At 34.9% G+C, this 72,089-nt stretch overlaps 1 protein-coding gene across 2 annotated transcripts; it reads left to right on the forward strand.

The window, feature by feature from the left end:
- The first annotated feature begins 18,089 nt into the window (after positions 1–18,089).
- LOC131036543 (alpha-dioxygenase 1-like) lies at positions 18,090–23,352 on the forward strand. Of its 2 annotated transcripts, none has more exons than XM_057968435.2 (10): positions 18,090–18,146; positions 18,259–18,522; positions 19,353–19,502; positions 19,672–19,805; positions 20,029–20,242; positions 20,469–20,614; positions 20,888–21,115; positions 22,462–22,664; positions 22,767–23,010; positions 23,127–23,352. In XM_057968435.2, the coding sequence occupies exons 1-10, from the start codon at positions 18,117–18,119 to the stop codon at positions 23,350–23,352; spliced, it is 1,839 nt and encodes a 612-aa protein (XP_057824418.2). In that variant the 5' UTR covers positions 18,090–18,116. The 2 variants fall into 2 exon arrangements, with proteins under 2 accessions (XP_057824418.2, XP_057824419.2); XM_057968436.2 differs by lacking the exon at positions 18,090–18,146 and having other exon boundaries at positions 18,370–18,405; positions 18,460–18,522.
- The last annotated feature ends 48,737 nt before the right edge of the window (positions 23,353–72,089 follow it).

A 72,089-nucleotide genomic window follows, 5' to 3' on the forward strand; every position in this document is an offset into this window, starting at 1 on the left:
AAGTAGTAAATGCAAGCATGACACATAAAGTACAACCATTTTGCCTAATCTAACAAAAAGTGTATGTTCTCCGAGGATGTGTTCAAATCCCTAATGTTTTAAGAGGTTTGGATACGAATAATACACTTCAGAAAGACTCTTTATTCAAAGGCCATAAATAACATCATAGCCCACTAGTCTCGATACTTTGTCAGCTCAAATAGCCGTGTCACCCCCTAGAGGGCACCCATTTTTTTTTCTTTTGCCAGAAATTAACTTAAAGTGAATTGCTTCACAATTGAGTAGTTATCTTGGGAGATATATGGTGAGTAATCTTGGGGGTGGATTCTTCCCCACCCTTGCACTATGATGTTATAAATGTCTAGTTACTGACTCGGTTCAAAGCTTCTATTTCTATAGTTCGTAATCAAGCTTCCCGTTCGGTCGTCAGTGATAAACTCCTTCAGGAGGCTTCGCAACCTTTAGAATAAAGGCTTTACGTATCTCAAGGATACTGGGGGAAGGCTAATCACTGCACGCAACCGTTGAAAAGGACTTTCATCACTTTTCACTTTTGATTATAGTGGGTTGGAATTCTTGGCATCAAAGTCATTCCCCACTTAGGTCGTTCCCTTCACACCGGCTATAAATGACTTTAAGAGTTGATTCCAATTCCTCAGGAAGGCAGGCCTGCTAAAGGTTTTATGCTTGAAATACAGAAAGCTTAAGAATGCTTTGGCTTTTTGATCACCCAGTTAAGGGGAGAGCATATACCTTCCACTTTCGAGGCAAGGCAATGAAATTTCTTTTTAAGCCTTCAATTCAGTGATTTGCTAATCTCTACTTGGAGATGTTGCTCCAAAAAAAAGCATGGTGTTTGTTTTAATTTCCTCAAAGCAATGATTATTTAATCTAGTGAAGGAATCTTGGTCAACAAAGAAATTTTTTTGATGTGGTCAACAAAAGAAAATTCAAAAAAGGGGAATAACTTCCCTCTTTTGATTGTAACAAAACTTCGTAAGTGAGGGTTTTTCCTTTGCGAACTTTGAAAATGAATCCTTTTATACACCAAAGGATGGTGAGGTTCTTTTTATATCTACTTTTGCAAAAAAGGAAAGTTTGTATTGTTCGTTTTAGAGCCTAAAATAAAGTTTTTCTCCTATAAAAGCAAGAAAATTTTCGATAGTGGTTCTTTTTATAGCCCAAAAGAAATAAGTGAGTTCAATTTTAAGAATAAAAGATGTTTAAAAGTTTAAACTAACTTAACTAAGTTAGTGAAAATCCTAACTATCTAAATATTCTAAGATTTAGCTCCTTTCTGCAACAAATTTGTTAGAATCCTACAAGAAAACTAGAAGAAAAATGTTAGATGATTTAGTGGACTTCCACAAGTCTAATTTTTTAACTTTCGGTTACAATTTTTTTGGTTTTTTTGTTTTATTCTGTGATGCGCTACAGAACAAACTGTACGCGCTACAATATAACCTCAATGCGCTAAAATAAGGTTTCAACGCGCTACCCTGTTTTCGGGATGCGCTACTCTGTGTGCCAAAAGCACTGCTCTGTTTTTCTCCATACTGAAACCTACAAGAAAAATAGTAATCCGATGCGCTAATATATGAACTTCACGCGCTAGATGATGGACTCCACATGCTGAACAGTGAACTGAATGCACTAGGTTGTTAACTGGATGCGCTAAACAGTTAACTTAATGCACTAATTCATTTTTCCCGTGTGCCTACAAAAGTGGTTAAATTCAAAAACCGATTTGATATATGGGGTCTAGCCCCATAGTGGGCACCAGAAATGTATGCAGGAAAAGCGGGTCGATAGAACTCAAAATGTGGAAAATGGAGCTCTAGGGAGCCTTGCTCACACACTCACAGGACTTCTTGGTGCAAGCTATGGAGTAATGAAGTATCACTCAGCTTCCCAAGGTGGGTCCCATGGTTCTCTATCTTACATGGTCCGTCAAACCAATGTTTTTGCTCTCAGATCATTGAGCAAAATGGTTTAGGGATGGCAAATGCAAAAACGAGGGATGCTTTGATAGATTTTAGAATGAAATGCATCCTAAGCTATGCATGATTCTAGAAATGCAATAAACTAACTATAAGATGACAAGGTTAGCATGAATACTATCTTAACATGATATATCAGTCTATGATTGAGCTAAATGATAAAGAAAGTATTCTAAACATGCATATTTAGACTAATTCCTATTTAAAGAGAGGCTAAAATGATGAGCATAAAAAATGATATATTAAAGCTTGAATGTATTTGAGCATAAGTGTGATACTACAAAATTGGATTGATCTCTAAAAATGGAAGAATGAGAGCTCTATTTATAGAAAAAATAGGGCAATGGATGGTCAGGATTGAAAGAGTTGATCAAGGGTTGAATTTGAAAGTTGGGAATCCATGTTTGAAATTGGCACCAATGAAATGGTGACAAGTGTCAACATAGGGTTGGGTTGAGAGAAGGGGTTGGAGGCATTAAATGCCTGAGAAGACCTTATGGTTATCTAGAGGGTAAAGGTTAAGCTTAAGTTAGGCTTACCTATTGGATTAAGAGTTAATCCAAGGATAAACCCTTGTGCAAATGATTAAGAAATAATCATGGTCAAAGCATTAAAGGCTTGATGAGACCCTTGGGTTGGATGAAGGTTAAGTTAGGGAAAAAGTCTCTAACCATATAAGAGGGTTGAATTAACCATTAATGGTTTGAGAGACTTTGGGAAATTAAGTGGTTGAAGACTTGAAGCCTTTAATGGTTATCAAAGACTTTAAGGGTTTCAGAAGTGACTTCCCTTTGTTTAGGGATGTGACAAAGTTTAGAAGATGGGTTAGGCTAATTAGAAGTGATTAGAAGAGTCTAGAAGAAATAAGAAATAGGTTTAGGAAGGCAAGTGGGAGATGTAGGAAAATGCAAGTGGATGGAGGGATAATAGGAATTAATTGAAATAAAGTTAATTTAATTCAATTTGGTTGTAATTTGGGGAAATTAAATAAATTAGATTTATTCAATTTAGGATAAACTATTTAATTAAATTTGAATTTAATTAAAAGTGGATAGAAGGGATTTAATTAAATAAAATGATTTATTTATTAAATGGTATAGTGAATTTAATTTAAATAAATTGAGTAATTTATTTAATTTAAATAGAAGAATGTGGGCAATTTAATTAAATAGATAAATGAACATAAAATATTCATTTAGGAATATGGTCATTTTTATACGTCTACAATTACTTAGTTAATTAATTAATTATGAATAACTAATTAATATTTGTCTCCATGCATAATGCAAGCTAGGAAAAGTAAACTATGTTTAGAATTTCGAGAGTTTCATGCATTAATTAGTCTATTATGATTTTTGTGCATACATGATGAATTCATGCATTCTATTTTAACTCTCAATCTATCTTGTAAACTCCACCATTTAGGGTTTCTATCTTTAGAGTTACATTTCTTTATAAGGATGTCATATCGTTCTTTGTAATTAAGCAATTTCAAAGTAATACATTCAATTATTGTTAATTGTCTTGAATTATTCTTTGATGTTCAATTCACTTTCTATGTGTGATAGGTATTCTTGCAGAAGATAACTAGACTTGTGGGATTCATATTTCACGAATTGTAACATGGTATCAGAGCATAGGATCTGAAGATTCTTGTTCAGTTTTTTGGAGATAATTTGCATTTACAAAGCAAAATTGTTTATCTTAGGTTATTTGGAGCTCACCATCAGTTACGAAAGGCTCGATAAAGTCAGGATCGCCTTTTGTTTCTTTGAAATCGGATACATGACGTCCATTTTACAAGGGTTTTCTTTGTTCCAAAGAATACCTAAAAATTTGAAGCATTTTGGGCTCAAAAGGACCTCACGGTTGGCTTCAGGAAGTCAATTCCAAAAAATTTGATATACAAAATTGACCTATTTTGATGATAGGAGCATCACGTCAAGGGCAAAAAAAAAATGACCTCCAGGTCGTATAGTCGTATAGGTACGGAGAAAATATTTTTTCATCCAAAAAAAAATTAAAATCTTTTTTTTAAATTTTTTTAATATAAAAAAACACACCCATAGTTTGACACTTTGATGGTTTAGAAGCCACTTGCAGCCTACCATAAGCCACCACGGCCCCGCCACCAAGCGGCCCATTACTGCTACTGGCTACAGTATACAACCTGTCACCTGTGGTTAAATCCAACCACTAGCAGAGAATATAACTGCTCCATCATAGACCGCCTGCCTGCTGCCTGCGCTCCACCTCAATCTACCACCTTCATCGGCCACTCCACCAAGGAGCCACCACCCAGCCACTAGAGGGGTGGTATTTTTTTTCTAAGGCCTTATTTGATAGAGGGGGTGGTTTATTCACAATATCTTGAGAAAACAGAGGCATTTTTCAAAAAACTATATATCATCAAAAACCTTTTTTCAGAGATGAATTCATTTCTTAAGGTATTTTTTTTTCTAATTTTTTCATTTAGTAGGCTGTTTTGCAAGTTGAAGTCAAAGGTTGCAGTTTGCAGTCCCGAGAGCATATCTTGTGCATCCAGACTCCATTTTAGGTAAAAGAAATATTGAAAGAAAGCTGATTCAAAGATCTATCCATATATCAAATCTTTATTCACAGGTTTTCTACCAAATTTCTATTTCTTCCTTCCAAAGTCAACAGTGCATTATTTTGGTCCTAGTCCACCATATTGTGATTTGAGCTTCGCAATACTTATTCTCAGAGGTATTAAGTTCTTATTTTTGGGCTCTATTACTGTATATTTTCTTTCCTCATATTTGTACCTTTTCTAGCATCATGAAGATAAGCAATATTCCTCTACTTACCACTTCTAATTTTCTCAAGTGGAAGTCTCACATTGAGATCACTCTTAAGAAGTTGGGGTGATTCAGAGCATCATAGACCCTCCCACAATTACATTTCAACTTATCATTCTTTCTTCTTCAAAAACTCAACTCTTCTTGTTTTACCTTCCTTCACTAGGCTTCACCAAGATGCCCAAATAGAACTCTCAACCTCACCAACTTGTTCCAACACTTCCTAGGGTCTCAACATACCCTATTCTAGTTTACCCAATAGGCTTAACTCACCCTATAAACTTGTTCTCTCTCAAACCCTTACTCGGGTCCCTAAATAGGCCAATTCCCTAGTAGCCCTGTTCAGCGGGTAATATAACCTTTACTCTAAATAATCCTGAAACACTTGGAAAAATAATTATATATATAGATACCCTTTTGGAAGTTACATGACATACATGAAAATAAACTATGGGTCTTTTGGATTAAATACTCAAACCAGCACCCCGCTACACACCAACTAAGCCCAATTAGCCCTCTTTTCCAAAGAAAGTACCAACAAACAGTATGACCACAACACAAAACCAAAAAAATTCTTTAAAAATGTTCTAAAACAATATATTTTCCAGGTTTCAAGTCAATACACAATCATTTGATAGGTTAGATACGAAACCCCCCTTTTTAGGCCTAAAAAATTAGGGCCTCCTTGTTCAAACCCCAAAACTCACTTAGAGATCTTGAAACATGGTATTTAAAATTAATTTACCATCCCCTAAAACTATTTAACATAAAAACACTATCTCCTTAAGGTAGATATTCTTCTGCTATACTCATGCCTCCATTTTCATGCATTTTGTCACTCAATCTCTTACCCTATGGTATCAACACTTCATCTCCATGTTATTCCCTGCACATGTAAGGTTATAGAAACATATAATACAATATTCCTGACCCATTCCACAAGAAACAGCAACCACATAAAGTGGAACGGGTCACATTTGCATTGTGACTCTCGAAACTTCCTAGAAACGATTATCTACAGCAGATTTTAGGACAGCAAATAGAAGTGTATCAGATTTGAATATTAAACCTTCAATAATAGTATCAAATGATATTAAAAACACTCCTCTACATTTCCAAATCCATTTCCAATAAAAAATGAAGCAAAGAAGAAGAGTTTCAGACCAATAAAGTGCAGATTTTAGACCAAAATTGCAAGGAAAACCTTGTATTTTTATTGCCAAAACACAAATTCTTACAATGCCAAGCAAATCCGAACCTCTACCTCTTCATTTTGGATTATAAAAAACATATTTAAACCTTTTCCCTTCATGGAACTGAAAACCAACTCTTAACCACCCATTCAACCACTTTTGGGTGTTTACAACTTTAATTTATTGTCAAATTGACACTTTTAGTTGTCAATTGACAAGTTTTTAATCTTTTTGCATCTTGACACTTTCTAATCAACTTTATTACATTATTATTGTCACACAAGACCTTATGAAACCTAAAATTCTCATTAAAAACATATTCTACCCATTGAACCCCATTACATTACTCCTTTTGACAACTTATTACAAAATGACTCATTACATGAGTTTGATGACTCCAAATGGAATTATTATCCATGTTTAAAATATAAAATGGTCATTTTAACCTTATAGAATTAATATCTCATAAATATCCATTATGGCCTCATGGTGGCCAATCTTGTCTTGGGTGCTCTTGCATCATACTCCCTGCCTCAAAAATTTCCAAGTGTCTTGGAAATGGTGTACCTACAAAAATAAACAAACATAAGATTGGCACCATCTTTCCCTTGTAGTGTTCTCATCTTCACCTTGGGTTTGTATTTGTCATTCTCTTGACTTCCCATCCATGCTTTATCTCTTGTACCCCTCATTGATACTTTTTGCTCTTGAATCTTATCCTCCATGCTCTGATTAGGTTGCTCCCATCTGCTCTCTATTTGACCTGCATCTCCACATATTCCAAAACATCTGATACTCTGACTCTTTCCCTTCATCTTCACTCTTGGTTTCCTATTCATTATCAATATCAACAAAATCAAGAAGCAATAGCATGCCCCTTCCACCATCTGACTTCTACCGACATCCATCATCTTCACTATGTTTGGAATTTTTGTCACAATAGCATACATCTGCAAAACAATCAGACTTACCACCTGTAGCGTCATAAATTGTACGCACTTGCTAGGGTGGTACAATTTCACACCTAGTTTAGCACCCGCCTTAGTGCATTTTACATTCTGCATTGCATTTCTCCTTAAGCACTTAATTAATCAAATTAATTAGGTCTAAGGTCATATTTCATCATCCTCTACATCATAAAGTTGGGCCCTTTCGTCAAAGCGTGCCCTTTTCATTTTATTCCTCCAATACATCATTCAATCAAAAACCCTAATTAAGTCCTATTTTGAACTTGGGGGCTTGGTTTCGGGGCCAAAACATCTTGAAATCACCTGTAACTTTGGGACTCTCTCTAAAATCATCATATCCGACGGCCCTGAAAATTTGGTGAAAAGTTGTTGGGACCATGGCGCCCGAAGTGCACATGGTCCCGGACATTTTTCCCAAAATTTTAGGAGCACGATCCAATCATAAAATAAAGCTTAACCCCAAGAAATTGGTGGGATATTCAATCTCTAGGTCGGCCAAAAGATGAAATTATGACCTAGGGTTTCCTACATAAGAGTTCTCTTTCTTCATTTGAGGGGATCCGGATTTTTGTTTTCAGGAACTTCATATGTAGCGAAAGAGTAGATCTTGGAAGACTTCAACAACATTCAACATCCTTCTATCAAGCACTTATCAATTTCATTCATCCATTTAGGGCTTGGAAGACATTGAAGAACAATAGGAGATTACCGACTGAAGATTGGCTTGTACCCCTCCCTTGAGGGTTGGGTATGATTTCATGTTGTTTTCATGTCTTTGCATAAGCTTCAATATATCCTTTATCCATGCTTTAGATCACTTTGCATCTTGATTTAGAGCATTTACATTATCATTTACAAGCAATTAGGGTTTACTTTCTAGGTTGCTCTAGTTTGCTTTCTTGCATTTTAGGACCTTGCACACACACTAGGTCTGCACACACAATACATTTTACAAAACAACTTGGCTATTCGTGGAGGTAGAAATCAACGAAGCGGGGGTTTGACTAAGGCAAAACCCTATATAGCTGCCCATACACCCCTTTTCAGATAACAGTGCAGGTTTCGGGACTCGGATGATGCCGCAGGATATAGATCCGGAGAGAACAGGTTGAGACAGCACTCTGCATCAAATTGCAAAGCAGAAGACTGGGACAGGGGCACTGGGCACCCTGGTCCTGCCAGGAAAGGGGCGCTAGGCGCCCTGGTCCTTGGGACAGAGGCGCTGGGTGCCCTGGTCCTCCGGACAGACAACATTTCTGACAGTTTCCGACAGTGTTCCAGAGTGCAAAATGACAGTTTTCGGTGCAGTTTTCAGGACAGAATCAGGACAGTTTCCGAAATGTAGATGGGACTGCGCTCATCTCATGAATCCATGGACGTCCTAACAATATGTTGTATGTGAGATCCAAGTCTAGGACTTGACAAACCACATCCTTTGTAACTGGCCCAACCCTGAGGGGTAAGGTGACTGTGCCTTTGGATGAACACTCTTCATCATCATACGCCTTGATGGTGATTGCATGTGTAAAATTTACAACCTTTTCAGAATATCCCAATTGTTTAATAGTGCTCAATGTACAAATGTTTAGACCTGCTCCTCCATCTATCAGGACTCATTTTATTCGATGTTTGTGTATGAAGGCTTCAATGTGTAATGGTGCATTATGTGGCTAACTTATGGAGGCGTCATCGGCTTCTCTAAATGTAAGGGAGTGTGGAATGGAAAGGTATCCCACCATGGCTTGAAACTGGTGCATGTTCAGATCGGTAGGGATAGAAGTGTCTCTCAAGATTTTGTCAAGAATGGCTTTATGTGCGGGGGATATGCGTAAGAGATCAAGGATGGAGATGAGTGTGAGTGTCTTCCCTAATTGTTCTACAAGGTCATACTCAAGCTTGGTTGATGAAGAAGCAGTGTTTTTTAGTGGGAGCACCTTGCAAAGTGAATTTACCTCAACAAGTTGTAACATTACATTCAGAGGTAGGTTTGGAAGAAGATCCAATGCCTTTTAGGACAATCTTGGATCTTTGGGTAGAGTTCTCAGGCGTTTTATCCTTGATGATTATGGTAGAGACATAATTGTCCATCGAGATGTGATTAACTGTTGAATCATAGTTATAGGATGCTTTGGTATAGCTTGTTTGCTCATCTGTGGCTTTAGCTTTTCCGTTGTCATGCTTTGGGAATGGTTCCTTAAACATTTCATGTTCTTGATTGGAGGACTGTCCTTCAATCTCAATGTCACCTCTATCAAGAGATCTTATATGATATTCTTCAGTCGATGACAGTTTCCTGTTTTATGTCCCTTGCTTTTATGAAATTCACAATATTAATCATCATTCCACCAATTTGGTATGACCTTTGGCTCATATGGAGGCAAATCTGGAATTGTTATTATTTTGTTTGCCACTAGTTTTTTGAAAATTGACTCTAGTGGTTCTCCCAATGGGGTGTACTTCCTTCGTGATTTTGAAGTTGTTTGAATATTCACTTGATTATTTGTAGAGCTTGATCCAGAAAAAATGATTTTGGGTCGCATTGTATTGGCATCAACAACACCATCATTGACTGTGTTCTTGTTTTTATTCCAAAATCTTGGCTTATCATTTCCTTTATAGTCCTCTTTCTTTTTTTTGAATATCTTAATGACTTCTTGTTCAATTAGGACCTTTTCTGTTGCTAAGCCTTTTTCAATGATGTCCTTGAAGGTGGACAAACAAGCTTTTCTCAAGTCATAACCAATGTCTTTGTTAACATTCTGAGTGAACATCTCTACCATTTGTTTTTGTTGAATTTCACAAGAGCATATGTTGGCTAGATTCCTCCATCTTTGTAAAAATGATGAAAAAGACTCTCCATCCTTTTGCTTGGTGTTGCACAAAGTAGTGACTGATATATCTGTCTTTATGTTGTATGAGAAATGTTGGATAAATGCCTCTGCTAAGTCACCCCATGACTTAATTCCAGGTGGAAGTTGGGAGAACCATTCCATAGCTTGATCACCTAAGCTCTATGGGAATAATCTCATCAAATATGTCTCTTCTATTGGTACCTCAATGCAAGCTATAAAAAATTGTCTTATATGTGCCTTAGGATCTCCTTTGCCTCTATACTTATTGAACTTAGGCATCACAAAATGTGTAGGAAATGGAGGCATTGGAATGCTTTTGTCAAATGGATAGGGACATATGTCTCTCATTGTGTAAGTTGGCTTCGGTGTATTTATGTCCTCCATTTTCTTCTGTAAGTCCTTAATTTGCTGCTCCAAATTGTTCTTAGGTGGAGACCGACTTCTTGGGCCATACCCCATGCCTAAAGCACCGAGTGGAGGAGCATGTTGCATATATGGATGGTATTGATCATACACATATTCATATGGAGGAGGTCTACAATGATGTTGCATATATGGACCACTCGGTATAGAGTCATGGTGAGGAATGGAATATCTACTTTGTCCATGTATACGATACTCTATAGGCATTTCATGAGGTTTTTCTATTGTGTTGTCCCCAAATTTGACATAGGGTTTCCTTGTGTCCAAATTTTGAGCATGCCTTTGAATATCCAATTGCTTAGGTGGTTCATCCTTAGCATTGGTATGTGATTGAGTATATTTTTCTGCATAAGACTTCCATAATGGTCTACGAAGGTGAGTATCATATGCTTGACTATGTGTGTATGGGACCTCAGGTTTTTGAAACAAAGATGATGGTGATTCAAGCACCATATGTGGTCCTCTATTTCCTCCACTATTAGGCCTCCTTTGATCCATGTTGAGGTGAGGTTGCTGCAAAGGTCGATTTGCCATTATTTGAGACATCAAAATCATGAGGGATCTTGGCTCCAGTTTGTGCCATCACTTGTAAGAAGTATTGTCTATCTCTCCTCATTATTTCCTCAACCAATCAATTGAAATGGGGATCCATAATGGAGTCTTCCACTTATGCTGAATGTATGGAAAAGTTGTCCATATTGTCATTGTGTGTATCATTGCTGTTTGTAGTATCCATGTTCTCAACATTTGGAATGTTTCTATAAGCATTCGTGTTAGGTAATGTAGTATGATCAAAATTGAAAAAGATATCATTTTCATATTCATAGGCACTCATGTTTGTGGACTCTTGAGCCTCTTTAGCTTCTCTCCTAGATTTTTGGCAAATGGTTTCAACCATGAACTAGGTATTGACCAAGATGTGTGAGACTAGATGAATATGGAAAGAGTATGGAAGACCAAGAGTTGGATGGAATGTAAATGAATCTGAAGTGTACTTGCAATGTCCAAAGTGTAAAACTAAGTATGTATGTAGTAGAGTAGGTGTGGCTTCCAAAGAGATGATAGTTTCTCTTGATGAGGTAAGTTGACCTTGACTCTAAGTAAGACCAAATGAGACCCAAAGGTGATAGACCTTGATGAGGGACCACTTAGCAAAATTTTGTATGTAATATGTTGACAAAGTATGATGAGGACAAGCAAGTGACCTTTTGACTCAAGTTTAGACAAATGTGAATGTAATGTAAGGTGTAAAGCAATGATGGACTTTGTGAGACCCAAAGACAGGTTGAATGCTAGATGAAAACCTGAAGAGATAGCCTAGGAAGCTCAAGAATGCTAAAACTGATTACTCTTGTTTGTTGGACAGTAAATTTTTCCAATTTGTGAAGTTGTTTTGTTGTGACTCAATCTGAAATTTTGACTGTATTTCTGTGATAAGAGGACACAGTGATGATGAAGACTCAATGTTTGCAAGTGTTTAGACTCAAAAATGACTCAAAGAAAAGTGTGTTGTTTGATGTAAAATTTGTTTTGCATACACTTGAAGACACAATGTTTTAATGTTTGGTCTTGAATGTTTGATAGTTCAAAATAAGACGAGCACAATTCTTATGGTTGGCCAGGATAATAGTTGTTGATCCCACATGGAGTTTCCCCCGAGGCTACGATATTCAGAGTGGATACTTAGATGCTTGACCCCACTGGCTCCACCCTCAACACTCACTTCTCGGGGCAGCCAAGCATCAGTCCCCATGAAAGCTACCATATGTGTGTGGGCCGCTACTAGAGGTCCGACCTCCTGCCCCAACAACTAGAAGGATTTTGGCTTCTAAAACAAAAAGGTGCTAGTAAGGGTATCCACTTGTGTGGCCATACATGCAGCACTTTTAGCTTTGTAAATATAGAAGGCTCCAAGTAGGTAGGGGTTACACCCTACAAATGATCAAATAAATTTGATCAAACAAGTTTATGGGGAGACATAGTGTCGGTATCAACTAATCAGCACACATTATCCATAGTTTTCACCATGAATACAGTTGTTTATAGTGGTTCAGAAGAGGTGGATTTTCCTCGCTACCACTTGGGTCATTCTCTCCTCACTATTAGTCCTAATGACCACATGGGGAGACAGGCCCTCTAAAGATTAAACAAAAAGAGCCTATTGTCCAAGACACAAAGGACACTGGTTCAATTTTAGTGCACCAATTGAAGTGTTTGATAATCTATGAAAACAAGGCACACAATAAAGATCAAAAGAAAATCCTTTTCAAGGTCTTGCAACAAATATTTGTGAGTAGTTTGGATTGTTTCAAATGATGACCCCTTCTTGCAAGCACACAAGTTAGGTAAATTTTAGATCCAAAAGACTTTGTGAAATAGGGGCCTTCAACAATACATTTTGTTGACCAATTCAAATATTTGATTCATCATAAAAAAAGATCACCTATTAAATTTCAAGAGATTTTCAGAAATGTAAGAAAATCCAAAAACTTTTCTAATTTGCTCCAAAAATTAATTTTTTATGAAAAATCATAAAAAATTCATATAAAATGAAAAATCAATCCAAAAAATCTACAATTTTTACTGGAGGGTCCAAATTCTCTTCCAAACTTGCATAAAAAAAATTCTACAACAAATCCAAGCCGTTTGTGAGATATGAGTAAAATAATGCAAAACCCTAATTTTCAATGATCCAATTTTTGAGGAATGATTTTGCATCAAATTTAAAATCACAAAGAATAGATCCTAGTATAATTCTGAGAGATTTCCAAAAATGTAATAAAATCCGAAAAATTTGCTAATTTGCTCTCAAAATTAATTTTTTATGAAAAATCATAAACAATTCATATAAAATGTAAAATTGATCAAAAAAATTGGAACCTTTTACTGAACACCTCTGATAATGTTCCTAACTTGTGAAAACAATTTTATGCCAAAATTCAAATCCGTTTGTGAGATCTAATCAAAATAATGAAAAATCCTAACTCTTAAAGATCCAATTTTTTAGGAAATATTTTGCATCCAAATTAAAATTACAAACAAAAAATATTGTGTATTATTATGAGAGATTTCCAAAAATGTAAGAAAATCCTAAAAATTCTCTCATTTGCTCTCAAAATTAAGTTTTTATGAAAAATAAAAAAAAATTCATAGAAAATGAAAATATGCTCCAAAAATTCTGAATTTTGCATTGAGAGCTCTTGACACTGTCTTCAACTTGCAAACAAAATTTTGTGCAAAAATTCCAAGTCTTTTGTGAGATCAAATCAAAAATCTCCAAGATCTTGATTTTGTGTCCAAAACCCTAGCTACACAAGGTTATTCTCCAAATTGTTTTACAAAACAACAATATAGGGTTAGAAAAACTTGCAAAAAAATATAGATCTAACAAAAATCCATGTCCCATCAGGTGTGCCAAAATGTATATGGTGAAAGTGGATAACACCAATGTTGAAAGACTAAATGAATTCAACCACAAAACACTAGCCTAACAATAACAAAGATCCACCATAACATATAAAGATTACCAAAGACAATGCAAATCAAATGAAATCATAAATATTATACCATCACATGTCCAATAGGGTTTGGATCTCCATTCTTCCTATCTCCATTGATCTTGCTTGATATATTTGCTCTCAGATTTTGTATGTGCACAAGAGCTCAACAAAGAACGGAAATGTGGTTGCAAGTAGGCTTGATTGCATATGCAAGTTCATAAGCATAGTTGGGGTTGAATGCATAGTGAGGGTTTGATAATGAAGGAAGCATCCCCTTATATAGAAGACAACATAAGAAATGGAGGGATAAGATTGAGAGGTGTAAAAAAGGTCGGCTATGATTAGAGGGCAGGTAGAGAAAATAAGAAAATAATGAGAGGGGTAGGTAGTGTATGAATTAAGAGATGAATGACATGTGTCATGGGTAGAAAAGATTAATGAATTAATTAAATAAATAAATATTTATTTAATTAATAGAAGAAGTGGGATCAATTAAATAAATAAGATATTTATTTAATTTAGGAAAAGGATAATTTAAATAAATAAATGAATTTATTTAAATGAGAAATAAAGCTAGAAGAGGATAAATGAATTAATTAAATAAATAAAGATTTATTTAATTAATAGAAGAATTAGGCTAAAATAATTAGACTGGACAATTTTAGGTGTCTACAATGTGGACTCAGACTAGGTGGGTGATATTGATAGTAGAAGATCCACCAGTGCTTGTGTGTTTAGTTTATTTGGTGGTGCAATTAGCTGGATGAGTAAGCGACAGGTTGTGATTTCTTTGTCCACTATAGAAGCAGAGTATATGGCAAATACTTGTGCTTGTAATGAAGTCATTTGGCTTAAGATACTGTGTTCAGATATTATAATAAGATAAGGTGCAATGATAGTTTATTGCGATAGTCAGAGTATGATCTTCCTAGCTAAGAACCCAACATTTCATGCCCAGACCAAGCATATTGATGTTCAATATCATTTTGTCAAAGATATGCTCAAAGATGGTAGGGTGAAGCTGGTTAAAGTAGAAAATTTGATGAATGTTGTAGGTTCTTGTAGACACCCAAAATTGTCCAGTCTAATTAAATAAATATTTATTTATTTAATTAATTCATTTATCCTCTTCTAGCCTTATTTCTCATTTAAATAAATACATTTATTTATTTAAATTATCCTTTTCCTAAATTAAATAAATATCTTATTTATTTAATTGATTTCACTCCTTCTATTAATTAAATAAATTTTTATTTATTTAATTGATCTCACTCCTTCTATTAATTAAATAAATCTTTATTTATTTAATTAATTCATTAACCTTTTCCACCCATGACACATGTCATTCATCTCTTAATTCATACACTACCTACCCCTTTCATTATTTTATTATTTCTTTTACCTACCCTCTAATCATAGCCAACCTCCTTTTACACCTCTCAATCTTATCCCTCCATTTCATATAGTATCTTCTATATAAGGAGATGCTTCCTTCATTATCAAACCCTAATCAATCTATCCTAACTACTTGATCAATTGACTATTTGACTACAGTACACTTTTGAATATAGGCGATCCTACTTGCAACCACATTCCGTTCTTTGTTGAGCTCTTGTGCACATAAAATCTGAGAGCAAATATATCAAGCAAGATCAATGGAAATAGGAAGAATGGAGATCCAAACCCTATTGGACATGTGATGGTATAATCTTTGTGATTTCATTTGATTTGCATTGTTTTAGGTAATCTTCATATGTTATGGTGGATCTTTGTTGTTGTTAAGCTAGGGTTTTGTGGTTGAATTCATTTAGCCTTTCAATATCATTATTATTGTCATCCATTTTCACCATAAACAATTCTTTAACTAAGGTTGCGAGAACAAATAAGTTTAAATGGTATTCAGATTCTATGGGCCTCATGGCCCCTAGCAATTAATTTGTTGTGTTGATACTCCCATTGCTTTTGCAAGGTATTCAACAAGTGAGAGAATATTCGGAAAATGGTGTCTCAACCTTGCATTTACATGAGGTTATTATTAATATTATATTAATTTATCATTTGAGCATGAAATGGTACGAAATTATATCCAAAGCTTCTAGTTGTCTAGATAAGCATGTTGGTAAATTTTCATCGCAAGATTGTATCTAATTTTGAAGATATTTCATTTAAATAAATAATATTAGGTTCAATGATTATTCATATTAACATGTGGTAAATATGTATCATTTTTTCATTGGTAAAATTTTATATTTGACTATAGAAATAGATTATAGTTTAAAATAACTTAAAAATAAAAATAAAAATAAAGATAAAAAAAGAAATATTCCTTCTATTATATTTGACTATTGAAAAGATAACTACTCTTAAATTTGAAGAATGACAAATATCATATATTTTATAAATAAAAACAACAAATTAATTTTTTAATTAAAATATATTCAAATTGTCATAAAAAATAAACATTATTGAAAAAAGTGATGCACAAATAAAATGCGAACAATGCAAACGGCATTGCTGCCCTGGCTGATTATTAATTTAAATAAAAAAATATTGTAGAAGTAAACGTATGTGTAATATAAATCTTTTCCCCTTATCGACTACATGTTATTTTAAGTTTTATGCATTATTCCATGTTAACAACGACAGTTACCAATCTCTCTGTGAAACAAGGCAACAATTCCTGATCTTCAATTTGAGCATATTCCTTGGGTTGATGTTATATATTAAAATTGAGCAACACTAGTCAAATTCATTGAATTAAATGATTTAACGTTTTTTTTTTTTAAATTAATTAAAAACTATCATTAACAGTTTATTTATATTATATAATATTTATTATAATTATTTATTTATTGAATGTTAATATGGATCATTATAATTCTTGTGTGTGGGCTCTAGAGCAGTAGATTAATTGTGGGCGGCTAAAGTATCACTCTCAAGAACAAAATTGAACAAGAGAAAGTTAAATTCATTGAATTATATAATTTAACATTTTAAAAAATTGATTAAAAGCTATTATTAAGAATATATTTAAACAGAAACATATTTTGTATTGAATTCATATTTAATAATTTCAAATATAAAATATAATATATTATAATAATAAATAAATATATTTCAAACATAATATTTTAATAATAAAAACTTTCAGTTTTATATGAAATATTTTTTTAAACATTCATTTAATGATTTATATTACATAAAATAAAAAATATAATTTGACATTTCTCAAAAACATTTAAATAAAAGTTACCATTACCAATTTATTTTAAATCAAATATATTATGTATTATATATTCATATTTAATCATTTCTAATATCAAATGTATTATAATAATAATAATAATAATAATAATAAATATATTTCAAATATAATATTTTAAAAATAAAAATTTTCAATTTTTTTGAAATATTGTTTTAAAGATATATTAAAGAATTTATATTATATAAAATATAGTAATTAAATAAATTATAGAAATATAATAATGGTTCTTTGTTTTCTATAGTGTTAAAAGTCTTTCTTACTTTGTATTCGTCTTACTCATTAATAATTTTTTATCCTTGTGTGAAAAAAAAAATTATATATTTTTACTATCACAATAACCCTTGAACCTTCTATAAATACAAGTACTGGTATACAATAAAAATCTCAGTATCTATCTAAAGTCAGTTAGAAGCATATCATAATTGGACTGAAAATTGACATGAAAAGGTTTTGGGCAGTAATTTAGAACAATGGCTATTCTCCATACAAAACAGTACAATTGTAAAAACACAAATTGACATAACACAATTATTTTTCAATACTGTAAAACAATATTGAAAAGTCAATTTAAAAAATTAAACCCGTAAAAATGACCTAAAAAGTTGACCTTCCATGTAAATCTACCAACCAAACTGGAATTATTTCACAATTCAGATTTAAGAGGGATTTGCAACTCATTAATTCAATTCCAGCTCTGTTTAATATTCTTAGAGATATGATCAAAGCACGTTTAATACGACAATACCTGTTTTCCATGTCAAAATATGATAAAAAACATGTAAGTTTATTTTACTTTAAAAATAAAATCTCCAACAAACATCACAAATAACGTCTCAGACGACCAAGTCAAAATATATAAAAAGTCGTCTTTCATTTTTATTTGTAAAGCTTTGAATCATATTACCCGTATGTTTCCCTTGCCTATAAATGTCACATCTCTCTTCTTAGTTCTTCATAACGATAATACTTTGGTCTTTTTGAGCTTATAATTGTATTTGCTTTTTATTTCTGATCCATGGCTTTGCTAAGATTGCTCCATGCTATTTTACCCACTTCTAAAGTGCTTGACAAGAATTTATATTCTGTATATTCAAGAATGACTTACATACACAAAATCCTCTTTCTTGTAAGCCCGCATCAAAAAATTTTAGCAGCTTTCAAAGATTTATTGCGTTTTTGGGACTAATTTTTCTGTGTGGGAGGAGTTGTTGAATTGTTTTTGGGTTTTGTGTTTTCAGAATATACACTTTGTAGACAGGGTGTATGCATGGCACAAATTACCAGTATTTCTTGGACTAGCGTATCTGGAGATAAGGAGAACATTGCACCAGCGTTATAATCTGTTAAACGTGGGATCTACACCAATGGGTGTGAGATATAATCCAGTGGATTATCCTTATAGAACAGCCGATGGAAAGTACAACGATCCATTTGATCAGGATGCAGGAAGTGAATACACTTTCTTTGGTCGAAACATGTTACCTTCTCCTCAGAAGGATGAGGTGATTATAAATTATCCTCAATAGTTATTAACATGTTATTCTACTCAATTTTTTATATATACAAAATTGTTTCCAAGGTTTTTATATCAATCTAGATAGACTGAAATCTTTCTAGCTGAGAGTCCAGGATTGAGGGATATCTATTCTACTAAAGTCGTATAAGACATGATTCTGCCCACATTTTATATATTGGGGATTTGCAGTCAGTGAGAGCTGATCTTTAATAGGTTAATTTTGAACTATTCAACTTCACCAGAAGACAGAATGTCCATTGACTTAATTAAATATATTAAAAAAGTATCATGCTACCTAATGGTCCACCTAATATCATGTTTGGTTTTTTGGTCTGATGGTTCTGCCAGCTTGTTTTCTGAATACTGCTGGTTTTTGTCATTTTTTGACTGTAGGCATTCTAGTCTTGGACCCTCACCCCTTGTGAGCCCTTAGTTTTTGTCCCCCTCTTGTTTTACAGTTATGTAAAGATTCAGGCCTCTCCCTGAATATATTCATAACAATCACCCAGTATATCCCTTTTCTCTAAATATAATTCTTCTAACAAAGAGTACTTTCCCAACATTCATTTTCATTCCAAACACTTTCTTGAGTGAATATATTCATAACAATCACCCAGTATATCCCTTTTCTCTAAATATAATTCTTCTAACAAAGAGTACTTTCCCAACATTCATTTTCATCCCAAACACTTTCTTGAGGGGTTGCAATCTCACCCTTGTGAAATCTAGATTAGGTACTAGTGCTTCACTATTAAGAAGCTCGCTACAAATTTCTAGACCCTAAATTTAAATGGTAAGTTCTTGATGTTTAAACAGGTATTGAAGCCAGATCCCATGGTAGTTGCTACTAAGCTTCTTGCAAGGAGGAAGCTGGTTGACACAGATAAACAATTTAACATGCTTGCTGCCTCTTGGATTCAGTTCATGATTCATGACTGGTTCGACCATGTTGAAGACACCAAACAGGTAAGATTTTTCATTTCTTTGGAATTCTTTTGTGATTCTAAACATTGATAGAAAAAAAATACACACAATCTAATCCAAAAAATTTCAAAAGAAAATACTTATAATTTCCCATATTTCTTCTCTTTGCTCTCAGCCAGTGAATATTTCTCTCATAAATAGCTTTTTGCAGGGACAATTAACTGCCCCACAGGCAGTTGCCCAACAATGCCCCCTGAAGACCTTCAAATTTTTTGAATCTAAAGAAGTTCCTACTGGTTTCTGTGATATTAAAGAGGGATACCTTAATAGGAGGACCGCCTGGTGGTAAGATACTGCATTGAATTAGACTGAATATGATTTTTTAACTTAGACATACTCTTTTATCTAATAGGAATCCAAGTAATAAATTAGGCATATTGATTTAGACATACTCTTCTGAATCCAAGTGCTAAATTAGGCATATTCTTTCTTTACTCTGAATCCAAAGATTGATTTAGACATACTTTTTCTTTATGATTTACAATGAGTATATTGACTACATTTGCAGGGATGGGAGTGAAGTTTATGGAAACAATTCTGAGCAATCAAAACAATTGAGAACTTTCAAAGATGGCAAGTTAAAATTGGGAAAAGATGGCCTCCTCCTCCACTCGGATGATGGAATTCCTATCTCTGGAGATGTGCGCAATTCTTGGGCAGGGTTGTCAGTGCTCCAAGCCTTATTCATCAAAGAACACAATGACATCTGCGACATGCTTAAGGCAAGTCACTTTCTCAGCCTAATTTCACAGATCCTTTTTATTTTTAAATATCCCCTTTCTTCTTTTTGGAGACCAATAGTAAATCCACTCTATTGTGAGACAGATGTATTTACTCAGTACGATTCAGCTGTGCATCAATTCATTTTTTACTTTATATTTAGTTATGGAATAAGATAGAATCATTTGCAGGATAAATTTTTCTGATCATTTATAAATAAACTTGCAGAATAATCACAATGATTTCGAAGACGAGGAACTGTATCACCATGCAAGATTAGTAACTTCTGCAATCATTGCCAAGATCCACACAATTGACTGGACCGTTGAGCTACTCAAAACAGACACTCTCCTCGCAGGCATGCGTGCAAATTGGTATGGTATCTTAATTAAAAACCAGCGCTGAAAACAAACTTAGGAAAGATTTTAAATACAAAAATTTCATGAAACCTTCTGATCAATTATAAGCACAAATTTTTTCTTATATATCTTCATCATGATAACACATTATAATCATGTAAAATCTTCGCTCACAATTTTTCCAAAAAGATTTGGTCTGTTTGCTAGAAACCATGAAGGCTAGAGAATTATAGATCTATAGTATTGGAATAATTCATATCATAAGAGAAGCTGTACGGATGTGAGCAGGTATGGATTGCTAGGTAAAAGGTTGAAGGACAGATTTGGTCATACTGGGAGTTCTATACTAAGCGGCTTTGTTGGGATGCCGAAGCCTGAAAACCATGGTGTTCCATACTCTCTTACAGAGGAATTTGTTAGTGTCTACCGAATGCACAGTTTGATGCCAGATATCATCCTTGTTAGAGACATTCATGGAACTTCCGAGAAGAACAAAACCCCTAGGGTTCGTAAAGAGTAAGTCAATACCAGTATTTCAATTTCTCGGTGATTATTATATATTAGAATACATTAAATATTAGTATCAATTTCTTAAATATTTTTATTTAAAAGATGTGAATAAATAATAATTTTGTACTGGTCATCCTAAATTTATTATTTATGATAGATAGACTCAGTCATCAATAATCTTACTCAATTCATTATTTAACATCTATAAAAACAATTTGTTGTTTGAGATATTAGGATTCCAGAAAATTTAGTTTTGAAATGTTTATATTAATCTATTATTATTATTATTTAATCTGCGAGCTCACCAGCCCAGCAGGGATTTGAATCTTGGTGACCGCTTCACCAAAGAAGTGTTCTAACTGCGACACTACATGTTGGATGACATGTTAATCTATTATTTAGGATAGATAGATTCTCAATATTAATATCTATCAGTATATTTATGTAATTTGTTATTTATGATAGGTAAGAAAATTGTAATTTGAGATTTTAGGATCTTAGAAAATTGTCTTTGACTTCTGATTAACCAATCTATATTATATAAAATATTAAAAAAGTAAACTCTAAGACAATATTTATAAGCTCTGAGTTACACAAATATAATATTTTAATTTATTAACAATTACAAATCCATAAACTTAGTATTTATTTATTTTAATGAATAGACAATTTTATTAATATTTAAATAAAAGTACACTATTCACAAAAAAGAAAAATAGAAAGATTCTGGATTACCCTCTAGCTTCATGTTCCCATGCCACTGCTTAACTCCATTTTCTGCCATGTGACTGCTTAACTCCATTTTCTGCTTAATTTTAAGCAGTTGGAGTGTTCCCATGCAAATTTAAAATTGTTGGAAAACTATAATTTAGAATCTTTTGCTATTTTAGTGGAGCTCAACATAATGGCTGAAAACCTACTCAAAATAGGGGGGCTGGAAATAAGCAGCAACTGCATTTTGCTAAAAATATCACGTGGCTCCACAAATTTGTTTTCCTCTTTTTTCTTAACATTTCATTTGTATTTTTTATTATGTACAAATTATTACTAATCTTATTAATACCAATTTTAAGATTTCAGGGACAGCAAGCAACACAAGAATATTCAACATATGACCCATTATAAATAAACATTTCCTCTTTAAAATATATATTTCAGAAAAAAAATCCGCCGACTTTAAAAGAGACTCCCCAAAATTGAACAAAGATCAACATATCAATTAATTCGTGTGAGAAGCCAAATCCACTTCTAATTCTTCTTTTTAATCTATCAAAGACAACTTTCAGACGTCTCTTTACAAAAGAAATAGACTGCATTTTTCTGTGATTAATATGATATTTATTTAATGGCAGGGTGGACTTGAGAAAATTGGTAGGAATCAATGGAGAACGAACATTATCAGAAATTGGAAATGAAGAGATGATTGTATCGATGGGGCATCAAGCTAGTGGAGCCCTAACTCTTTGGAACTACCCCATGTTCATGAGAGACCTTATTGTTCAAGACCCCAATGGCCATGACAGACCTGATCATGTAGATTTGGCTGCTCTTGAGAGTAAGGAATTTCTCTTAATGGCTGAAAAGCTCTACGAATAAATCAATCTGTTTGAAGAGATATACTTATAACTATGCTTATATATTTGATTTTTCTTTACAGTTTATCGTGATCGGGAGAGGAGTGTTTCACGATACAATCAATTCAGAAGAAACATGCTTATGATTCCTATTACAAAGTGGGAAGACCTTACTGATGATAAAGAAGCCATCCAAGTTCTTCGCGAGGTTTATGGTAATGATGTTGAAAATTTAGACTTGCTGGTTGGATTAATGGCAGAGAAAAAGATTAAAGGCTATGCAATCAGTGAAACAGCTTTCTTCATTTTTGTGCTAATGGCATCCAGGTGAACTACTAATCCCTTTTTTTTTGTGTTTTCTCAACAAAGTTATAAATGCCGATGATATTTAATATTTGTTCAATTAGTCTTCTTGTGGAAATAACTATGCAAATTTACTGCAGACGATTGGAAGGAGATCGTTTTTTCACACGTGATTTTAATGAGGAAGTATACACAAAGGAGGGGTTAGCAAGGGTAAACAGTACAGAAAGCTTGAAAGATGTTCTGAATCGTCACTACCCAGAAATGGTGAAGAAATGGGTGAACTCATCCAGTGCATTCTCAGTTTGGAGTGCAAATCCAGAAGCCTTAAACCTTGTACCCCTCTACCTCCGTATTCCTTCATAAGTTCTATTAGGGCATCTGTTGCAGAATGATATAGTAATGAATAAAACATGCCAGCTCCACCTCTGCTGTACAAAACTCTTCCAAATTCTTCATTCTTTTTCTTGCTGCAAACGTTATATCTTATCATTTAATCATTATTTGTTTATTAAAATAAATGGGCTCTCCATTGATTGTTGTTGCCATTTGAGTTGTGTGTTTAAATGAAGAATGCATGGGTTTTATTATGGTATGTTTGAAATTTGGAGAATCTTAAAGGTCGTTTATTTGTATATTTCATAATTTATTAATTATTTCTATATATAATCTCTTTCTACCTTTGGTCATTTGTAAATAGTTTCTAAAGATCTTCTAAAATACATCAGATCATCTAAAATATAAGGGTCGGTCTTAAATCATACACATTAAGCAACCTATTCAGCTTAGAGAATAAGTCAACTCTAAGTGTTTAACACTTTTAAGCTTGGAAATCAAAGCTTAGTGTGCGTAATTCAAACCCTAGAAATAGAAGATGGTCAAGGATGGTTGTTAGGATGTATTAAAATATAACATTGATATTAATAAATTCTTATTACTCTTGACCATCTTATATATATTAATTATGAATAATATATTAATTATGCAATAGTTGTTGATATTGACACAATGACTTATAATAGATAAAGAGTAAATGACTAATTTAATAGTCTACTGTAATTAATTTAGATGTTACTCGTATTATTGATATTGTCAATGATAATAGTATTATTGAACAATTATAATATACTAATACCATCTATATATGATTCTTATCCATTATTACATTATAATGCTATCCTTGATATAATAAATACACCATTCAGTATTATACACAATATTATATTCCTTAGAACAACATATCTTTATTTACTGTGGTCTTACTATTATCCTATTTCTACCATATGAGAGTTATGACCAGTTCAACATATACAAAAGGATGAATACGGTTCTTTTTCAAGCTTGTGTTTGCCTCATGTCACTTAATTATCTCAAGTCTACAATGAAATATTTATAAATCGGTCACGTTAGTTGTTTGATATTACCTACTCGAGAGCAATTTATGATAACACCTAAGCAATGACGGTTTAAGAATATGGGTATATATACTAAAGAAATGAAGATGATCAAAATACTAATATATATTATGGGTATATACATTTGATGTATTAATATGTATAAGATGGTTAAGGGAAGTGGTTAGGATGTATTAATATTAATGAATACATTTTAATCACTATCCTTATCACCTTATAAAATATTAATAAGATGGTCAAGGTAGTGGTTGGGATATTTATACTATATTAATAGTTTAATATATTTAAAATTATATATTATCTATAAATGTGAGTAATATAATATTATACTTTCATATTAATATGATTTTATATTAATAATATTAATGTTTTATTAGTAAGTAGCATATTAATTAGGTAATTAATATTTATAATATAATTAATATTAATTATGATATATTTTGATTATGATATTTAAATTATATATTAATTTACAATTTACAATTTACAATTTGCATCTAAATTATATATAAAATTATACATCGAGTCATAATACTATATATTAATACATTATAACTACTACCCTTGAACTATTATTAATATTTTTTTATCTAGTATATATGGGAGTATATTTTTATATTAGTATTAATATATTTAATAATTAATATTAATATTAATTATTAAAACATATAATTTTAATTTTCTAAATAGTGATGTATCAACATTAAAATATTCATACATATTAAATATTGCTATCACTAAACAAATTTTATATTGATACTTCAATATATATAATATTAATATTAGTTTCTAAATATAAGCATTAAACTATATTAGTTACCATATTAATTATTATATCTTAACTATGTTATTTAAACTATATATTAATTTATAATTTACTCCAAAATTATATATTAAATTATACATCCTATTCATAATGTTGTATATCAATACATCCTAACCACTATCCTTGACCATCTTTCTATATATATATATATATATATAAAGTATCGAGAGACCAAAACAAGGAGAGTTTATACAAAAATGAGCATGGGAGGCAGAGCCTCAGCCATCAACCAGAGAGATTATCCAACTGGACATAGAAATCCTCCTACCAAAAAAGAGTTACAAGAGAGAGTATATACAGTGATCCATAAACATCAACTAAAGAGCTACTAAACACCTATTGTAGAATCTCATCCTGGTTTTCCAACCGTGTTGTCCATCCTTGTGGGCCTTCCATCCACACCACCTTCTTCCACTCCAAGACTTGGGTAAACATCTTGAGCTTATCAAAGTAGGGACCTTTGTTGTCCCTGAGTTCCTTGATCAGATTCTTTAGAGCCTCATTGAATGCAGTCTGGTTCTTCGCAATTCTAGCCCATTCAAAGCCATCCTTCATCTCATATATGAACATGGTTGCCCGCCCATCCCTGATGAAACACAACAAATTCTCCCTCTCAACATTCATCAAAAAGCATACCTGCACAACAATTTTATAACATGTGAGTTTTTAAAAAAACCCAGTAAGAGTCTATCAGTACCTTGGAATTTTTCCTCATTTCTAAGTTTCCAAATAAACCAAAGTATGAAAGAAGAAAAAATTTGCCAAAACATGTTAGCATCCTTCTTGAGGCCATGAATGAATCCAGTAATAATATCAAGAGTACAAGCATGTTAAGTAATGGAGATTACAAACATCAGCCAGACCTCTCTGGCAAAACTGCAATAAAAAAAGATGTGTCGCATAGTCTCAGGCTTCCTACATATAGAGCATAGGTCGAAGGAAGCAAAGTTATTCCTGATAGGCAGTCTATCCAACATTAGTTGCCACCTGAAGCATTTGATTTTATGAGGATGGGGGACTTCCATAGTTTCTCAAACATTTTCTGCTAGGCAAAGGTATTAAGGTCAACATACTAGAGGGAGTTAACATGATCTATCATCATGGTATCATGAGTGAGCAGTTTGTAAATAGACTTGGCTTTGACCTTGGAGAGGAGGGAGCCATCCTTCCATCAAAACAAGAGGTATCTGTGAGCATCTACATCAGTGTTCCTAGGAAGATCTAGACAAGCACATGCGTTTTTAATCATATTGCAAGTTCTCTTATGCGAGGCAGGGAGGCCAAACTTATTGCTAAGATCCTCCCAGCTGATGAGATTATCATGTTCCAAGATGTCCATGAGATATTTAATACCCTTATTATACCAACACCTAGCAGAGCATCCTTGGGTTAAAGTAAGGGGTTTAGAGTTATGGTAGAGATTCCACCATATTGACCTTTTCCCATGCAAAGTGTTATTATAGTCAATATTAGAGTTGGCAATAAGTTTACGCACATGCTCCCAGGCTTTCCAGATGGACTTAAACACCCAAGTGCCCTGAACAAACACAAAGAATCCGCCTGCTACCAGATCACTAAAGGGGAGGGCTTTCCAAGATTTGGCAGACTTGGGGATGCCATTTTGTATGTTATTTCTAACAAGAATCTTCCAGGATTCTTGTCCTTCCAAGGCATGAAATATCCACTTGGCAGCCAGAGAAATTCCTTGCATTCAAATATCCTTAAGTCCCATCCCACCAAGTTTCTTATCTATTTGGCACTGGATCCATTTGATCGCATGGGCCTTTCTTTTATCCTTACCATCAGAACAAAGAAAGCACTTGATAGATTTTTGGATCTCATAAATTTGGTAGTTACTAAACATCCAGACAGAGGAGTAGTATAAACTATAGGAGGAGAGGATTTTTTGGCAAACTTGGATCCTACCAGCCAAGGAAAGAACCCTATTGTCCCATTTGTTAAGTTTTTTGTCAATCTTTTCTTTGACCCAAATCCACATGTCTTTGAGAGAGGGAGAGACAGAAAAAGGGATACCAAGGTATCTGACTATTTTATTGGGTCCTACCCATGAGTATCCAAACTGCTAAAGCCAGTCTCGGGGTTCCTCTTTCCACCCAAGTAGAATAGATTTGGAATTGGAGATACGAGCACGAGAGGCTCTACCAAAGGTTGCAAGTTTTTGATTGAGGGAGTCAATGTTATGCCTAGAGAGCTCCAAGAAGAGCACAGTGTCATCATCAAACTATATGTTGAGCAATTCAGAGTCATCTGGCATCTTAATGTTGTGAACTTTAGAGGATAGGGTATCATCTCTTAGGAGGTAAAAGAGGGTATCTGAGGCAATGACAAATAGAGCAGGGGCAAGGGGGCAGCCCTACCTAATGGATCTAGAAAGATGAATAGGCCGGGAGAGTGACCCATTAACTTGAACTAGGGCAGAGGCATCTTTGAGGAGAATTTAAACATATTTACAGAACTTGCTAGGGAAACCAAAGGCTTTGAGCATCATGAGGATGAAGTCCCATTCCGCCCTGTCATAGGCTTTCTCAAAGTCCACAAGGAACATGGCAGTATCTTGATTTGAGGTCTTGGCCCATTCCATAGATTCCCAGCTAGTGACAAGGTTCTCCAAGATATACCTACCTTTAATGAATCATGTTTGGGTAGAGTAGATGAACTTGGGAAGGATTTTCTCAAGGAAAGAGGCTAGGGCTTTAGCTGGGATTTAATAGGAAACGTTAAGGAGGGTAGTTGGCCTCCAGTTTTTTATGAGGGCTTTGTACCCATCTTTTGGGATAATTTTAACAATGCCCCTATTGATGGACTCCTCAAGGGTGCCATTATCAAATGCTTTGTTGTATATGTCATATAGGTCTTTGGTGTCTATGTCATATGGACTCAATATTGGTTTTGTAAAACTCAACAGGAAGTCTATCAGGGCCTAGGGCCTTATCATCCTTGAGGGCTTTAATGGCATCAACAATTTCTATCATAGAGATTTTGGTCTTGAGAGGGAGAGCTTCATTCTCGGAGATTCTTTTTGAGATAATGTTACGGCACCTATTTCTAGCATCTTTTGAGGCTTCACTTTCCTCTGAGGTAAAGAGGGTCTTATAAAACATTTCAAAAGCATCTTTGATCTCATTGATGTTCAGGAGTTCCTTATCCTCAACTATGATTCTGTCAATTTTTTATCTATTTTGTTTTTGTTTAAGGAGATTGAAGAAGACTTTAGAGCCTTTGTCTCCGAATTTGAGCCAATGATTATGGGCTTTGATGAAGGCACCCCTGATTTTGACCTATTGATGTTTCCTAGGAATGTCTCTAGCCTGAGAGACCCATTCCGCTAGGACAAAGGAGGAAGGATGTAGCCGATTAGTGAGAGTTTTTTCCACAAATGTGAGATCCTTGCCTTTCTTCTGGCCAATAGTTTGGAATATTTTTTGTGAAGAGGAGATGTTTCTATTCCATCTGAGGGTGTGGGATTGGGGATGTTGAAAGTGCATGTTAAAGAGTCTAAACATTTTAATGGTAGTTAGGGCATCCTTGTCGTTTAGTAGGGAGGTATTTAGGATAAACTTATTATTGAAAAGATTGTTGTTAGGGATGGATTTCCTAGTATTGATGACAACAATGATAGGGAAATGGTCGGATAAGGTCATTGGAAAAACAGCCACCGAGTTCCCCAAGTGGTTAGGGGAGAAGGAGAAGAAATATTTATTAACATAGAATCTGTCTAATTTGGAGTAGATTCGACTGGGGCCTTGCTGAAAGTTACACCAAGTGTACCAAAGGGTAGAGGATTCAGATTTGCTACCCTCAAGGGGGTCAAATAACTGCATGTGTTGTTTAAACCTATCCCAGTGAGGTTTCTATTGGCACTTCCATTCGAAAGGGATACCCCTGGCCTTATCATCTTGGTTTTCAATCATGTTAAAGTCTCTAGCCATGACCCAGGGGATACTCAGAAGGGCTGCAAAGCAATTCCAGAGGGACACTCTTTCCCTATGATCATTAGGTGCATATATAGAGCATACCCCAAAATAGGAGCCTCTAATATCCAGGAAGGCCCAGGCCTCTCTATTACATGGGGAGATGCCCCTATACCTAATGTGATTTGCCCACTTAGGGTTAATGAGGAGACCAACTTCACCCTTTCCACATTATTATAAAATATTATAATATATTAATTAATATTAATGTTCTAAATATTGATATACTAAAGAGTAGTAGTTAGAGTTAATGATTTTTTTTGTAATAGAATTAATATTAATTTGTAACAATGTGAGTTTAATGATTTTCTTTATGTGTGTGTCCTAACCTATGAGGTGACCTAACCTTATAAGTATACATATACTAACCTAACCTTATTTCGATATGTACATTATGGATATATAAAAATTTGCTAAACATATTATTAATCTCACCAATGGATTATAGTCCTAGTTATTGGTTAAATCCAATAACTTCTTATAGCAATTTACTTCCTTTCTAAGGAGTCATTATTGAGCAATTAGAATAAACTCACATTTTTACAAATTCAAATACTCATTAATTCATTTTTTTACAAACTAATGGATTATACTAACAATGGGTATATACAAACGCATTAATACATTAGATGATCAACTTTATATAGCATTATCTCTTTTTAAATTCTATATTATTACATCAACCATCTAAAATATAAGATGCTCAAGTGTAGTAGTTCTTATATTAGCAATAATACATTATCTAAATTCACAAGTGATATTAAGAAGTATACAAATATATATTTATGTTTTCCAAGTATAGTTATGTGTGTGTGTGTGTGTGTGTGTGTGTGTGTTAATAATATTCTTAATATATTAATAATCTCATTGTGTGTGTGTATGTATATGTTAATAATATTCTTCATATATTAATTATCTTAATTATCTCATTGTAGACATGAACAAGTGGGAAAAACAATATTAAATAATTGCATTGACAAACCATCTTAACCACTATTAATGAAACCCATATCTGTTTATGAATGTATTACAAATAACAAAGAGAACTAAATATTAAAATTATTTCTCCAATACATCCTAAATGCATTCTAACACTTTTCAATGATGTTTGAATCATTTCATAAGATTTAAAAGGTAGATGACACCTTAATCCTACAAACTTACATATATTTTTTGTTTATCAATTAACACATTATCTATCCTAAAATATGCTACCTCACATGCCTCTTCATCTCTCAAATTCCATAAAATCACAACATAAAATACCTCTTGTCCTATCTAGTCTCTTATAATATCAACTGATCTCTTTTCCAAAGCATAAAAATATTACGAGAAGGTCTCCTCTTTGAATTACATAATTCATTTTATTAAAAAATGAGAACATTATAGTAGGTTTTATTTCTACTCATTTGTAAAACAACTCGTAAATATGCTTCCCACTTACATAGATTTCTCAAGCTCCCATGGATCTTCTTGTGTTGTCAATAGCTCCATACATATGCACCCATTCAATATGTCCAATGTACAAAACATAATAGTGCCACCAAACCCATTCCAATGAGAAAGAAAATAATGGCCATCTTCTATTTAGGAGGTTGGAGAAATATTGCAGCTACAAAAGCCTTGAGAGTTAAGAAAAGAAACATAAAACAATCAGAAATCCACTCACAAGCCTTTAATATGCGGCTTCAGCTGTACCCATGATCTTCACTCTGTAGGTTTGGTTTCTCTTTTCCTCTTCTACTTACAAAATTGAAACTTCAAATTTTCATAACCTATTAATTTCTTTGATAATTAATATGGTGCTCCTCACAAAGGAATTGCCACTTCAACTTTTCATAACCTATTAGTTGATTTGATAATTAATACGGTGTCCCTCACAGAAGAATAATTTACATGGGATGCATAGTACAAACATTTTGCATGATGCATTGCAATTTCACAACTTTGACTTTTGTCTTTTCCATTTACCAACAAAACATTGAAATGATTGCATGTAAACAAGAAAGAAATAATTGCAGTCATGTATTCTCAAGTTAAAGAAAAAAGGAAACTAGGCCTGCATCAGAACCAAGAGGGATTGGAGAAACCAAACTTTGGCTCTTCTCCTCCTAAGATGGGTCACAAATCTCTTATTGAAGCCAGATCTTTCGATGGTGCTGCGGAGAACCAATCAAAACTCCAAGATCTATGGAAAGTAGGGAAGTGGAATCCCCTTCTTGAATAACAATGAAAATCTTATCTTGGAATGTTAGGGGCCTCAATCCCCCTAACAAACAAAGGGTGATCAAAAGGAGGATGATTTTGGTCAGTGCAGACATCATTTTTTTGCAAGAAACTAAATTGGGTAGTAAGCAAGAAGTCACATTTGGAAGTGGAATTAGCTCCCTATTTCATGCATCTTTACAAGTGATAGTGGATTCAGAAGGGCCTTCAGGAGGCTTAATGATAATTTGGAAGCCTTCCCAAGTTAAAGTTGATGGTATTGCTTCAAATAGAAACTGGATCCTGGCTAAAGTTTCCCATCTTTAGTCTAATTCAACCTTCTTTGTCATAAATACTTATGGCCTAGTTTCCCCTCTCAAAAAATGACTCTTATGGTCTTCCTTAGATGAAGTCTTCTCTTCATTAACTAAGGAAAAACTTTTTATAGGAGCAAACTTCAATGCTATTAGAAGAGCTTCTCATAAAAGAGGAGGATTAATCTGCTTAGGTGGATCTCAATAGGACTTCAAAGATTGGATTGATAGGAATGGTCTGTTGGAAATAAACTCAGGTGATTTGTTCACTTGGAAAAATAGAAGGAAAGGATTCAACAACATAGCAAAAAAAATAAATAGATTCTTTTGGCAAGGAGATCTAAGGCTCTTTCCATTCTCCCCCTCCTATTCTATTATACCTTGCTCAGGATCAGATCATTATCCCATATTGCTTTCTTTTCTTGGAAACAAGGAAAGATGGAGAGCCCCATTCAAGTTTGAGAACATGTGGATGAAGGGTCCAAACTTTCTTACTTTGATAGAAAACTGGTGGAAGGAAGCAGCATTTGAAGGCTCAAAACTCTTTTTCTTTACAGCTAAGATGAAAATTGTAAAGTAGAAACTGCTTGAATGGAACTCACAACACTTTAAAAATATCTTCTCAAAAAAAAGATTGATAGAAGAAAGAATGACAATACAAAATGATAAGATCATCCTGGAGGGAATGGAGAAGGAATCCTTCCATCAAGAAAAGATGCTTCTCTTGGAATACGAGGATATCTTATCTAAAGAATAAATCTTCTAGAAATGGAAATCTAGAGAGAATTGGCTTAGAATGGGAGACAAAAATACCAAGTTTTTTCACAATGTAACAAAGATTAGAAGGGGTAAGAATTGGATATCAAAACTGGAGTCTAAGGACAGCCAAATCACAGAGGACCCTGATGAGATCAAGAAGGAAACCACCACTTTCTTCTTTAATCTTTTAAATAACCTATATGGATCTCAATTGTTGGAGCAAAAGAAGATGCTGGAAGTGATCCCCAAGATTATCACAGATGAGCAGAATTAAAATCTTAATGAGAGAATAAAGATGGATGAAGTATTTCAAGCCCTTAATCAACTTCCCTTGGGCAAAGCTCCTGGCCTAGATGGTTTTCTTGCGGATTTCTTTAAGAAGTGTTGGCATATTTTAGGTCAGGATCTTGCAGAAGCTCTGGAATTCTCAAGAATATTAGGAAGAATTCTTAAGGAAGTAAATAAAAATTTCATAGCCCTCATCCTAAACAAGGATAATGCATTAAATCTGGGAGATTTCAGACCCATTTCTCTATGCAATATAGTTTACAAAATCAGCTCAAAAGTCATGACGAATAGGATGAAGCTCCTCATGGAATCTATTATATCAGAAGAACAAATAGGGTTTGTATCAGGCCACTCAATTCTTGATGGGGCTACAATAACGCAAGAAGCAATACACACCATTCAAAGCACAAAATGACCAGGTATGATTATTAAAGTAGATATATCAAAAGCTTTTGATAGTGTAGATTAGCGCTTCCTTTGCAGGGTTATGCAAGCTTTTGGCTTTGCAAAACATTGGATTGACTAGGTATTTGAATGCATATCAATTCCGAAGTTGTCAATCCTGGTAAATGGGAAACCAGAAGGTTTATTCTCCTCTTCAAGGGGAATTAGACAAGAAGATCCTATTTCTCCTTTTCTCTATTTAATAATGGGGGAGGTATTGGGAAGGACAATTAAAAGAGGCCATCTGAACAATCTTGTAGAGGGAATCAAAGTAACTATAAACTTTGTAGTTACACACCAACAGTTTGCAGATGATAATATTTTATTGGGGGAAACAAAAATCAAAGAAGCAACCCATCTAAAATAGATATTAGAAACCTATGGGAAAGCTTCAGGCCAAATAAGAAACAAGGATAAGTCAAAGGTCTATTTTTTCTTTACCTCTAAACTCTTGCAGTCTAAAATAATTAGAATTCTAGATTGTAGTGAAGGTTCTCTCCCTTGCATCTATTTGGGCATCCCAATTGATCAAGATTTTAGGAATACTAAATCTTGGGATCCTCTTAAGCTAAAAGTGGAACAGTCCTCAAATTCTTAGAAAGGGAAATGCCTATCTTGGGCGGGCAGACTAGTGATGATTCAAGCAGTGGTCTCAACTCTACCCATTTATCTATTATCCATTCTATCCCTCTCAAAAAGTGCCAATTCTTTTTTAATTAAGAAGATGAGAATATTTTTTTGCAAAATACTCAAGAAAAACATAAAATTGCCCTAATTTTATGATCTCTTGCAGAAAATTGATTTCAAAACAAATCACCTGGGACATTCATGATGGATTATCAAGACTTTTTTGGGAGGATTCCTTGGGAGGCTAGCCATCTATTCTGAGTTCCCTTAACATACCTATAATAGAGAATTGACTTAAGTATCACTAGGGTGTCCGAGTGAGAGATTATTTGATTGAGGATGGTCCACCTAATTCTCAAAGCTAGAGGTGGAAATAATTGTAAGGAGTTCCAACTTCAAGGGATGAATTAGATCAACTTTCAGAGCTCCTAAAAGCAAGAAATATCAACCTGAGAAGAGGGAAAGATTCTTTAATATGGGCATCTTCTAAAATAGGGCAGTACAATCCTAAAGATGGCTATAGAGTGCTAGTTAGCAACACTGATCAGGATCAACTAAATATTCCAAAGAAGTTGTTTTGGAGCTCCAAGGTCATTCCTAAGGTAGGGATCTTTGCATGGCTAGCCTATCAAAGGAAGATCTTGACTACTAAAAAGTTCACAAAAATGGGGTATGCAGGACCTTCTAGGCTCATTATGTGTAAAGCTCAATCAAAGATAGTGGATCGTCTACTACTGAACTGCCCCTTTGCATCCCAATGCTAGTGATGGATCTGTGCTAAACTTGGGCATATCACAGCTCTGCCAAATGACATTAAACCCCTTTTTCGAAGCTGGCCTCTTCCAAGTAACGAGAGCACCTTGAGCATAATTATGGAAGTATCCCCATCATGTGTAGTCTGGGAAATTTGGAAAGAGAGGAACTATAGGTTAGTTGATGACAAATCTAGATGGTTAGAAACAATCCTAAATTCAAGTGAATCGGTTATAGTGGATATAGTCAATTGCAATACAACTTTCTCTTTGGAACCACCTAAAGCTTTCTCCTCATGGGATGAGAGGATTAGGAAAAACTGGCATGGCATTAGGATTCTTGCTTCCTTTGGGCCAAAAAATAATATAAGGAAGGCTACTACTTGGTTCCCTCCAAATCCTGACTGTCTAAAACTAAATTTCGATGGTGCTTCTAGAGGCAATCTGGGTCCTTCAGGCATAGGATGTGTAATTAGAGATCACACAGGATCAATTCTAGGTAAAATGGCAAAGCTGATTCCTTCAGACACAAATAACATAGAAGAATTTAAAGCATTGCAATTTGGATTGATAGATTTCATAAAGCATGGTTTAAAAAACATTTTAGTGGAGGGTAATTCAGAGATAGCAATAAATGCAATCAAGATGAAAAAAACTCCAAATTGGAGATTGCAAGGAATCTTAGACAATATAATAGCATGCCTGGATAGAATTGAACATTATAAAGCAAAGCACATCTATAGAGAAGCAAACTCAGAGGTAGATGCTCTTTCAAAAATTATTGCCTAAGGAACCTACATCTACAGTTGGGATAAGGGAAATCTTCCTATTGGCCTAGAAGATCATATCGCTTGACATGTAAAGGCCTTAAAGGATTCCAAGTTCAAATTCAAGAGACATTCCCAGGGAAGCGCAAAAGCTAGGTAAAAAGCTTTCATTAGTAGGGAAAACATTAAATTTATCCTCAGTGGTCAAGTGAAACCACTATCTCCAATTTTAAATTCAAACTTAACTATTTTGGGTAGAGTGGGCCTAGATTTAGTGACATCATCCAAATCACAGATTTGAGCTAAGCCTTCCCTAAATCACTTTGCGAGACCTAGTTGGCAAGTTGTCAAATCCATTTAAGGTTACCGTGATCCGATCGGTAAATTTGGCATGTCAAGGATAAACATCCTTCACCACCTTAGCTAGCAAATTAAATGCAATTCTGCCCCTCATTATTTGGCATAAAAGAGTGTGTCGTCTATTTCTCCGTATTGCCTTCTGCAATTCATTATCAATCTTTTGCTAGTTAATCTTAGAGCTCTAGTTTTCATTTCCTTCCTTGTTTGTTAGCTTGCATTGCCAATCATGTCGATAGAGCCTCCTTTCTGGTTCATAATGAGCGTTTATCCTAGGCCCACCTCTTGTTTTGGTGCAGATACTCCAATCTCCCTCTCGGCCTCGACGTGCCAAGTCTCCTTCAGAAATATAATAGACCTAAGGCTGAAGTGCCTCCTTGTTTACTCAGAATTCCCTATTATATTGGCAGTCAAGATGATATTGGGTAGTGGGCATCTCAATAGAGACGAGTATCCACGGGACAACACTAGCACTTCCTCTAGGTTTGTCCCTTCATTGCTGGATTTAAAACTTGCAAAGCAAGCAGTTTGGAGCCTCATGAAGAAGCTATTCCCTGAAGAGGTTACCCAAGAGCTTCAAGAAATCCTTAACAAGGCTATCCATGATTCTGGGACTCCTCGACCAGGCAATATAATCCTTTTTAATGCTCATGGTGAGCCAATCAATTACTATCCTTTTTTGCTTGACTTGAAAGGAAAGGATCTAGATAGATGTAGGGTGTTTGTCAGAGTAGGCCTTGGTTACCTTAAATGGGAGTTTTGGGGGGAAAATCCAGAAGACTAGGGCAGAGAAGATGACTTAATTCAATTCGCTAGACTTAATGGCATTCTTCCTATTAAAGAAAAAGATGAGAATACTCAGGAGGAGCAAGCATGCAGGGATGGAGCTAGCAGGGGTCATCGCGGGTCAAGACATAGCCGTGGCAGGGGCCGCCCTCCGATAAGAGGTCATGGGAGAGTGAGGAATGCGACTCCTCAATCTAAAGACACCAGTGAAACTACGAGGTAGGTTCCTTTTTGAGTTCTGTATAAAGTTTTTTACTATTTTAGACTCTCGAGCGAGTAATTTTGGCTTTAATAAGTATAATCTTTATTAATTTGGCAGTAAGGAATCTGCCACTTTGACTCTTTATATTATTTTAAAACAATTTAAGACTCTATATGTTAGGTTCAGAAGGACACTATATGTTTAGTATGATCTACTTGCCTGGTTCCTTTCCTTCTTGATTTCTAAGAAGGCATACAGATGCTTCCAACAAGAATTTTGTTAATTATCTACTAGCTATGTTAGCACTATAATTTTGCATAATTAATATAAATATGGCCCTTCCTTTACTGATCAAAAAAAAGAAAGAAGAGGTGCAAATAATGTCATCTATATGCTAGAGAATAAATCATGTTTATATATGCAAATCAAAATATTAATAGTCAAAACCAGATAATGAGAAGGAGACCTTTTGTAACTCTTTCTTAAACCTACCATTAACTCTTGCAAAATCGTGCAAAGCACTTTGTAGATGGCATAGATTAGATTACCTCACCAAAAAAAAAAATTGTTTTCCTATGTTCCTATGTAAATTGCACAATTTTGACCTCATATTAAATCTCCTATCTTGGTGGTGCCAACAAAAACTGATGTGACTATATTGGGTGACAATATGACTTCCACATCAATGAGTATTGAACAAAATAAGAACTCATTACATGAGTTATTTCCAGGCTTCATTCTATCCCTTGGCATGCTCTTAAATTCACTTAATTTAGATCATTACATTTCAGAATGAATTTTATAAAGATTAAAATACAAACTATTCAATTCATGAAACTTTCAACTTATGTATAAAACACCTTTAAGGTTTTCATTGTTGGGGGCCTAAGATCATCTTTGCAGGATTGCTAATATCATTGTTGGTGGAATTAAAAGATATGTTTCTAATGTTTTGATTAAGGGTAAATAGGTTTTGAGGGGACCAGAAACCCCATACAATAGGTTTTGAGGGGACCCAAAACCCCACAAGTTTTGAAGGGACCGGAAACCCTCAGATTTTACCATGATCTGGAACCATAATCAATGCTGCTGAAAGAAAAGAACATCAGCATACCAGCATCCAAACCAAAAACTGGATATAAAAACATCCCTAACACACAAACAAGGGTTTTACAAGGCTCCCTTAACCCACAAATGTTTCCATGGGTGTATCCAAACACCCATGACCTTCAACAACACTAGATTATAATATCTCAACATATACTCATAGTATGGAATAGTCAGGTTTTGAAAGGCTCCCCTAACCTTCATTAAGGATTTTAAATTGTCTCCCAAAACCAATAAACAAGGGTTTTCCCAGGCTCCCTCAACCTGAAGCAAAATATTTAGCTTTCCAACAACACAACTAACCCTTAACCAAAAATTGAAACTGGCTAGTTTGGGCCCTTTAAAATTTCTAGCATCCATCTTGCCATCTTGAAACCAACTGCAAAAGAAAATAGGAGGGTTTTTATGGGTTCCCTCAACCCACAAGAGGCCAAGAGGGTTTTTGTAGGCTCCCTCAACCCCAAAAACCAGCGTAACAAGCAAAAGAAGCCAGCATGCATCCTCACCCCAAATCTCCACCTCAATAGGAGATAGGTTCACCTCAATAAGACAAAGAGATAAACATACCGATAAACCAGATAAACCTTTTCAAGCAGCAAACAACACAATCCAAAACACTCCCTCACACCTGGTCGCCACCATGATAGGAGAAAGGGTCAGCAAAAAAAAAGAAAAGAATCATCTCCCACACCACAATAGAGCACACCATAACAAGAAGAGAACCAAAATAATGGGGGGAAGGAGCAACAAAATCTATAACCCAACATAAAGAAAGAAGATACCAGAGGGTCTTCTCACCCCCAGAACACCAAAACCCCATTAGAGAAACCACACACTTCAATGACCTAGTAAAGCCCTGCCTCCTGAAGCCAAAGAAACTAGAGGGGAACATGGGATCCCCCCGAGCACACAAGAACAGGTAGAGGCTACATAAAACAACCAACACACCACATCAAAACCCCAAGGCCAGACCACCACCATCAAAAGCAACAACATGGAGAGGCGGGGAAAAGACATCAACCTCCCTGAGGCTAAAAATGCGCTCCACTGAAAGATTCCAAGCACAAGGATCTGACACAACTGAGACCACCAAAACCCAAATAGCTCCAAACAAACCCTTGAACACCCAACAACTGCCAAAACAAGTCTAGAAACTACTGCTTCAAGCCCTATGACATGCCAAAATGTAGGACAAAGCACCCAAAGCAACATGGCAAACCCAATCCAGACACATAAAACCCCCACCGCCTCCATCCACCTCTCCATCCTCATCGCTGTCTCCAGAATTTTCATCCACCGATACCCTAACTCCCCCTCCTGCTCACTCTTTTCTGCTCATTGCTTCTTAAATTTTAGATAAGTTTCTAATGCTATTTTAGCTTTCATGCTATTATTCAATCTTTCTACAATAGGTTGTTATGTTCTTTTGGTTATCACTTATTCATTCTACAATTGTTGTCTTTGTATTTTTTGGTTCAACTATACTATGTTTGCAATTTCTAATAGTCATTTGTTACTTATGTTTTATACAACAACCTTCCAGCTATCTTGTCACTCATTGTATTGCTACAAATTATTATATTGTTTCAGCTACTATGTCACGTTTAATATCTTATTTGATACTTTATTGACTATCTTCTTACTCTAATTTTATGCATTATTTCGTAGAAATAAGTTATAAAATGCCTTAACAAATATCTCTTAAATCCCGACGAACTATTTAAAACATTACAATGCTTCGAATAATTCACAAATCATAAATAAACTACTTAATTAAACCATAGGGAAAAAGACCATAATGAAATACCATAATGAAATACATAAATATTTGCTATTCAGTTTTCATCCATTGATTAAAATAAATTTAATGAGCCCTTTATAAACAATTTCCCTCATGAGCCTAATTTTTAAAAGTTCTTTTTGATATAAAAAATCTTTTGATCATTAGGAAATGAAAACCGGTACCTATTCAACCTAAACCAACAACTAGGTCATTACTAGAATCATGAAATTTGAAACATTTTTCAGCATGAGACCAATATACATATTCTTGGCAATCTACAAAAGTTTTCTACCAAGGGTATTCTCAAGATGATCACTAGGTTAGGGGATTGTAATGCTAGAATTTAATGGTCGATCTTGTCTCTCAAGGGTTAAAAAATTGATTTGTTTCATGATTTTGACATCATGAAGTATAAATAAATATACCAAATTTATAGGTGCAAAAAATAATTATTTTTTTGGGATACATGATTCACCTTTGATGATAATTAAGAAATCTTTATGGTGTAGACTAGGTGCTTAATCCATTAGGGTACTCCACAACTACTCCAATATGCACTAAACTGAGACCCAACAATAAAACCTCATTTTGTGGCTTGAGGACACCAAGAATAAAGAACCATTGTTAGCCCTTATCAAACACCTGATTCTCAGTTGACTACCCCATACTCCATCTGAAAACACTATCACAATCACCTTTTTTTATTCAAATAAGTGGGGAAGTTCCCCAACCCATTGCAATTGTGGAACAAACATCAAAATATTCTTGTTCATAAAAATTATCATCGCATTTTACCATTTCCTTGAACATATCACTATCATTGTTACCTCTATCAATTTATACTTTGTAAGCATCTCCAAACTAAAATATTTGAGGTACTTCATTATGTAACACATGTATGTTACACTCATCAAATGAAGAATACTCATATTCAATTTAATATTTCTCATTGTTCATCTCATTGTCATTTTCTAATAGATGGCCATCTACCTCACTTAAAAATTTGAACATTCATATTTTAACACAAAACTAATATCATCAAATTTGTCCTTGCTGTTAACTTTAACATTTAAACATGTGAAGATTTCATAAGAACTTGGTTGTATATTTTGTAAACAAATTTATAGTTCTTAAAAAACACTCATAGATAGGTACCTCTTTTAGTTGAATCATATCACAATGATAGTGGCATTCATCTAAAAAAATTAACTTAGCAATATCATTACATGCTTCAATATTTAGCAACAAAACTTATCTACATTGTAAAAGTTTTTGTTAACTTGAGAATTATGATCTTGACTTCATGAATTACCCACACATGCATAAAAACATCCATCTTTATTTCAATGGTAACGTTTGAGTCAACCCTCAAGCCATCACACAAGTCCACATGGAAAAATTCAAAATAAGGTTAGAAAAAATCAAAATATATTCTACCATGAAGATCTTCAAAATTATGTTTTGAAACATAACAACAACTACAAAAAAATCTTCATAATCTACATTGGTCTTTATTTTGTTAGTATGATGTTCTGAAACTTCATCAACATCTATGTTTTCAAATCTATCATTGTCCTAAACACGCCATTCAAATTCTTTTATAACCTTATATGAATTGTCAATCTATGGGAAAGATAAATCATATGTTAAGGATTTACCAAAACATTTTGTTTTCCTATCCACATCTAAACACCCACCTTTATCATCTACCATGCCATTGGATCTCTCATTTATAGAAAACATACCCATTTCCATAGTATCAATATGATCGATATCAACAATGAAGTAATCACAATAATTATCAACCCTTATGTCACCATCTGATTGCTCCCTATACAAGTCTAATATTTCTACCACAACAACTCATTTTGAAACTGCATGGTTTTGTAATATCTTCCAAAATTTCATGCCTTCAACTGATAGTGATGCTAATTCATAATCTATATGGTTATCATATTGCACAACTAGATCAATTAAGAATTAAAATATACTATCAACTACATTCATGTTAGTGTCATTTTCATATTCTACACATTCTTCTATATGTTCTTCATATAAACTATTGTGAATATTAGATAAGCAATCACCAATCAGCTTGAACTATATAGAAAATATAAGATATATAAGTAGGTTCAAAGATATCATAATCAACATTGGAAAATATATAAAGACTAGTAGCATTGTGATTAATTTCTATCTTATTAACATTGATGTCAATGAATAATTTAGTAGAAAAATTCTTGAACCATTTACATCACATAGTTGCAACAAATTTTTTGCAAACTCCCATCACCAAGATAGATACTAGTTCCATGAGATGATACAATATGACAAGTAACTAAAAATTATTTTGTTTTTCTTATCTAGTCATGTATTGCATTTTGATTATAATGGATGCAAGTTTTAAATACATACACCATATCCATTGGCTGATCACAAGCATTGTCCACGACAACATAAAATGTAACCTCATTTCATTCACTTACATCATGTCACTATTTAGTTTATATCCAACAATTAGGTCAATATTATACAATATAAGATATTATATTTATCATCCAATCATATTTTATCTTCTCAATAATTCCAATCCATTCATATACTTAACCTAGACTATTTGGCTCCAACTCTCTAGGCTAAGAAGTCAAAGTTGACTCATAAATATCATTGAATAAGTCAACATATTATATTTTTTTAATGTTTGAACCAAAGGTATTTTCAATAAATAATCAAAGAATATTTCACGTAAAGTGTATGGTGATCCATCCTAGTGTGTCCTTATGTCAAACAATTCTTGAGCAAAGATCATAGGATCAACATTTCTCAAACTTTGTTCATATTCAACCTAGGGCTCAATGTTGTCTGCATGATAAAATGATTCATTAAATAGAAAAAAACACTACATTCATTTTAAACATTATTCTTATAGTTACCTTTTTAATGTCCATGATAGCCTCATATACCTAATATAATGTTATCTGATCCTTGTTTCTTGATAAGTAACTCATTTTTTATCAAATGCAACTAGGTAAATAACCAATCTCATTGAATGATTTGGTCTTATAGCTTAAATAATGTCACCTAATGTCTTTGAAAATCCCATGTTAAAAGTTGGGACCAACTCATTTTCTTCCTTTTAAATGCTTATAAACATTTTTATCACTAAACACACATAAACTCTTTCACCAAACTAATAGACTAATGTGACTTTAAATTTATCTCATGAACTGATTAAACATCATTGTAGATCTAAAAACTAGTCTCTTGCATCATCTTTTTGAGATTGAATAAAGAGTTTCATGATAATTTCACCAACATATATTTTATATGGTCCTACCAGATCAATGAAATATTGTACATGTTTTTTCACTAATTTAGGTTTCATTCCATTAAAATTTAATTATGCACTCTCTAATTCCTTAAGGAATACAATTTGGAAAACTACACATATGATTGAATTCCAATACTCTATATCTTTCAACAATGATATATTTTCTATGTGGACATAGCTGGAACTATTTTTTATTTTTTATTATTACATTTGAAATCATATAGGATGCATTTATTGATGATACATTCTGATATGCTTTCACATAAAATTTACCATTATCACAACTTTTTATTCACTAATCCACTTTCCCCTTACAATAAGATCTTAAGAATTTACAATATATGACTTTATCTCTCTAATGACTAAGAGCTTTCTAACGAGATTACTTAAAAGTTATGAATACTTCCTGACTTCGACGTAGCAGGGAAAGAAGGAAACCCAAAATACAAGCTCACATTTCAATTCTGAGGGTGATTATGATCAAATATATTGATAGGTATTGCTTTTCACATTATAAAAATAATTTATGACATCGATTTAGATTGAATTGCCCAGTCCTTTTGGTTTTAAAAGAAATAAACTGCTTTTTTAATTTCTTTTATTTACATCTCTTAGATTATTTATTAATTCTAGAAAGGAAGGGCTACCAAATTCTACTTTGCGGTAATTGTATTGATTCAAGTGAATATTTTTGTTCTTGATGAGCTCTGCTAGGGTTTGAGGTTGCGTGTTCTATCCTATTTGTATTAGATCGCATTTACTATGAGATTTTTGTGTTTATTAAGGATCCAGCCAACTTTAGCCTAGGAGTTGATGCTGGAGATGGAGTTGCTACTATGGACCCTCATAGCGCCACTGAGAAAATGCCCTCACATGTTTGTGCTGAAAGTGTTTCACGAGGTATGTCCTCACCTAATGTTTTACTTCCAATTCAGGACTTTGACAATGCCTGTGACTAGCTTGAAAAATGTACTTTGACAAGATATTTTATAGGTAGGATCCCTCTTGAAAGCATGCTTCGTGATTGGGTCGCCAAAGCCTAGTCTCTTCATGGAGTTAGGCTTGATGGTGTCCAAAGTCTCACGAAAGGCTTTTTTTGTTTCCATTTTTAAACCCTTCCCATGTAGAGGCTATTCTCTCCCATGGTTCGTGGATTATTAGGTTGTCCCTTTTGGTCTTCTAGTGTTGGTCTCGCGATTTTTCTGTCTCAGATGACAAAAAATTGCAAGTTCCAGTCTGGGTTGAGTTCCCTAGTCTTCCTTTGTCTTGTTGGCCTTTCATGCAAACCATTGCTTAGTCTGTTGGCAAAGTTGTCTACCTTGAGCCAGACCATTTTTTTAATGCTCGACCTCAAAAGAGGGTATGTGTAGAGGTCAACCTTTCTCATAACCTGAAAGAAACTGTTTATATTCAAGTGGGCAGCAACACCTTCACTGAGAAGGTGCTTTATTTGAACCTTTCCAACACTAGTTATCGATGCTAGTCAATGGATCACAAGATCAGGGATTGTCCCTTGGCAACACAAAATTGAAACCCCTTGTTAAGAAGTCTATCTCTCATCTAGTGGAGGGAGCTAAGAAGGATGAATGGAACACTTTGGTTTGTAAAGGAAAAACCCCTGTGGTTTTAGCCCAAAAGACTCTTATTGATTCTAGTTCTCAACCGATGATAGATCCTTCTGTGTAGTCTTCGTCCTCCCAGGTGGCTCTCACTCTGGTTTCAAACCCTGCTCAATAGGGGAATGCTTCTACTTAGGGTGTTGCTCGCCCTTCATGGGTGCGCACTCCTCAGGCTGTGTCTGTGATTTGTGCTCCACACTCTCTACACCATTCTCGCGGCCCTTCAGGGCGTGTTGAGATTGTAGATGGTGGTGCAGAAAAACAATGCATCATCTCCAGTGGGAACACAAATTTTTTTCTCAATAGATTCTCCTCTCTTGGGGATGAGGAAGATATGTTTGTTTTGTCATGAATCACATCTCATGGAATGGTTGAGGTCTCATAGACCTGGCTAGAAAATATTTTGTTTGAGATGTTCATGAATGTATTGTAGGCTTGGATGTTCTTTGCCTCTAGGAAGTTAAAATTGTAGGTTTCATGCTAACTATAGCATGTCGTGTTATTTGGCCAAATAGCCTTGTTTTTTCTTCAAACAATGAAGCTGGTCAAGGGCAAGTTGTCACTCTCCTTTCACCTCAGTGGTGCACTACAATTATTTCTCATGGAGTTGATCCCATGCAGTGCGTCGTCTGGGTTTTGCTTTCAATTGACAATCATTCTGTTGGAATGGTTAATGTTTATGCTCCCAATGATTTGTTTGAAAGATCTTACCTCTAACAATGGATCATGGATAATCTTCCACCTGCCACTTCGGTCATGTGTGGAGATTTCAATATGGTTGACGTGGCTTATGATAAGGATGGGTTTTTTCCTTTCTACTGGACAGCTGGAGAGCAGGAAGCCTAGTACTATATGCATAATAAATTGGGTCTTTTCGACCCTAACACCAACTGTCATCATCCTAGTGGCATCTGACACACTTAGTCGAATCAAAGCTAGCTTTGATAGAATTCTTAAAAGGCTTGATCATGCTATGGTATTTGCGCAATCATTTTTCTCTTTTTCTGAAGATCATGATTTGCCCATCACTCCTCTTGTTGATGTGACATTGTCAGACCACTTCCCCATAAAGTTTAGCATTGAATAACAGACAGCTTGGAAGCGTCCTTCAAAAATTTAATTCTACCTCAACACGTCTCTTCTGTACCACCAGTCCATGTTGGCCCACATTCAACTAGTGTGGAATCTTGAGCCAAGGCCCCATCATCACACTAGTTGGATTGTATGGTGGCAAGACGCCATTTCTCGCTCTGTGAGGTTTCTACGCATTTATGGTAGGCAACTTTCCATCTACCGCAAGCGGTCATATGATGTGACAACCAAATCTCTATGTGCTACCATAGAAGGTTTGACTTTGAATCCATTTCATTCTACCCTGCAACTTCATTTAGTCCAGCTCCACCATCAGAAGAAAGTTGGGGATAGTCACTCTGCCAGAGGAGCTCAACTCAAAGTCATATTGCATTGGCTTAAAGTTGGCGATAGGGCTTCTAAGGATTTTTTCCTAGCTCTACGTGCCCGACATACCTCTGTTGGGATTTTGAAAATTAGAGAGGGACAAGCTCTTCTCACTAAGCTAACTGACATATTGCAAGCTTTGTCTATCATTATGAGAAGGTGTTCATAGCGTAGGGAAATTCTCTGACTAGAAACCAAGCCTTAAACAAGATTTCTTAGTTGTTGTTCCCAAACAACTCTCTTATTCACAACAGGACTGTTGTGATCTCTTACTGCCCATTGATGATCTCAAAGAAGCCACTTTTTCTATAGAAGATGACAAAGCCCCGAGTTGTGATGGCTTCCCCTATGAATTCTAAAAAGCTCTTTGGCCTTCTGTTGGTCCTTACCTTAATAACGTCTATCTGGAAACTTTTAATTCCTGCTCCTTGGTAAAAATAATTAATCAGGGAAACATCATGTCTATCCCCAAGGCTGGGGACCTAGAGGACATTTGTAATTGGTAGCCTATCACCTTGCTTAATGTCTCTTATAAGATCATTGGCAAAGCTTTGGCCCTTAAGATTTGACATCTTCTTCTGCTTATTGTCCGCCTAGAATAGACTATATTTATTAATTCCAGGTGTATTCTGGACAATATTATTGTTTTTTGGGATCCAGATGCTCTCAACAGTGGGCAATGTTACTTAAGAATGATTTTGCTAAAGCATATGATCACATTGTGTGGTACCTTGGCTATGCTCAAAGCCCTCGTCTTTGGTCCCCAGTTCATCTAATCTGTTTAGATGTTATTCGGAGATGCCTCAGCTTGCATCACCATTAATGGCCGACACTCTGAGGCTTTTGGCCTTTTCAAATCCATTTGCCAGGGGTTCCCTCTGGCTCCTGCTTTTTATGTTCTTGCAGCGAAAGGGTTTGGCTACTTACTTGCTAATGGTATCACTGTTGGGCGTGTCCGTGGTATCTCCCTGCCTGAGTCACCTTCCCAACTTGTCAATGGCTGCTTTGAAGATGATTCATTTCTCACTCTCATTGACGATGAGGATAATGTGCAGTCTGCTCTTCAGTGTCTTAACACATTTTTCTTGGCGTCTGGTTCAGTCATTCAATGGCACAAGATGCAATGTTATAGACAATCCTTTCTTCCTGCTCCACCATGGATCCTTCAGTATGAATGGAAATGGCTCCAGCATGGTGAAATATTTTGTTTTCTAGGCATTCCTTTTGCCTTCCAATCTTTGCCTTCGAATCTTTGGTAGGAGCTCTTAACCAGAATTGAGAAAAAGCTTGCCTACTGGATCACCAAGCCTCTCTCTTTGGCTGGTAAATTCCAAGTTTGTTCCAAAGTGTTGGCCGCCGCCCATGTTTACTATTCTTCATGTTGGTCTCCTTCAAAGGCCTCTTACATGAAGTTAGAAAGACTTGTGCAGGCCTTTCTTTGGGCCTTTGGGTCTGACCATCATGCTTTTCACAGGGTTGCTTGGGATTATTGCTATGTCCCAAAGGATTCTGAAGGACTCGGCCTTATTTCTACCCAGAACCAAGGGCTAGCCTTATGTGCTAAGTGGGTTATTAGAGCATTATCTGGCGACGAGGCCTGGAAAATTCTTCTCCGACATTCCATTTCTTCAGGCTTTCCTTCCAAAAGGCTAGCCTAGAAAGCCATTGGCTTGCAAACCTTGCTCACCATGACAGACCCTGTTCAGATACAGGGTACTTTTGGGGTCAAACGTATCTAATGTGCTTGGGAAGCTATCAAACCTTAGTTGTGATGGGCTAGTGATGGATTTTTGGATGGCTTATCCATGAATCAACACAACCTTTGGTGGTCCCCTCTTTTTCAGGTGCAAGGGTTACCTTTAGGAAGATTCAGGGTGTCAGTGCTCTGTGCTTACACAAGCACGACATTCATACCCCTAAGGATCATTTTTCTAGATCTACTATGAGCCTCCGATCTTGGGAAGACCTCCACGTTCAGTTTCGCCTATCTTGGCCAGATTGATAGACTTATGACCTTCTGGTTTGGCCCTTCCCTCAAATTTACTTCATAATCTCGGTATTTGGTTTGTTAGACCTTGGTGGAAAGACTGGAAGTGGTATCCTTGGACTCCTTCTACCAACTACAAACCCAAAATGGGTTATCTCTAGTTGGTTCCTCACTTGCCTATGGTTCATACTCTCAATCAGTGGTGGCAATTGCAGTCTTCCCAAATTGCCTGGAGATTCAAGTTTTTGGCTATCTTGTTTGCCATCATCGAACCTAAGATTGCACATTTGTTTGGTGTGTTCTCTTCCAAGTTCTTCCTTTGGGTTCCAGGCTCAAGCATTTGGGAGTGCTTGATACTCGATGCCCTTTTTTTGGTCACCAAGAAACTTTTATGCACATCTTTTGATTTTGTAGAAGAGCTCAACAATATTGGAGTTGGATTCATGACTTTTTCGGCCTTTTTGGCCTGAGCCATTTCTCTGGCACATGGCTCTTCTGGGTGATTTGCCTAGAATCCCCTTTAAATTTTCCTAGATATGGCATGCTTTCAGAATGGAGATCCTATTCACTCTTTGGAAGGATAGAAATGTTGTTATTTTTTCTCACAGCTGCTTGGATATTAATGTTTCGCTTTATGCTAAAGCTTGCATTTGTAACAATGCATTAATGCAAATTCAGTTACAAGCTGACAAGGTGGCCTTTGAGGTGGCCCACCTTCAAGAGCTCCTTCAACACTGGGGCAATGCCTCTTGTGCGATTGCCTGAGTACTACCGGACTCTATCTCTGCCGACCGTACTCCGCCCCGTGGCCACCATCACGGTCGCAGCTCCTTTGCCCGCCACTCTCAGACTCGATGGTCCCAAGCTCCCCACCACCCCTCGGGCAGGAGAGATGATGCTTGGCATCATCGTTCGGGTTCCCCACCGCGGTGTGTCTCTAGCTCGGGGTGGCCCTCTGATGCCCCTATGGTCTTTGTTCCTACTGCTGCTGATTCTAGGTGGCCCTCTGCCACCACCTCCAAGTTTCCTCACCTGGCTTTGGTGATCTCGCCTCCCAAGTAGGAGGACGGAGAAATTGAAAGAGATCCTGAAGATGGGTGGTCTGTGCCAGATCAGATCCCTGGCCCCACTGATATATGGGGCAAAAAAGATGACCCTGATCCTCCACCCTCAGCTGCCTCTGCTTTGGCTATCTGAGGAAGTTTTTTGATGAATAGCTTGTTGTTTTTTTGTTTCTGGCCGCTAGACGAGTGACTCTCGCGAGGTGATCTTGTATTCCCCGACCTTTTTTTGTGAATATGTACTTTAATATTTCTTATTAATAGAGAAGGCGTATTCATCAAAAAATTATGCGTTGCATTATTAATACTCATTTATGGCTGCATAGGGGATTAAATGCATATTGACTGTATACCAATAATGCAAAGAAATACTTTATAAACCAAATCTAGATTGAGATGACTAGCAGACTTTATGGTTCAGCCGTAACTCTTTGCAGACTTACCCCATTATTTTTATGTGGCTGAGATGAATCCATCGTTGGAAGCCAAGTAATTTGCTGGGAAATGCATGTGAGTGCCATTAAAGTTAGCCTAGTTTATGGGTAGGAATTCCACTATTGGGTAGGTCAAGTCAATTCATTTGGTCATTTATTCCGGTTTACCCATATAATCAAGGTGATATGGTAGATACTGCAAGACTTTGCCCAGGAACAGCTGCATCATACGCTTAAAAAACTTCCATGGTGATCAATGAACTATTTGGCCTTGCCTATCGTCTCATACTGCCGTAACAAAAGAACAGATCGATCTCGTCTCTGCAATGGAAAAATTCAGTGGTGATTAAATTAACTATTTACCCTCACTCTGGCAGCAATGTATTTGTTGTACCTGGAATGGCGTTATGGCTCCCTCCGACACAACATTATTGCCCCTTAACTTTGCACTAACAGTATACTTACGTCCAGCACTCAGTTATTAAGGTAGGAACTAAGAGTGAGCCTGTTCAGATAGAAGCTCACAAACCAGGCGTCTTTATGGAGGTGATCAAATCTCAATCGAAACCGGCCCTGGAGAATGTGCTTGCCATGAAGGGTGGAGATGGAGATTCTAGCTATGCCAAAGCCTCTTCGATGCAGGTACACAACACGCATTTCCATTCTAATCGCTTTGCTTTTTACTTTGTAAAATTATGGGAAGGCTAGATTTGGCAAATTTCCTTGTGCAGTTAATTGCGATTCAAGTGGCAAAACCAATTCTCGAGCGCGCTATTTGTGAGAGTATGAGATTGAAGTTTAATGTAGGTGGCGTATTTAGGATAGCAGATTTCGGTTGTGGTTCTGGGAAAAATACTCTTCTAGTGGTAGACATCATTGTAAGTGCTGTGAAACGCTCGTTTGAGGAACGTGAGATGCCAGAATTTGAGGTGTATTTAATCGACCTTCCTTCTAATGATTTCAATTCACTATTTCGAATGTTGCCTCCACGAAGAGAACGCTGTGCCGAAGTAGATAACGATGGTGATAACAATCCATAGGTGGGAGGTCTTATAATGCAGCGGCTGTGTGTGGATCACATTTTAGACGTCTAGTCCCACGGAAAAGCCTGCATTTCTGTCACTCTTCTACCAGTCTCCATTGGCTTTCACGGGTGAGTAATAAACCATAACTTGTCCATATACGAGTATGATGTAGTTGTCTCATGATAACACGCAAATGCAGGTTCCAGAGAGTATTTAACAAAGAAGGTTTCCTCATGTTTACATTTCAAACGATTGTGAGGAGTCAGTGGGAGCTGCGTATCTGTAGAATTTTGAACCTGACCTATCCTCTCTGAATCAACTGATTAGCAAACAATAACAACAAAAAGAAGAAAACACCAATATCTTTATTGAAGCTTAATTAAAAAATTACATAGAGGCTGTATATATAAAGAATTTGCAGTCTAGAAGAATAAATAATAACTGCAGTTCTAAATATATTCCTAGCTTTGCATGGAAAGCTACTAAGGCTCTCAAACTAAAAAAAACAAACTACTCCCTAAATTAAGAATACAATAAGTGCATGCACAACATGCTTTATTTACTCAAAACAAACTCATGCAAAAAGCAAAACTAAAAATAGTCCTAAGGATTCATGCATGCTGGAGTACATGCTTTATTTGCATGAATAAACAAAAAAAACTATTAACTAAAAATAGCTTATGCATGGTGATGAATGGATAGCTTCATGTCCAAACTGGAGTTGCATGGAGCTGCATGCTAGAGCAGCATCACTTATCAACATAGTCCCCCTTGATGCTGAGAGGGCTGACAATCTTATCTCGTAGTGCTATAAACTGAGCTTTCGCAACCGCTTTGGTGAATATATCTGCTAGCTGATCCTGGGTGTTGATGTGCTTCAATTCGACATCCTTCTTTTGCACCAAATCTCATATGAAGTGATATTTCAAATCAAAAAGCTTAGTTCTACTGTGATGAACCGGATTCTTAGCTAACTTGATGGCACTCACATTGTCACAATAAATTACTGTAGGCTGAATTTGTTTTTCTCCAATTTCTTCCAAAAATTTTCTGAGCCAAAGAGCTTGTGTCCCTGCTGAGGTAATTGCAACATACTCCGCTTCTGTAGATGAGAGGGCAACAATACTTTGCTTTTTTGAGCTCCGGGTAATTAAACCAGAACCAAAAGAAAAACAATTTCCAGATGTAGATTTACGGTCATCTATACTACCTCCCCAATCTGAATCACAAAAGCCTACAAGATTGAACTTTTCAGAAGAGTAGTAATGAATACCAAAACTTAAATTCCCTTTCACATACCTCAAAATCTTCTTGGCTGCCTTCATATGTATTTCAAATGGATTTGTCATATACCTTGAAACAAGTGAAACTGAATAGGCAATATCAGGCCTCGTGTGGATTAGAAACATCAAGCTCCCCACAATACTTCTGTAAGTTGTCTCATCAACTAAATCAGCACCATCATCTCTACATAACAAATCTCCATGAGCACTTGGAGTGGAGGCAGGGTTACAATCAGTCATATTAAATTTCTTCAGCATATCCTGTGCATACTTTGTTTGACAAATGAAAATCTCATCCTTACTTTGATAAACCTCCATTCGTAGAAAATATTTCATTAGACCAAGATCTTTCATCTCAAATTCTTTCATCATAGTAGCTTTGAATTCATCTTTCATCTTAGAACTACTACCCATATACAAAAGATCATCAACATACAAACTTATGATGAGAATATCAGTACCTTCTTGTTTGTAGTATAGGGTAGGATCACTCTTACTTCTTTGGAAGCCATTCTCCTGAAAGTATCCATCAATCCTGGCATACCACGCTCTTGGTGCTTGCTTGAGGCCATACAAAGCCTTCTTCAACTTGTAGACATAATTATCTTTTCCTTCCACTTCAAAACCTTGTGGCTGCTCCACATATACTTCCTCTTCTAAGTACCCATTCAAGAAGGCACTTTTCACGTCCATATGATGTATGCTCCACTTCTTTTGAGCTACTAATGAAATCAGCATTCTTATGGTCTCTTGTCTTGCTACTGGTGCAAATGTCTCTTCATAATCAATTCCATACTTTTGTGTGAAGCCTTTAGCAACTAATCTCGCTTTGTGTCTTTTAACACTCCCATCACTATTAAATTTGGTCTTGTAGACCCATTTGGTGCCAATCCTTTTTTTGTCATGTGGAAGTTCTGTTAACTCCCAAGTATCATTCTTGTGAATGGAATCCATCTCTTTTTCCATGGCTTTCACCCAAACCTCATTAGTACATGCATCTTCAAAACATGATGGTTCAAAATCAGCCTTGGCTAATAAAGCAAAATTCACTGTTTCACCTATTGGGTTTTCTTCATGTACTTGACTTCCACTCCTCTGGTAGATATCACTCAATCTCCTTACTTTCCTTGTAGAACTTGGAGAAGAAGCTAGACTTGAACTTGGTACTAAAGAACTTGATGAAGGGTTGCTTGGTGGATTTAAACCACTGGATATAGAAACATTAGTTGGCTGCTCATGATCAATATCAGCAATTATATCATCATTCAAAATAGATTTTGGCTTCTCAACATGGCCTTTTTTATGACCATAAACTCCCCCTTCATCAAAAATCACATCTCTTGAGACAATAAGCTTGTTAGTGAGGGGATTATACAATCTATAAGCCTTGCTTTTATCACTATACCCAATAAAAATACATGACTCACTCTTTGCATCTAACTTCTGTCTATTCTGATCCGGTACATGCATATAAGCCAAACAACCAAAAACTTTGAAATGATTAACATTAGGCCTTTTACCATACCAAGCTTCATAAGGAGTCATCTTTTCTAGTGTACTGGTGGGGCTACGGTTGAGGATGTACACCGCTGTAGCAACTCCATCTCCCCAATAAGAATTTCTCAATCCCTTGGTTTGTAACATGCACCTTGCCATTTCAACCACAGTATGATTCTTCCTTTCAGCTACTCCATTCTGTTGAGGTGTGTATGCAGTAGTAAGTTGCCTCTTGATGCCATTAAAATCACAATAATTTTGGAAAGCCTTTGCGCAAAATTCTCCTCCACGATCAGTCCTTAAACATTTGATCTTGCACCCTTTCTCATTTTCCACAAGGGCTTTAAACTTCTTGAATGTATCCAAGGCTTCATCTTTGGCCTTCAAAAAATATACCCAACAATTTCGTGAGTAATCATCAATAAAAGTGATGAAATATGATGACTTACCCAAACTCTTAGTCTGCATAAGACCACATATATCTGAATGAACAAGCTGAAGTGGGTGATGAGCCCTCCATGCATTGCCCTTTGGAAACTTTTCTATTGCATGCTTTCCTTTAGCACAACCTTCACAAACCTCCTTGTGTTCCTCAACCTTGGGCAAACTAGAAACTAATGCATGTGAGGTTAGAAACTTCAAACTATGAAAATTTAAATGCCCATACCTGAGATGCCATAACCAACTTGAATCCTCATAAGCCATATTTGCCAAACGGTTGTTATGTTCACCAAACCTCAAGGGGAACATCCTATTTCTTGTCATAGGAACAACAGTGATCACCCTATTATCCTTATTCTTATCATAGATAGTACAAGTCTTATTCTCAAAGACTACTTTATAATTTTTCTCACATAGTTGCCCAACACTTAACAAATTGTGCTTCAATTGTGGAGTATAATAAATATCATGAATACTCTTTATACCTTCTTTTGTTTGGACCTTCATAGCTCCTTTGGCAGCAACCTCCAATGATTTATCATCACCAAGCTGGATCCTGGATTTGAAACTTCCATCCTTTGTTGAGAACAACTTCTCATTCCCTGTCATATGGTTAGATCATCCAGAATCTAGGTACCAAACATCTTTACTATTATTTTCACCCTTGGCATAAGATAAAAATAAGTGATCAGGAGGATTGTCACTACTTTCTTGAGCATAGTTAGCACTTTTACCTTCTTTCAATCTGCATTCTCTTTCAAAGTGGCCATACCTATTACAATGGTAACATTGAACATTTCTCTTATCAAATCTGCCTCTACCTCTTCCTCTAAAACCACCACTTCCTCTTGAGCCACCTCTTCCTCTACTTCTTGAAGAATTTTGGCTTTGCCCTTTACCTTGGCCTTGATTGATTTTGGCACTACTGCTGCTTGTATCTTCATTTTTTGTGATTAGCAATTTAGAGGAAAATGCTTTCTCTACACCTTCAAAAGAATCTTTCAATCTTTCTTTATGAGACATCAGGGATCCGACCAATTGATCAAACTATAGTTTTGTCAAATCCTTGCTTTCTTCTATGATTATTGCTACATGATTCCATCTGGGTGTCAAAGATCTCAACACCTTTTTTATCAAAACTTCATTGCTTACAATTTCTCCAAGTGTAGCCATTTTATTGACCACATCTTTGACTCTGACACAATAATCACTTATACTTTCAGCTTCTTGCATCTTCAAATTCTCGAACTCTTGCTTCAATGTCTGAAGCTTGACCACTTTAACTTGATCACTACCTTGGTAAGCTTCTTGAAGAGTCTTCCAGGCATCTTTGGCAGTTGTTGCTCCTGATATTCTTGGAAATAAGCTCTTATCAAGAGCTATCTGAATGTGAAACAAAGCTTGAGCATTCTTTTTCCTTGCTTCCTTTCTTGTTGTTCTTTCATTGGCTATAAGGGCATTCCAATCAGTTGGCTCTTCATAAGCTGATTCAATAATCTCCCACAAATCTTTTCCAATCAAAAAGGTCAGCATCTTAATGCACCAATAATCATAATCATTCCCATCAAATTCTAGAACGGGCATATGGTTAGAATTCGACATGATTAACTTTGGCGAAATTCCAACAATGAAACTTTAACCCAAAACAATTTTACCTGCTCTGATACCACTTGTAGAATTTTGAACCTGACCTATCCTCTCTGAACCAACTAATTAGCAAACAATAACAACAAAAAGAAGAAAACACCAATATCTTTATTGAAGCTTAATTAAAAAATTACATAGAGGCTGTATATATAAAGAATTTGCAGTCTAGAAGAATAAATAATAACTGCAGTTCTAAATATATTCCTAGCTTTGCATGGAAATCTACTAAGGCTCTCAAACTAAAAAAAACAAACTACTCCCTAAATTAAGAATACAATAAGTGCATGCACAACATGCTTTATTTACTAAAAACAAACTCATGCAAAAAGCAAAACTAAAAATAGTCCTAAGGATTCATGCATGTTGGAGTACATGCTTTATTTGCATGAATAAACCAAAAAAACTATTAACTAAAAATAGCTTATTCATGGTGATGAATGGATAGCTTCATGTCCAAATTGGAGTTGCATGGAGCTGCATGCTAGAGCAGCATCACTTATCAACAGTATCTACACCAGTTTGATATAGAGTTCACAGCGTTTCTAAAGGCCCGGGTAGAGGAGGTCGTTAATGGGAGATGCATGTTTATATATCTGCCAGGTCGTAATGCAGGTACCCACATCAAGGAGGAGCAAGGCTTTTTGGGCTATCTTGCGAACCAGGTAGACTGTACATTTGAGGAACTAGTTAGTGAGGTTGATATGATGCATACCCTATCTCCTTTTCTTCTTGGTTTATTTGTTTCTATCTATAGTTAATGTTTATTCCACACCACCACATGAGTTTTAGTTAAGGGATTTTCTAGTTTATTGATTTATTTTTTTGACAACGTCAAATCCTAAACTCAAGTTGTTATCCTAATAAGGCTTAGCTTAAATGCTACCAACCCTAGCACTTCAAAGAAACAAGTGTGTATGCGTTTCAAAAGAGCAACATAACATTAACTTTAGACTGTGAATGTGAGTGACATTTATGTTTACAGTTGGTAATGACATATTTAATAATTTTAAGTTATATTTTATCATAATTATAATGATAAAAAATAAAATTTTATTATTGGTAGGGTATTATTGAAAAGAGAAATGGGAATCATTTAACATAGCTTATTTCGGGCCAAATTCGGAAGAAGTGGAAAGCATTATGAAGAGAGAGGGGTCATTTGCAATAGAGTTTATAAAAATTGTGGGAGGAGTTCATCCATATTCTATGACAGATTTGAAAAAAGGTGAAGAGAAAATGTTTGGAAGACTTGTGGCCAACAATTATAAAGTAATGTTTGAAAATATTGTACAAGCTCATTTAGGATGCGAGAGATTGACAGAAGAATTCTTCCTTAGAATTGCTAAAAGATCTTCTATTCTTTTAGAGGAATATCTCTCCAAAGAAGCAGAACTTGTTGTTGCTTTCCTCATTAAGAAATGAGCACACAATAAGACATATTAATAAATAATGTCCAAAATTTGTCCATGAATTTAATACAACTAAATTATAATCATATAATAAATGCCAACTGTTGGTGTTATAATCTTCATTTGTAGAGTTTTGATTTGTAGATTAGAAGACTACAATCTTGATATTTCCTATATGGGGTTAAAAAGTGCTTCATAGAAAGAATTCGAAGTTTCTTTGCATGAAGACTATCTTTCTCTTTGATATCAATTAGATTCTATTATAAGATTCCTAACGAAATGAGAATTTAAAGATATTTCTTTCAGAGCCTGAAAGATGTTTTCTAGTAAAATATCATCACTTGGAGTAGCTAGGGAAATAGTCAAAGAGTTTAGCTCTGGTAGATATTCTTGTGTAGTGTCTAGTACACTTTTGTTTTTCTTTTCTCTTTTGCAGAAAAGTATTTTCTCAAAGGATTTTCTTCCTTTCTCCATTTTATGGTTACATTTTTATTTGGGTACTTCATCAAGACTAGTTATTAAGATGAAGATATTTTTTATCCATCTAAGATATATTCTTAAGGGGTGGTTTTAGTGTTAGAATCATTGTATTCCTAGTTTATATTCTAAGATAAGATAGCAAGATGGTTTTTCTTTGAGACTTGTAGATGGTCAATTGCATGCTTACATCGTAGATACTAATTCCTATTTTAGTTCACTTGAGCCCCTACACTATAAATTGAATCTTCTATCGTAATTTGATCATGAAGACTAAAGGAATATGTCTTTAGCTTATTTTATGAATTTAATATTTTTCATTTAATTGCATGTTGAGCATGTGTTACATAGATGAACATATCTCTCCAAGTAATGATATCCATCTAATTGATCCTCAGATTTTGACATCAACTAACTACATTGGGTATTATTTTTGGTATTTTACAACCACATATAACTTATATTATATTTTACTGTTCAAAGATATATTTCACTTGTTATAAAATTAATTTAAATTAGGAGATTGTTAATTATAACATTTTCATATATTTTTTCTTATAAATATTTATTAACATTGTTTTGATTAATTAAAAAATAGGTTTTCAGGACCCGAAACCTTTACAACATAGATAGAGAAAAAGAACCGAGAAGAACATAACAAAAGAGTCCGCAGACAAAAAGACTGGCCAAAAGACCAACGAACAGAAAACACAACTTAACAAAAAAATAGCAAAGAAACAAGGAATGCGCTACACAACGATTTTCTTTAGCAGATCCTCCGCCTTTGTCACCAGCTTGTCATAGGTGGCCTCGACAGCTTTTAGGTCTTCCAGATCCTTGTTCAATTTCTTTTCCTTCCTCTTGCCTCTGGTGCGGGTTCTGGGACCTTGAGCTTCCCCTGTTCCTTCAGCTTCCAGTTGTAAGTCCTGGATTTCCTTTTCATCACCCATCTTGTTGATGAGGGTGTGGGTGTTGTTGGCCGAGATCTTCAAGATACTTAGGCTTTGTTCAGCGATGTTCTTCAGGCACTCCTCAATTTTATCAACTTTGGTGACAGTGTCCGAGAGGGTTTTTTCGCTAGTGTCCGCAAGGCATTTTCTATCCAGCATCTCCTTTTCAATCTTCTCAAACCTAGGGTTGAAAACATCTCTGATGTCTTCAGCTTTGGTGATGGTGTTTTTTCAGGTCCTCAATATAGTCAGCCATTGTATTTCCCTCTCCAATATTAATGGTTTCCAAAATCAAGACTTTGTTACAGAGCTTCTTGTATTCATCCACAGCTTTCTTGTAACCATTAATGAGCCACTCCATAGTTTCCCTGAAACCATGCAAACCCTCAGGAGGAGGGCCAGATGAGGGAGCAGCTTTTCCAGGAGTAACCTGTTCTTCTTTGGGGATGTGGAGGGCAGAAATTGTGTCGGCAGCTCTGAGAGTCTCTTCCATAGTCTCCTTTTCCAGGCTATGCTTAGTTTCCAGGGTCGTTGCTTGCATGTCAGCTTTTGGTTCCTTGTTAGTCTCCTCTTTTTTCTTGTGCTTTTTCCGGGTCTGGGTATGGATTTTTGTTTTCCTCTTTAGCAGCCCTTTAAGGTTCTTCTTCTTAGAATCATCTGAATCCTCCCCTTTCGAAGAGATGCTAATCAGGGGTTTACTTTGAGGCTTTTTACCCTTGGATGAAGAGGGTCTTGTTTTTCTATATTTCCTCTTCTTCCCGCTTTCATACTCTGAGTCATCAAAACTGTCCTCTGTATTAGATGAAGAGTCACTATTGGATTCCTCCTCCTCAGAAAAGGTAGAATCAGACATCTCTTCCTCAAAATCCACAGAGGGCTACATATGAGCAATTTGAGTGGCCTTTAAATGGTCATAAATTAGGACCATTAGACCTTGGTGCATAGCAGAATCACCTTGAGGATTCTCTTTGTAAGCCTTAAGGGATGCATTCATCGAACAAAGCAGGAAATAAGGGAAATTAACCTTATCATTGTGCCTAAAGTGATTTAACAGAACAAAGTGATACCCATAAACTTTCGTAAACCTACCATCTAGAGTGATATATCACATTAAAATAAAAAGAATCTCTCGCTAGGGTTTGGCAAAAGCCCTAGGTGAGTAGTAGGTTTTGCTCAACTTTACCAGTCATTTTTTCTCTTTCTCAGTTACCAAGTACCTTTCAATAGCTTCCCTGCTGACCTTCCTATCTCTGTAGAAGTTGCAACCTTCCCTGGTGAGGCCTGTAGCTTGAGCAATTAAATCTTCATTGATTTCAACCATTTGATCACCCATTTTTAACATGCCCTTCTTCTAGTTCTTGTAGAAAAGACTGGTTACCATACCATCTCAGCCGTGGAGTATCTCCATGAAGTTCGAGAGACCACCTTGCTGTAGAATACCCCAAACCTCTTCCTTCTATTTCCATTCTTTACAACTACTTGGTTCAAATCGCCTCCTATTTCTGCCCATGTTGTCGCTACTCATAGCCAAATTTTGAAACTTACAAAGCTGATTAAACTGAGAGCTATTTGGAGCTATAACAATTACCCAGAAAGCGTGAGAGTTTATGGCATTGATGTTATAATGAGTGATTTTCTCATTATTAAAATACCTCAAAGTACTCACATCAGTACTTTTCATAATTATCCCATCCATCAAGAGTCTTTGGAGTGCTTTTATATCGCTCATTGCTAATGATTTGTCTGACATCTTTGGGGAGTCCACTTTCACCCGTCCACGTGGTAATTGCCTCACTTTTAACCACTGCATTGGCAGCCTAGCCAGCAGAGCTGTTGGCCTCCCGGTAGATGTGGGAGATATGGCATTTTTTAAAGGTGCTAATAATGTCAATAGCAGAGGTGATTATGTTGTGAATCGACCAAGAAGGTTTTGAAGTCCCATTAAGGAACTTTATTATATTATTTGAATCCCCTTTTATCCATAGATAGGGGCATTTCCATTTTTTGGCTAGGATGATGCCTTGAAGAGCTACCATTGCTTCAGCTTTATGATTGGTTTGGGTTCCAATAGGGACAGCAACCATTTCCTTTTAAATTCCTCTATGATCTCTAACAATAGCTCCAGAACCTAAAGGACCCGGGTTACCTTTGGCAGCACCATCAAAATTAACTTTGAGCCAACCTTGAGGAGGGGTTTGCCACTTAGCTTCAAGCCTTTTATCTTGGTTGAGATTAGGACCATCAGTGATCTTCATATTCCATACCCTTAAGATATTTGATTCCAGTGGATTGTTCGAGGAACAAGGACCCTCAATGATCCCTATATTTTCCTGAATAGACCATTGAATTTTCTAAAATACAATATCTTGATTGAGGGAGACATCCCTAAAGATTCGATTATTTCTTTCTTTCCATAGACCCCACAAGATGTGAGGAAGAGAAAGCTATGACAAACATCTCAAAAAAGGGTTAGCCCAATGAATATTCTAGGAGGAGAACATATCTCTAATGTTATTAGGAAACACCCAAGCGATATTGAAGCTCTTGAGGAAGCTTTCCCAAACAGAGGCTGAGAAGGAATAGTGGAGAGAAAGATGGTCCACAGACTCTTCCTCTTGAAGGCACAACACACATCTATTAGGGAGGGAAAAACCTCTACCTTTGAGGTTGTCAAGGGTCAGGATCTTATTTTGGAGGATAGTCCAGAAGAAAAAATTGATTTTGGAGGTAAGACCCTTAATCCAGGCTTTAGACGAATAAGTATTAATATTGTTTATAAATATTATATTTTAGAGATTTTATTCTTAAATGCTTTTTATATTTTCAACAAAAAATTCAATATTTGTAGAAATATTTCAAATAACTATATGAAAAAAATTCTTGAGAGATAGTCGATAAATTATATCAAGTTATAATTTTTTTGTTAAAAGAGGGGTAATAATTTATTAATCAAAAGATTTCAATACAATCTAACTTAAAGGCTCAACAGAACCACCAAGAGGCCAAAAGACAAAAAAATACACTCAACTAGTGAAAGTTCTCTAGAAATATCTAAATAAACTCTCATGTCCTTCATAACTCGAACTTTTAACATTGGTGAATACCCACTAGATAAACTTCCCTAGTCCTCAACAATTGACATTCCTATTTTCTCAGAAGTCCATTTTTCCAAGCAATCTACCACCTTGTTCTACTCTCAATGAATATGACAAGAAGGTGACAAAGTCCAAAGAATCACAAAGACTAAAATCTAATTGACCGCCAAGGCCAACCATCAATTCACTCAAATCCATTGCAGCTTATTCAACATCTCAACTACTACATGCTAATTAGATTCACAAATGATTTTCTCAGACTAAGGGGACAAGTAGTCTTTAGAGCACTAAGAACAAACAAACCTTCAATATAGTTGTTAATTTGATGACTATTATATGAAAAGAAGAAGAATAGAAAACCCCCCTAACTATTGCTTCGAATAACCCCAATCCTATTATGTCTAAGATTTCCTCTAGAAGACATTTGTATTAATTTTCAACACTTCATGAGGAGGGGGTGATGAACACCCATCCCACTAAATCTTACTTTTATCCTAATAACCCTATCTAGGAATTGAAAAACTCCTATCATAGTAAACCAAATCCAAAATTTGTACTATACTCATATTTTCTAGATCCACAAAAATAGGCAAATCACATTTCTTCAATACAGTCTCTTAAAGACCATTAGTAAATCTCAACCAAAATTAATGAGCTTGAATTTTCTTATCATGGATATCTTATTGTTATTTTGTTACCATATTTGCCAAAAGATCAAAATGGGCACAATACTGCAAACAATATGAAGTAATGAAGCCTTAGCTAGAGGGTTCCCTATAGGACTCCAAAATTCCACCAAAGAAGATATACATGAATATAGGCCCAATTCCAAGTCCCCCACCAACATGTCAAATTTTCATAGGATAGGAATAGTGAAATAATAAATGTGTGAATAATTACTCATATTTATTACACAACACAAATTGAAAGACCCAAAACTCATTTCTTCCTTAAGTTATCCAAAGTGAGAAATTTAATCTATGCAACCAACCATGATAAAATATTGGATTTAGATGAAGAAACATTATTCTGGACATACCTATTTCAACCAAGAAACATTAGTTCTACCATAGTAATTCTTATCCAATTCCTGATAACCTAAAGAAAACAAGAATTTTCGCTTTGAATATAGGCCCTAGGCAAGAAGATAGCTCTCTAGTAAAGAATTATAGACTCTTCTTTCAAAACTATTGGCAACCTCTTCACAATCATCTATGGGTCTCCTAGTGGCCAACCAATAGAATCTTTCCATCTAAACACCTTCACTAAATCTAAATTTTGAGAAGATTAAAATCCTCCACTTTACAAAAATGAACTTCAAGAATTTTTTTACATATAGACTACAAGTCTGAAAACATTAACATAATAGAAGGACTCATATCCAAAAAGTTATTTTTCAATCCTCTATTATACATCCAAAATAAATATTTTTTAACTCTCATTTTAGAGTGCCTCAAATAATAAAGCCCTTACAAAAGGTATTGGAATGAGAAACATCAATACTCAGCACCCTTCTTAAACACTAAAACGTACGAATCATGGCCTAGTCATGATTTTGATTAGTGCAACATGTTAGCAATAACTTTTAAGGGGACAAACCAAAATTGTATTCCCAAAGTATTTATGTTGTTGTAGTCTAATTACACTAGATTGAATCCTATTGAGGTAGTCTATAGAGTGATTTCAGATCTAATATAAGTAATTGAACAAAATAAAAAATCACACACAATATTAAGGTTGATAATCAAATCTCTTTATATTCAATTTTTAATGTATCAAGTACATTCCCTTTTATATTCTTATTTCTTCTCCTTATATTCTAACTCCCTTCTATCACTACTCTGTACTAGTGAATAGATATCTCATCTTTACTTATATCTCTCAATAGGGATACACCCCTTAGATAGTGTCCATAAGGTCTATTCTATCTTCTAGTTATACTTTCCAAAATCCTATTTTTGGGTTACACCCTTATATCTCTAGACTAGTGTCTATATCCCATTTGTTGGTCAACATCATCCCATTAAGAAAACCTCAAGATTATGGAAAAATGTCCTTGTAGATGACTTTTAGTGTTTGGAATTGATCATACCATTGTCTCTTATCTATTTGCAATTGATGAATATGGACATGTACGCGCACTGGTTTTGTTTTTTCCTCTAGGAGTGATGTTGGAATCTTTTGTTTTGAAGAAAAGTTTGTGAATCATGGGTCATCTCAGTAATATGTACTAGTGAGAGATTCACAAAATTCTGTATTTTTCCAAATTTCATCCTTTCTTTATCAAACGAGTCTTTCTTTTGTTAAAGTTGTTCATGAAATCTTTCTATACTTGCTCATTCTACCTCATCCAAGTCCGTCATGACATTGTATTGTTTGAAATTTTATGAAATATGGATCTCCAATTGCTCCATTTTGAACTTGACAGACTGTAGTAGGCTAGGCCATTACAAACAATACTTATATAGATCATTTACTTTTCCTTCTATTTTCTTAGTGGTGGTGAGTTGTGTCTCTAAGGTCATTTGTATTTTCACATACTAGTGCCTTACCTCATTTTAATTTGTCTTTTCAAACTCCTTTTGGATTTCTTGCTCTAAGTTATCATTTTGTAGGTCAATATTTTAAAAGAGCTCATCAATTAACAACTAGAGGTGTACCAAAGCTACTTGAGATGAGCCCCCTTGAGATTGAGGATATTTTTCCTAGATTTTTTTAATAATTTCCACCACTATTTTTATTGTTTAATTATACTCCTTTAGTACCTTCTCCCAATTTGTTTTTTATATGATATCCCTCAATTAGAATTTTTTAATAATTGTTGTATTAGCTTCCTTTATCACTAGGATCTTTGGAATCTATTCTAAAACCTTTGGTTCTTTATTCATCTATTCCAGAAAGGTTTGGATGTGTTCCATTGTGGATATTTTAGGAAAGGATGTGGTGGACATAGATGTCACATTATTGGTGTGGGGAGGAGGGGAAATAAGAATTTCCATTAGCCTATTCTCACAACTTCACTTTCTTCCAGTTTTCCACCAATAACCCTAATTATACTCACAATCTCTTTTACTTGGTGTAGATATATTTCAATTATCTCATCATCAAATTTCCTCAGATTCTAAAAATTTTGATTTAGATTTTTCAATATGGCTTGCTTTATCTGAAAATTAATTTCTTACACACTACTTAACTTCTCCTAGATTTCTTTAGAATACTCCAACCGCATAACTTTAGAGAATATTGTATATCACTTAAGACACTGAAAATTGTAACTCTAGCCTTCAAGTTATTCTCATGTCCATTTATCTTATCCAGAGTGAAAGGACCATTTATCAAAATAACATACCCAATCTTGATAATATTCCATATTCTAGTTGGAAGAGATCCCAAATGATATTTATGCCATCAAACTTCGGTTCTTTGTAATTTACTACATGTTTCATTATGGATCATCCTTAAGTGGCTAATCTTCTCCTAGAGGAACCTCACTCTGATACTAATTATTGAACACACTACATGACTCTGAGGGGGTAGGGGGTGAATTAGTTTGGACCTCAAAATACTCTACTTCTAATCTTTAAAATTTAAATCATAATTAACTTATTACTATAATTAGGAAATATGAAATTACAAAGCATAATAAACACATGCACACACCATATTATGTGGTAAACGCTAAAGAAGAAAAAACCACAATGAGAATAACACTAAAAATATGAATAGCTAATTACAATATTTCAAGCTCAAGGCCAAGAAGCTCACTGCACCATAAAGGACTTGCAAGACCAAGGTAAACAACCTTAGGGCAAGATACGAAGAACTATGTAAGCTATCAAAAGGAACACAACTTCTTTTGGAAGGTACAGGAAATAGATGAATTGGAATGAACTAGATCTCTTGGTCATCGAATTTCCCTTAAAACACTCTATCAAGTGACTGATATCATGGCAACTAGATTCCTCATTAACCACTATGTCAAAGCTCTTCACAATCTAACTTTGTGCTTCCGCTACACCAAATCTATTTGCACATCATTAAAATCCACTTCATATTAACTCACACACATTCCATACCTCAACTCATATAGCCACACATCTATATATACAACATTATTCATTAAAAACCTCAACTAGGTTGACCATAGATAGAATATACAATATTACATAAATTAGGCCACCCAAACCAATAAAAGGGGGTCCAAATACATCACAAAACATCCTTTTAAAATAATTCCAATATATTGCACACACTAGCATATCTTCCAAAGTTGGCATCAAATTGAACATGTAGATGCATAATAAAGAAAGTTTACCAATCGGCCCAAAAATATCCTCAATTGAAAAATACATAATAAAGATCCAAGCCAAAACCAAATGATCTTAATAAGATAAGCCATCTGGCTTGGCCATAAGCCAGGACAATTGAGCATGTCAAACATAAAACAACATAACTTCACATGTAAATCAAACCAACGCCATAAAATTATATTAGAACATTGCACAAACCAAAATAACTCATCCTCGAAGATGAAACACTTAAATCCACATATCTAAGAACAACCAAGCATTTTGCAAACCAGTTCTGATAGATAACCTTACTATCAGAAACAAAGAACTCTGTCATCAAAGAAATATAGGACCTGAAAAACTGATAGTGCATAATAGATCTAGATCAGAAAAATTATATCCAGAACCGTAATCTATAATTTTTACAAACTAGAGGAATGCAAAGAATTCTTCCACTAGGACATTAAATACTCTTTCCTCCATGTTAAAACTTATGCTACAATAGCCTTTTGAAAACACGTCATACTCACTCAACATCAAGACCAAAAAGCATAACAACATCTAAATACTCACTTTTTGGACCATAAGCAACATCCACATTTGCTACAACATCTACTTATTTGCACACAACTTGTGAAATCAATCACAAACACCGGACAAATTTGATCACAATGAAAACACAAATTATTGATAACTCAAGTTTCTAATATATTTTTCATGGTAGACTAATGGAGAAAGGTAGGGAGAATGACAAGAATGATAAATCCAAGTCTCTTGAGGGATCTAAGTTTCTTGGTAAAGAGCCCATGAAATCATTTTGGAACTATGAATAATATGACCATTTCAGAAAAGAGTGCAAGGAAGAGAAGAAAAAGAAAGATAAAAATATTTCTCCATTTTTAACTCTAAATAATCCTCTCAAGATAAATTAGTTGCTTTTTTGTAGCATTGGCAACACATGCATTCAAAATATGCATGGTTAATAGCTACAAGTATCACTTTCCACTTGACCACTCAAAAAGTTTGGTTTTTGAACTACATAGAGTTTGATGGTGGGAATATATATCTAGGTGATGGCTCTCACCCAAAATTTATTGGCCATGGAAGAGTTAAGATTTGATTCATTGATGGGAGAGTGAAGGGGATTGATGGTGTCACACACATCCCTAGTTTAGTATATAACCTACTTTCAATTAGAAAGTTGAGTGATGTGGCTATGCATGTTATTTTATCAAGTGGTGGATGTGAGATGAAAAGAGAGTATATGGCGATTGCTAAGGGTGTCCAAATTGACAACTTGTGTAAGGTCAATGCATGCATAGTTTAGTGTAGCATTTCTTCTATGAAGTCTAAAAAATTGTCTTTGAATTTTTCATCCACACCATCAAATCAAGGAAAGAAGAAGACTATTGTTTTTACATTGAATGTTCATGCTTTTTATGTACCTTAGGCTGCAAATTTTTGGGAGATGAAGCTCATAGAAAAGAAAATAATGTTATGACACCAAAGAATCATCCTTATTGGTGAGAAGAGTCTTAGAGCCCTAAAAAAAAGAGTCATTTTGAAGGTCTCAAATATTGTAATCTTGAGTTTGACTTTTGCAAACATTGTGTTTATGGTAAACAACACCATTTTTATTTTTATTCTTGTTCTCATGTCTTTTGGGAATTTGGATTATAATCATTTAGAGGTGTTTGGTCCTATTAATGTACCAAGAATATCTAGATCTAATTATTTTATCTCTTTCATATGACTATAGTAGAAGGACATTCATGTATTTCATCAAAAGTAAATATGAAGTTTCTAGATAGTTTAAGGAATTCAAATCCTTGGTTGAAAACCAAACTATTATAAAAATTAAGTGTTTGAGGATTGACAATAGTGTTGAGTTTTATTCAATAGAATTAGGTAGGTTTTGTAACAACATTATGATTTTGATACACAACTCAATACACTTCCCATAAAATGGATTTGTGGAGAGGATGAACATGATTCTAATGGAGAGGGGTAGGAGTATGTTGCGTGGTATTCTCCATGAACAAAATGTCTAGGCTAAAGCTATAGCCATTGCATTTTATCCAATTAACATATCTCAAACTTTGGAACTAGTTGGAAAAAAAAGCTCGTGGATGCATGGTTTGGTAAAAGGCCAGAGTTGAGACATCTAAAAGTCTTCGGTTGTGAGTCATACGATCATGTGCTGAGTGAGAAAAGATCAAAATTAGAGAACAAAGAAGTTAAGTGTATCTCCATTGACTATGGTGTTAGTGTGAAAGGTTACAAGATTTGGGACCTAGTTGTAAATAAGGTTCTCTATATTAGAAGTGTGGTCTTCCATTAGTTGAAACCTTTCACTGTCAATTTGAAACCAGAGAAGGAAGAAAAATTGAAAAAGGAGGTAGTTTAAGTACCATCTACTCTAATTTGAAAATGAACTAAAAGCTCCTTTTTGGACCTAATGACAAGGAGAAGTCAAGTAGCTATGGAAGTTTCTAAGAAGACCAAGAAACTCAACCCTAATAATAGAGGATGTCTACTCACAAGAACAGATGCACGTGAAGACAACATTCCTTCATAGCAATTTGGAGGAGGAAATTTGCATGTGACAACAAGAGAATTTAATTGAAAAATGTAAAGATAATGTTTCTTGTAAGTTGAAGAAATCTCTATATGGTTTTAAACAATATCCTATAATGAGGTGTCATTGTATTTAGGTTTTTTTAGATCTAAATTTGACCATTGTGTGTATTATAATTCTCAAAATGGTAAAATTATTATTAAGTCATATGTGGGTGACATGTTTTTATTGAGAATGGTAAAAGAATGATTTTAGATTTGAAGTCTTAGTTAGTAGCACAATTTGAGATGAAAGATTTAGGTTCTATGAGATATATTATTGGGATTGAGATCATTAGAGATAGAGCTAGCTAAAATCTTTGCATGAGGCATAGTAAGTATGTTAACTCTATGTTGGAGAGATCGAACATAAATGCTTATAGATAATTAGTTGCTCCAGTGTTAAAAGGAATGAATATTTATGTGGAGTATTTTCTAAAATCTCCTACTAAGATGGAAGACATGACTAGAGTGCCTTATGCAAGTCTTTATGAAATATTGGTGTATGTTATGGTCTATACTAGGCCAAATATTTCCTAGGTAGTGAGAGTCTTTAGTCGATCTATGAATAATCTTTGTAAAGTGCAATATGATGTGGTTAAAAGAGTGTTCAGATATTTGAGGGGTGCTTTTAATTATTTCTTGTGTTTTCATGATTATCCTACTAGACCTCAACATTCAATTTCCATTTATGGATATGTAGATCCAAATTGGCTATGTGACATTGAAAATAGAATATCCACTAATTGATATGTTTTCAAAATGTTTTGTAGTGCTATTAGTTGGATGGATAAGTGACAAGCTATAGTTCATTTTTCCACTACAAAAGTAGAGTACATGACAACTAGCCATGCTTGTAAGTAAGCCATTTGGCTTAAGAGACTATGTTCTCATTATGATTTTGTTATGTAGGAGATATTACTATCTACTATGATAGACAAAGTTTTATTTTTTTAGTGAAGGCTCCTACTCTCTGTGCTAGAACAAAGCACATTGATGTACAATTTCATTTTGTTTGTGATATGCTAGAAGATGGAAAGGTTAAGATAGAAATATTGATACTTTGGAAAATTTTGTAGGTGCATTGATGAATCCAGTGAAAACAAATATATTTTGATGGTGTTCTAGTTATATGGGCCTTGGGGTCTTGATAAGATGAGGGAGATTGACTCTTGACAAGCCTTCATAGGGTCAAAGGTTTCTATGTTGGTACTATGACAATTTCTTTTATTTACCATGATGATTACTAGTTTGGTGGAAGAGTTGTGGAGCTTTATTATTTGGTAGTTAGTATTTATAGTGGAGTTCACTTTTGACAAGTGGTGTGAGATAGGTGTTGCATATGGAAAGATGACCATTATGGGTGAATATTGAGTTAGTGGTTTGGAAAGTGGCTAATGTATCATGGAAATAGAATCGTGTTAAATTCATTATCACTTACCTTCTAAGTGTATCATGAGTTGATTTTAGAAACCAAGGGCACTTCTCACTCATGTGTTGAGCTCTACAAATACATGGCTTCTTAGTGTAGTTTGTATGCCAAAGTTGAATATTTTTTAGAAGGTGTGAAATTCCAAAAGTTCTCCAAAGTTATTTGTTTATATAATTACTCTTGAAGAGAATTGGCTTTGTCCATTATATGTAACTCTTCTTGTTCACAATACCATTGAGCTCTAGCTTTTGGATTGTGGGTATTGTCTCGAAAGTGTTTCCTCACATAAATACAGTGTTGTGTTTTTATTTGTTTAAATATGATTTTGTATTTGTGTAACTAATATATAGAAGTTAAAGTATTTTGAAGCTTTATTATGAACTTTTATTCCTTTTAGAGACAAATCTCATGAGTACTGAGACTAGCAAAAAAAAAACTAGCAGACAATAAAAGGAAACATAGGTGCTAGGAGAAGACTAAAAAGAGTAAAACTTTGAGCTATTGATTTCCTTAAAAAGACAAACCCTACATGGTCTTCCACTCCTTGTTAAGGAGATTGAGGTTGCCCATAATGTACAACTCCTTGTTATTAGAGACCTCCTTAGAAGGAGTAAGATCTAGAGTATCATTTAATTTTTCTTTTTTATTGTCCTAGTCAATGAACTAGTAAAAGCAACAACCATCTCAACCCTTTTTTATTAATTTTCTTCCTTTCTATTTCATGCTATAGAAGCTACATAGTGACTATCATATTGTTAATGATCTCCTCTCTATACACGATGATGTCTTTCATGTTTTTTTATTGTTATATCCTATTTTTCTTACAAATCTACAATAATCTTCTTTAGATTCCTTTTGTCCTCCATAAAAATAGTAGTAGCCTTGATGGAATCTACCTCATTTTATATATTATCCCTCTTTAATCCAAAAAACAAAGAGCTCAATTTTTATTATTCTATCAATTAATTGATTTTATTAATATTATCATATTATATATATAACTTATAGAAATTTGAGCAAGCGTTTCAACACTATAATAAATGATAAGAAAAAAAAGAGTATTAATAATGCAAAATCTCTTTATCGATCATCTGTTAGAAGCATACCATTTAAGTTACTAATGCATTATCCTATTTTGTTTCTTGCACTCAGCAATATAGAAAATTATTCAATCAAATACTCCATTGAGCATTTTTAATGTGTCTTTTCAACTCAATAAATTGCAATGACCTCTTAATGGTCTCTTTTTGTACAATTCATTCTCTAAACATATCATACAATAATACCACACATCCATTATTTACCTTCCACAAGGAAGCACAATCCTAATGCCAATATGCCCAAAAAGATAGAGTTTATCTTTCATACATAATAACAATATTAGACCTTTATTTAAATCTATCATATGATCCATGACACAAGAACACTCTTTAACCGAAAATGTAAATGGATCTCTGAAACTACCATCTCAAAAATAATCATATAAAATAATAGGGAAAGCACAAAAGTATCCATATTTCTCTCCACCCTACCATAATTGTGTCATAGAGTCTCGTAGGCTCTAGCCATACCCTCGAGCAAGAAAAATATTATAGAACCATGTCAAATTTATGGAGTCTTCTCATATACAACTAAATGACCAGAGATAACACACTATCAGTTTTTTTTACATGATCATTCCAAGATTCACATAAATCTAAGTATACCATTCACTCAACATCCCATATTATAAGTTGCTCCTATCAACTTAGAGGTGAACCTTGCATAACTATGTCAATCTTTCAACACATAAATAACATGGGTAGGGGAAGTAGAAAAGGACTATCTTTCTAAAGCTAGGCAAATTAATCTTCATCTCCTTAAGAAAGAGCTCATCCTCCTCCCAACTCTTCCTTCTTTCAATACTTAACAAAAATTTCTCCAAAAGAAGTGGGTGACACCCATTCTCTCTTCACAACCCCAATATAAGGTAGATTAAATTGGAATACTTGGATGGGGAGGTGACACTTGTCACCTTCTCATCCTTTCATCCATGAGGGTTTTTCCTCATTTAAGAGGGGACAAAAACTAGGACACCCTGTTCTCCAAGTCTTCTCTCATAAATGAGGTATGGGTGGTGGGATTGTACCCTTAACTCACGTCTATCCTCCAAATTCGTCACTCATATTAATGATAACTCTTAGAGAGTGAAATGAAGTCCTAAGGCCTTTATTGCATGTCCAATAGCCCCTCACCTCAAGGGTATAGACCCCAAGGGTCTATTTTTGTAATTAAAACATGAAATTTGACTCAAAAACTCACATTAAAGACCCACAATAATAAACTTCATTATAGGAAAGTAAAAAATAATAAAATAATAAAATAATAAAATAATAAAATCACATTTCCTTTTAAGTAAAAAAACTAAAACTTATAACTTCTCATAGAG

Source organism: Cryptomeria japonica, chromosome 5, assembly GCF_030272615.1.
Source record: "Cryptomeria japonica chromosome 5, Sugi_1.0, whole genome shotgun sequence".
Classification (NCBI taxonomy): Eukaryota; Viridiplantae; Streptophyta; class Pinopsida; order Cupressales; family Cupressaceae; genus Cryptomeria; species Cryptomeria japonica.

Coding starts and splice junctions, on each gene's coding strand:
- LOC131036543 (XM_057968435.2), top strand. CDS start 18,117: ATGACTTACATACACAAAATCCTCTTTCTT. Junction 18,523..19,352: donor CTTCTCCTCAGAAGGATGAG/GTGATTATAAAT, acceptor ATGTTTAAACAG/GTATTGAAGCCAGATCCCAT. Junction 23,011..23,126: donor TTTGTGCTAATGGCATCCAG/GTGAACTACTAA, acceptor AATTTACTGCAG/ACGATTGGAAGGAGATCGTT.